The sequence below is a fragment of the Emys orbicularis genome, chromosome 9 (assembly GCF_028017835.1).
Source record: "Emys orbicularis isolate rEmyOrb1 chromosome 9, rEmyOrb1.hap1, whole genome shotgun sequence".
NCBI lineage: Eukaryota > Metazoa > Chordata > Testudines > Emydidae > Emys > Emys orbicularis.
In genome coordinates this window covers 60,054,654-60,126,317 of record NC_088691.1, presented here as the reverse complement: position 1 = coordinate 60,126,317, position 71,664 = coordinate 60,054,654, and the positions used below count along the sequence as shown (strand labels likewise).

General features: G+C 45.3%; 1 protein-coding gene across 3 annotated transcripts; it reads left to right on the top strand.

Annotated features, from left to right (window-relative positions):
* Positions 1-31,768: 31,768 nt before the first annotated feature.
* Positions 31,769-57,690, top strand: PLEKHB2 (pleckstrin homology domain containing B2). 3 transcript variants are annotated; one of them, XM_065410644.1, is made up of 9 exons: positions 31,769-31,854; positions 41,879-41,926; positions 42,615-42,767; positions 44,768-44,870; positions 45,466-45,505; positions 48,992-49,081; positions 50,234-50,342; positions 52,220-52,297; positions 57,266-57,690. In XM_065410644.1, exons 2-9 carry the CDS (start codon positions 41,890-41,892, stop codon positions 57,280-57,282), a joined length of 627 nt encoding a protein of 208 aa, XP_065266716.1. In that variant the 5' UTR covers positions 31,769-31,854; positions 41,879-41,889; the 3' UTR covers positions 57,283-57,690. The 3 variants fall into 3 exon arrangements, with proteins under 3 accessions (XP_065266716.1, XP_065266715.1, XP_065266714.1); XM_065410643.1 differs by lacking the exon at positions 57,266-57,690 and adding an exon at positions 38,477-38,546 and having other exon boundaries at positions 52,220-54,972; XM_065410642.1 differs by lacking the exon at positions 57,266-57,690 and having other exon boundaries at positions 52,220-54,972.
* Positions 57,691-71,664: the final 13,974 nt, after the last annotated feature.

Here is a 71,664-nt window from a genome sequence, read left to right as displayed (position 1 = left end):
AACCCTTGAGGGCTCAGTCAATTGCTAGTTCATCATTTAGCAGTAAAGCAGACCCTGAGAAATATCCCACCCTCTGACTTCACCGCCTCAACCAAGCTTCACAATCATCATCGCTGTGTACCAGTATTAAATTGTTTGTTTAAAACTTATACTGTGTGTGTGTGTATATATATATGTATATATATATATATAATATAGTCTTTTGTCTGGCTAAAAAAATTTCCCTGGAACCTAACCCCCCCATTTACATTAATTCTTATGGGGAAATTGGATTTGCTTAACATTGTTTCGCTTAAAGTCGCATTTTTCAGGAACATAACTACAATGTTAAGCGAGGAGTTACTGTATTTATTTATTTAAAAACATTTTTGCTGTTAACAAGCATGTTACCTCTGGAGAACAAACCCACAGTTTGAGAACTGCAAAACTAAGCATCTCTGATAGTATCTTCTAGACTGAGCACTGAGTCCCATTGGATAGATAGAAAGATTAACCTAAATAATCTATACAGAAGCCTGTGGAACCCCATAAAATTGGGTCCCTAATCCATGAACTATTGGAACTCATTTACAAAACTTTTCTTAAACAAGACATGAATATATTGTCATATACTATAGAATTAGAATTTATAATCCCTATTCCATGATGAGATATCTTTGAGCTATAATGTATCTTAATTAAAACTATCTTTAGATAGTTTTTTTCCTCAAAAAGCATTTTATCAAAAAAATCCGATTTAAATAAAAAAAATCCGATTTTTTTTTTTTAAATCATTGATTTTTATCCACCCTGAGTGCAGGCAGGTAGACTACATATCAATAACTGGCTTTATTTAGGTAAGAAGATCAGGCATATTTGGAGGCCTTATTGGCTCATATTCATCCATGAATCATGATATCATCTACTCCAGAATAGCAGTAAGAGAGAATCTGCTGGCGAATAGCATGCTGACACATCGGAGGGGGGGGGGGGGAGGGTGGAAAAGTGAACCCTTTATTTCTTAGTCTCTTCACAAAGAAAGTGAGATTTTGCTGGTGGAAAAACAGATTCTGTCACAAAGTAATCTGTGTTTGGTGGCAAAATTCTCCCAGAATAGAAATGGTGTCACACAGAGCCTGCTCTGGGTAATTCTTATTCCTCGAATTCTTGGCACGTTCTTCGGGAGAGCGAACTGGAGAGGAAAGCAGAGTGGTTCTGCCTTGATAAAAGGGCAGAGTATTGCTGAAGACTCATTGGATGACCCTGTTTTAAGTTCTTAGTGTGATCGGTTTGGTCACAGAGATCCCCTTGGGACTGTCACCTGATGTGCTGAAATTACCTCTGAGCCCGTTTTCCCCGCCAGCTTGGGACTCCAGAACCCTGCCTTGTTGAGCCAGACATGCTAGCCTGCTGCAACACAGTCCCCAAAGCTGCAGACTTTAACTAAAAACAACTCAGCAGGTTACCTCTCTCCAGCACCCAGACACCCAGCTTCCAATGGGATCAAAACCCCAAATAAAACCATTTTACTCTGTATAAAGCTTATATAGGGTAAATTTGTAAATTGTTCGCCCTCTATATCACTGACAGAGAGACATGCACAGCTTTTTGCTCCCCCAGGTATTAATCACTTACTCTGGGTTTATTAATAAACAAAAGTGATTTTATTAAGTATAAAAAGCAGTTTAAGTGGTTTAAAGTAATAACAGCCAGAACAAAGTAAGTCACAAAGCAAAATAAAACAAAACACGCAAGTCTAAGCCTAGTACATTAAGAAACTGATTACAGGTAATATCTCACCCTCAAAGATGTTCCAATAAGCTTCTTTCACAAACTAGACTCCTTCCTAGTCTGGGCCCAATCCTTTCCCCTGGTACAATCTTTGTTAGATCCAGCAGACATCTCAGGTGGTAAGCCGGGGTTTTCTCATGACTGGCAGCCTCCTTTGTCCTGCTTCACTGCCTTTTGTAGCTTTGGCACAAGGCGGGAATCTTTTGTCTGTGCTTGTCCCCACCCCTGCCTCATCAATGGAAAAGTACAAGGATTAAGATGGATTCCAGTATCATGTGACATGGTCACATGTCACTGTAAGGCCCCTAGTCTCCATTCTTCCTGGGTTGGCCCACACCACACAGGAAGGTTTGCAGGTAAATAAACCATTTACAACCAATTGTCCTAGTCAATGGGAGCCATCAAGATTCTAAACCACCATTAATGGCCCACACTTTGCATAATTACAATAGGACCTCAGAGTTGTACTTCATATATCTAGCTTCAGATACAAGAATGATACATGCATACAAATAGGAAGAATATATTCAGTAGGTTATAACCTTTGTTATGATACCTTACAAGAGACCTTTTGCATAAAGCATATTCCAGTTACATCATATTCACACTTATAAGCATATTTCCATAAAACATATGGAGTGCAACGTCACACTTAGCATTCTTTTATTTTTGGACTTAAATACCCTGGAATGGGCGGGACTCAAGTGTGCCATACACAAAGGGCTAAAGTACCACTGTGCTGTACCCCGTGTCTGATTGTTGCCCTTGCTCCATGAACCGGCATCAGTAGGGAGTTCTGCGGCAGATCATGGGTGCCATTAAATGGATGCACTAGGGTGAGTACTTAAAGGCATATCAGCTCATTAAAAGAAAAGTGCAAACCTGCTAAATTTCTAGTTTAATACTCTCTTCACTATGTGTTTAAAGCAGGCCTGCACAACACGCGGCCCGCGGGCCGCATGCGGCCCGCGTGGGCCCACTGTGCGGCCTGCGGGCAAGCGGTGGGGGGCGGTTTCCGGGTTCACCCCCTGCCCGGGGGGCCCGACCTCACAGCCCCGCGCGCCGCGCTCTGACTGCCCTGACAGTCAGAAGCGCGGCTGCCGGGTTCGCCCCCTGCCGGCGCGGGGGGGGGGGCGACCTCAGCCCCGCGCGCCGCGCTCTGACTGCCTTGACAGTCAGAAGCGCGGCTGCCGGGTTCGCCCCCTGCCCCGCGCTTCTGACTGTCAGGGCAGTCAGAGCGCGGCGCGCGGGGCTGAGGTCGCCCCCCCCCCCCCCCGCCGGCAGGGGGTGAACCCGGCAGCCGCGCTTCTGACTGTCAGGGCAGTCAGAGCGCGGCGCGCGGGGCTGTGAGGTCGGGCCCCCCGGGCAGGGGGTGAACTCAGAAACTGCCCCCCACCGCGGGCTGTGAGGTTGGCCCCCCCCCCCGCACACGCGTCGCCATCTCCCGCGCCTCCTGCCTGGCGTCCAGCGTCACTTCCGGGGCTGCTGAGGCGGGAAGCGCTGGCTGGGCACGAGGCAGACCTGGTAAGTCCGAGCGAGGGGGGAGGCATCCGGCCTGGGCTCTAGCCGCAGCTCACGGGGGCTGGGGTCAGGGGGATGTCCGGGTCAGGGGGATGTCCAGCTCAGAGGGGCTGGGCTCAGAGCTAGGGGTCAGGGCTGCTGGGGGATGGGGTCGGGGGGTGCTTAGCTCAGAGGGGCTGGGCTCGGAGCTAGGGGTCAGGGCTGGGGGGGGCTGGGGTCAGGGGGTGTCCGGCTCAGAGGGGCTGTGCTCGGAGCTGGGGGTCAGGGCTGCTGGGGGATGGGGTCGGGGGCTGCTCAGCTCACAGGGGCTGTGCTCGGAGCTGGGGGTCAGGGCTGGGGGGGGATGCCCAGCTCAGAGAGCCTTACCATGCTGCTAACCCCCGCCTCCCCCGTCTCCCAGAGCCTCAGCGCGCCGCGTCCAGGAGCGGCCCTGGACAGCGCTGCAGCGGCCTGGCTCCAGCGGGACGTGAGCTCCCGCTGCTCGGCTGCAGCTCGCAGCCCCGCCCTCTTACCACACGGCTCTGAGCGGGAGGAGCTCAGGCCTCTCTGGAGCAGCGCCGCTGCAGCGCTGTCCAGGGCTGCTCCTGGACGCGGCGCTAGGATGACCAGACGTCCCGATTTTATCGGAACTGTCCTGATATTTGCTTGTTTGTCCCGCGTCCTGAACGATGTTCGGTCGGGACACTGGACAAACAAACAATTTTGCCCTCTGCTCCGGCGCACAGGCGGAGCCCGGAGGGGCTCTCACCCCCCCCGCCCCACTCCGCCTCCTCCTTCCCCCATTGGATCTCTCCCCAAATCCCTGCCCCCAGCCCCGCCCCGCCCCCTCACTGCCCCATTGGATCCCAAGCCGGGCCTGGGGAGGAGATGCCCCTGTGCAGCAGCCTGGGCACACGGGCCATGGCCGGCCGGGGCCGGGAGCGCTGCAGTGCAGCGCGGCGGCTGCTCCAGCCCTGCAGCCCACGGGGCAGCACGGTGCGTCCGGGGGCAGCGCGGAGCGGGCAGGGCCCGGGTGGGCGGCGCGGCCCGGGGGTGTGGGCCACCCATCAGAGACACGCGGCGGAGAGGGGCTGCCGGGGCGAGACTTGTCCCAGGCGGGGCGGCCGGCGTACAGGGGCGAGGAGCCGGTCAGGGTCCCCCAAACCGATAAACTTCCCCGCCGCTGCCGGGGAGCCCCGCACCTCTCCCGCTCGGCTGCGCTCCAGCGGGCCGGGGGGCCAGAGGCTCCGCGGGGAAGGCAGCTAATGCCCCCGGACCCTCCAACGGCTGGATGAGCTAATTCCCGAGAAGACCAGCAGGAGGCGCCGCCGGGGTGAGTCCTGCTTGCTTACACGGGGGCTGGGCGGCGCTGGGGGGGGGGAGATGGGGTTCGGCGGGGCTGGGTGGCGCGGGGGGGGGGGGGCGTTTCAGTACGGCCGGGGGGTTTCGGCCCTCGGCTATTTTCTTTGGAGTAATATGGCCCTCGCCGCTTTACGAGTTGTGCAGGCCTGGTTTAAAGTGTTGCTGCATCCCTGAGCATCACTTTGTAAAAGACTGAGGATTATGTTCAGTTCTAGACCCTATGGAAAAAAAAATATTTTTTTTGGAGGGAGGGTTTAGGGGAATCTTCTCTCTCCCCACCTTTGCTGTCTGTGGGACCATCTAGTGCTTCCACCATGGCAGTAGCAGGGAGGAGATGGTCTAGCTGCTGAAAAGAAGCTTTCTGCAGTTGTGGGGATCAGAATCAGGGTCCTGTGCATCTTGAAGGGAAGGAGAGTGGAGCAGCAAAGGCCAGACTGTTGGAAGGGTAGAGAACATGTACCAGTTGTCACTCTGCCACGACAGGCAGTGAAAGTACAGGCATCACTGTTCCCAATAGAGAGAAGCAGGTAAAAATTAGTTCCAAATACAGCTTCACCAGCTTGCTCCCAAATGTTCTGCCCCCTGGGGGTGTAGTATTTGGAGAAATGGCGGCAGGGAGCTTCACCAGCTTCACTGCCTCTGGAACTGGCTACCCAGACTTTGATCTGCTATGAGAGCCAAGAGAAATGGGTCCTTGCTCTGGCCAGCAACTCTTTCCACCCCTTCAGAATGAGGGACTTGGCTCCCCCACAATGGAAGATGGGGGCTGCAGGAGAAAGAGGGGTGCTGCTGGCCACATGGAATCCCCTATTTCCGCTCTCCAGGTAGGTTTTGCTCAGCTCTTATTGCTCTTCACAATGTGTACCACTATACTTTCTGTAATTTGAAAGTGAGAAGAGTCCCTTCTGGTTAAGAGGTACCATGTAGAAATGTCGACAGTTGACTCTGACCATGAGTATGTCACACCAGTCAGCTGCCACTTGGCTTCCAGATGGATTCTCAGGTGTTGGTTTAACCTATAAAACCCTACATGCTTGGAACCTCCCTACCTGAGTAACTACCTCTCTCCATGTGTGATAAGGATGTAGTTACCAGCCCTAGAGAAACTTGAACTGGGGCCCCCTTGTTTTAGAAAACAGGGAATTGTTGCTGGCAGGGTTTTCTCTATTAGAACCCTAGGGCGTAAATTTTTAAAAGAGAGGGTAATTAACCATTGGAACAATTTACCAGGAGTCTTGGTGGATTCTCAACCACGGGCAACTTGGATGTTTTTCTAAAAGATCTGCTCTAGGAATTATTTTGGGGGAGTTCTATGTTGTTTGTAATACAGGAGGTCTGACTAGATGATCACAATTGTTCCTTCTGGCCTTGGAATCTATGATGTTGGAATTCACTCCCTGCTGGGTCTGAAACAGCCAAATCTGTTGATCTTCAGAGAGTGCTCTAAAGTCGATCTATTTGTTCACACTTTGAGTTGCCTGGATGGTTGGAGTTTATTTTGGACTTGGCTTGTTTAAGGAGTTCTTTTTCATGAGGGGGGGGGGGGGAGTTATCCACTAGAATTATTATTTCTATAGGACTGATTGAGGTTTTTAAAAGAAATTAGCAGGGTGCTTAGAGACTGCGATAATCATCTTCTCTTTATGTATAAATCAAAATAGCTACATAACAATAAATAGTGCTGGGAAGTTATCTGAATAGTACCTATAAATGTGGCCAGAGTGCTAGAAAATAGAAATCAAGAAGAAAAGAGAATTCTTCCCAGCAATCCCAGCCCCCCTGGAAGCTTTATTTACTACTAAGTAAAATGATCAAGCTCTGTGCGTTTACTGACAACAAAATAACTAAATCATTGTCCCCATCACTTCAATGGGTATCTCACTCCTTGCCAATTCTCACAGCTGAGGTTGAGAAGTACAATTCTGACATTGTCGATTTTTCAGTTTACACAAAAAAGTTGTATCAAAACTAGAGAACCTGATTCTCCCCTGCCTTCCCTTGTGGCCAGTCATCTTACACCTGTGCAAAATGCTCCCTTCCTGACTTATGGTAGCATTTAAAATCTCCTTTGCAGTGGCATAAATGACTCTACAAGGACAAGGCAATGGAGAATCAGGTCTGTAGCGAGGGTATTGATAGGAAAGATGGAGAATTAATTTGCAAAGGAAATACAAAGCATTATGTTGATATGTTTCTGCCCTGATCGTATTCGCTGTATAGCTAGTGTGTTTCTTTCCTTCATACATATTATATAAATGAAGGAGAAAAGAAAACTGACAAATTATTAAGAAAATTGTTGGGGATGCAAGGTAGCTCCTTGCAAGGAGAGGGCATCGCAAGAGGCTATCTAATCAGCAGCTCCTTCTGTCAACATCTGTTCAGGAATTCAAAGCACAGAGGATGAGAGTTTGAGCAGTAATGACATAGAGAGGTTCAGTGGATGAAAACAAAGGGGAAGCGTGCAAGTTAATTAGCAGCATAACTTGGCCCTGACAGCAGCTACGCATCAAAGACAACAACAGAAGTCTCTGAGAATGATTAATACAACAGTGCACGAGTCGACATGATAAGAATAGGGCATGTGAGAAGCAGGCTGTAAATATATTTGTGGCATTAATAAATGAAACCTTGCTGCGAGCTGCCCTATGTGAATTTCACTTGCTGTATAAACATTGATGATTTAACTAATTTGCGTTCTGTATACAGTATAGGCTCCTTGAAGATATATTTCCTTTTCTTGAACTCTGCTGCCTGTAACAGGCTTACCTCCATTTTCATGGTAATAAAGGTACTGTCCGTAGGTCTTAGCCCTCCCCCCTGCCCCAATAGACTTGTAGGTATGATTTGGGGGGAATTAATACTTACATATAACATAATGTACTCAAGTGGGCCTATATGCTGTCCAAAAGAAGAAACATTGTTTAGACCAGAGATTTTCAATGTTTTTCTTTCTGAGCCTCCCCTACCCCATGCTATAAAAACTCCACAGCCCACCTGTGTCACAATAACTAATTTTCTACATATAAAAGCCAGAGCTCATGTTAGGGGGTAGCAAGCAGGACAATTGTCTGGGGCCCCATGCCACAGGGGGCCCTGTGAAGCTACACTGCTCAGGCTTCGGCTTCAGCTTCAGCCCCAGGTGGCAGGACGCAGGGCCCCGGGTTTCAGCCCCATGTACTGGGGCTTTGGCTTTCTGCGCAGGGCCCCAGTGAGTCTAATGCTGGCTCTGCTTGGCAGACCCCTTGAGATCTGCTCACGGCCCCCCAGGGGGCACCAGACCCCTGGTTGAGAACCATTGGTTTAGACAAAACTGGTATCAGAGAACAATTCTGGCCCTCCAGTCAATGCTGGTGAGTTGGCAGCACCCCAGATAAGTAGCCATTTAAAGCCAGATCTTTGAAGGCACCTAAAAATGCAGAAAGGTGCCTAATGGCATTTACAAAGGCACCTAAGTAGGGTAGGGAGCGAGTTGCCTCCCTCTGTGAATCTGGACCCTTGTGTAAAGACAGACTCTCTATGTGGAAGGGGAAGAGCCTGTAACTGCGGGTGGGAACACCAAACACACATGCAGGCCACAATTCTCCTTTCACTTACCCTAGTTAGTCAGGAGAAACTCCTTGGCAGTCTATGGAGTTACTGATTCCAATCCAAAGCAAGGGGAGAGTGGGGTCCGTACTCTGTCTGCAGGGTCTGTCACTCAGAAATCTGTCACTTTATTGCTTTCTCCTCAGGGATTTTCAAACTTACGTGTTTTGATACATTCTAGAGAATTTGGTTAACTGACTTGAAACCATCTGATTGCATAGTTGGTCCATGTTAATACATGTTCATGTTATTGTTCCCCTCATGCTCCCTCCCCCTGTTCAGTCCTGTTACACTTACTGCTTGTATCCTGTCTTAAATTAGACTGAAAGCTCTTTGGAGCAACAGTGTCCTGTTTTTACTCTGGGTTTGTACAGTGCCTACAAATAGTAGTAGGGGTCTGAAATTAGATACATCCAGGTAATATTTTTAACTTGACTGACATAATTGGCATTACATCAGCAACAGAATCGAGCTAATATGGTAGCTTTGGGGTTCAGAGAGGAGAGGGGAAGAGTGATGAGGCTCTTAATGAACTTTAGTGTGTTGATAAATTGAAAGGGTAGCAACGATTTTCATAGATTTTAAGGCCAGGACGGAACATTAGATCATCTAGCCTGACCTGCTGTATAACACAAGCTATTAACTTTCCCTCTATTGAGCCCCAAAACATGGGTTTGACTAAAGCCCAACTTGTGTCTGGCTAAAGCATATCTTCCAGAAGGGCATCCAGTCTTCATTAAAGACACAAACAGATGGAGAATCTACCACTTCCCTTGGGAGCTTGTTCCTGTGGTTAATCCCCTTCTCTGCTAAAAACATGTGCCTTATTTCTAATTTGAATTTGTCTGGTTTCAGCTTCCAGCCATTGGTTTTTGTTATGCCTTTCTCTGCTAGATTAAAGAGCCCTTTAGTACCCAGTTTTTACTTCCCATGAAGGAACCTGTACACTTTAATCAAGTCATCTATTACTCTCTCTTCTTGATCAGCTAAACCAGTGGTGCCCAAACTTTTCCTGTCACCCCCTCCCATACCAGTAATGGAATGTGTCCATGCCTCCTCCCCCATTCCTGCACAGTTGGCTCAGCAGAGGAGCTGGGGGCAGAACTGGGGATGGGGGAGGAGCTGGGGCAAGAGGCAGAGCTGGCCTGGAGGCAGAGAGAGAATGAGGGCAGAGCTGGGGTGGGGGCGGAGTGGAGCTGCAGCTGGGAGCGGAACGGGGCTGGGTGGTGCTTCCTCCTTGTCCCCCATGTGGGGACTGGTCTGGGCCCCACTGTATGCCCTCCCAAACATTCCTCCGCACCTCCCAAGGGGGCCTTGCCCCACAGTTTGGGAACCACTGAGCTAAACAGATTGAGTTCTTCAAAGTCTCTCATTGAGGCACTGACTTTTATTTTTCCTGGTGGGTGCTCCACCCCCGCTCTGCCTCGAGGCCTCATCCTCACTCTGCGTCTTCCCACCCCTGCTCCGGCCCCTCCCACAAGGCCCCCACCTGCTGCTCGCTGCTTTCTGCCCTCCCCCGAGCACCTCCCGCCAGCCACCAAACAGCAGATCGGTGGCCCCGCCAAATAGCTGTGCCTGGTGGGTGCTGTGCACCCTCTATTTTTTTCCATGTGTGCTTGAGCCCTGAAGAACCCACAGAGTCGGTTCCAAAGCTCTCACTATAATGCATTTTCTCCAGCCCTCAAATCACTTGTGTGGCTTCTTTCTCTCTCCAATTTTTCAACATCCTTTTAAAAATGTGGCTCCTAGAACTGTACTCTGTCTCCCAGGATTAGTCTCACCAGTGCTGTGTACAGATGTAAAATAATTTCCTTAGTCCTGCTCATTATTCTGCTGTTTGCACATCGACAGATTGCATTAACCCTTTTGCCACAACATCATACTGAGAGCTCATGTTGAGTTGCTTGTCCACTATGACCCCTAAATCCTTTTCAGAGTCATGTCTTTCCAGAATATGGTGCCCCATTCTGGAGGTATGACCTGCATCCTTCATTAGAATCATAGAACCATAGGGTTGGAAGGGACTGCAAGGGTAAACTAGTCTAACCCCATGGCAAGACGCAGGATTTGTTATGTCTAAACTATCCAAGACAAATGGCTATCCAGCCTCCTTTTGAAAACCTCCAGTGAAGCAACTTCCACAACCTACCTAGGCAGTTTGTTCCATTGTCCTACTGCTCTTACAGTTAGGAAGTTTTTCCTTAGATTTAATCAAAATCTGCTATGCTGTAGTTTGAACCCATTGCCTTTTGTCCTGCCATCCGTGACAAGAGAGAACAACTTTTCTCTATCTTTTTTATGGCAGCCTTTCAATTATTTGAAGACCGCTATCATGTCCCCAGTAATCTCTTTTTTCCAAACTAAACATACCCAGTGCCTTCAGCCTTTGCTCATATAGCTTGGATTTCATCCCTTTCATCATCTTTGTCACTTGGCTCTGGATCCTTTCCAGTTTCTCTATATCCTTTCTATACATTGGTGACCACAATTGGACACAATACTCCAGCTGAGGCCTAACAAGCACTGAGTAGAGCGGTACTATCACCTCCCGTGATTTGCATGCTATGTCTCTGTTATTTCAACCTAAAATTGCATTTGCCTTTTTTTTGCAACAGCATCGCATTGCTCACTCAAGTTGAGGTTGTGATCCACCACAACTCCCAGATCCTTCTCAGAAATGCTGACAAGCCAATTATCCCCCATTCTGTATTTGTGCATTTAGTTTTTTTCTTCCCTAAGTGTAGCACCTTATATTTGTCTTTGTTCAATTTTGATTTTGTTGTCTATACAGGTCTGTCGCATCTTATGCGCATTTAACATGCGCGATTTCAGCTTTACGCGGTCGGCAAAAAAAAAGAAGAGAAAAATAACAATTTTAATACTGTACCTGTAGTGCAGGCTATTCCACCCGCCATTACACTCAATGTAATTTTGACTATACGCGATTTTCGCTTTACGCGCTGATTGAGGAACATAACCCCAGCGTAAGATGCGACAGACCTGTAGTCCAGTTCTCCAATTTTTCAAGATCCCTCTGAATTTTAGCTCTATCCTCCAAAGTGTTGGCAACCCCTCACCCCCAGCTAAATTTGCTCAGTATGCTCTCTATTCCTACATTCAGGTCATTAATAAAGATGTTAAACAACACTGGACCCACAACAGATCCCTGTGCAACCCCACTTGAGACCGCCCTTCACTCTGACATCATTCCATTAATAATTACTCATTGTTTGCAGTTTGTTAACCAATTCTGTATCCATTTAATGGTAGTTCCACTGAGCCTGCATTTTTCCAGGTTACTTATCAGAATGTCATGTGGGACTGTGTCAAAAGCATTGCTGAAGTCCAGGTATATTTTGTCCACTGCATTCCCCCATTCAACAAACCAGTTACCTTGTCAGCTCAGTGGTTTGGGCAGTGGCCTGCTAAACCCTGGGTTGTGAGTTTAATCCTTGAGGGGGGTGGGATTTGGGGCTTGGTCCTGCTTTGAGCAGGGGGTTGGCCTAGATGACCTCCCAAGGTCCCTTCCAATCCTCTGATACTATGAAAGAAGGAAATCAAGCTGGTTTGGCATGATTTGTACTTAGTAAATCCATGCTGGCTGATAGTGATCACCCCTTCATCTTCCATATATTCACAAATTGAATGTTTTATACATTGCTCTAGTCTAGTAGCTTCCCAAGTATTGAGGTTAGGCTGACTGGTCTACAGTTCCCTGGCTCCTCCTTTTTCCCTTTTTTAAGCATGGGCACTACGTTAGCCCTTCTCCAGTCTTCTGGGACCTCTCCTGTCATTCATGTTTTTGCAAATATTAGATTGCAAATATCCCTCAATATTACTTTGCATTTGGCTGTATTAAAGCACATTTTGTTTGACTGGGCCTGGCTTACCAAGAGATCCAAATTGCTCTGTATTACTGACCTATCCTCATCATTATTTACCATTCCGCCAGTCTGTGTGTCATTCACATTCATTGATAAAAATGTTGACTAGGCTCAGGCCTACTACTAATCCTACTAGGAATGCCCCAAAGCTATGATGATTTCCCACTGACAACTACTTTTTGAGAGCTATCAGTTAGCCAGTTGTTGTTAATCCATGTGCTTTATGAATAATATTACTGTTATCAAACTTCTAATCTTATCAAAAAATGAAATTATATTTGTTTGACAAGACTTATTTTCCATAAAACTAAGAGAACTAATTCTTTATTAATTGAATCCCATATCAGCTTTTCCATTATTTTGCCTGTGATTGATTACAGGCTAACTGGTCTATGAACTGGGCCATCCCACTTGCCCTTTTTGAATATTCACACTACGTTAGCACCTTTTCAGTCTTCTGGAATTTCCCCAGTTTTCCAAGATGTGTTCATTTTTAACATCAGCAAGCTAGAGAGCTCCTTGGCCACCTCTTTCAGGACTCTTGGGTGCAAGTTATCTGTGGCTACTGATTTTAAAATGTTTATCCCTATTATCCCTGTTCAACTTCCTCTGTAGTTACTAATGAACTGAAAAACAGTTCATCCTCATATGATATGAGTACATCATCCTGTTTCTTTCCAAATACAGAACAGAAATATTATAGAATGCTTCTTCCTTTTCTGAATTATTATTAGATGGAGATAGTAACATTTTTAATAAAGTGATCAAAACTATTATGCTTCTTTCTGCAAAATGGTGATAATGATGCTTGTATCCTTGTAAAGTGCTACCGAATAGAAATGCTATATAAGAGTTAGGTACTATTGTTCTATAATAGTAGGTACTATTTAAAAACCTCCTTCTTATTGCTCTGCCAGCCATGAATTTTTCCCTGATGTCTTTAGCTTCCCTTCTCAATTTTATGTACTTCATAACTTCTAATTTATATTGATTGTTACCTACTTCCCCTTTTTTCCATTTATATATATATATATATATATATATTTAATTCTAATTGCTGCCCCCACTTCCCCACTGAATCAAGATGGGCCTTTACCCCAAGTTGTCCTTTTTCACCATTGTGGAAGCATGGCTTTTTGGCCATCTAATGAACTCTTCTTAAAGAGCTTCTATATCTCTATATAAATTGAGTACAATTAGACAGTGGATACAGAGATCCTTCTTCCTCTACAAAAGGAGAGCAGCACAACTGTGACAGTCACATTAGGACTGATCCAAAGCCCCCCAAAGTGAATGTAAAGAATCTCATTGATTTCACTGGGGCTTTGGATCAGGGCTATTATCAACTAAGAATAAAACTAAAAAGAAAACAGATCATCAAAAGAGGAAAGATAGCATGGGCAGTGGGTATAATAGGCCAGGGGAGGCTAAGTCTCCCATGGCACAGCTGCCTCTGTCCCACTGCTGAATGCCTGGTTCATGGTGACCCCCCTGTGCTCTGCCTCTTCCCCTCCCTGCTCCGCCCTTTCCCAAAGTGCCGCCGTTGCAAGGTGAGTCCCTCTTCTCCTCTCCTCTACTCCACCCCTCTCTCCGGAGGTCCCCACCACTTGCCGTATCCCTCCTCTCCTCCACCCCACTCCTGCATGAGGCCCCCCACTGCTCACAGTGTCCCTCCTCACCCTCCCGCCCCCACAGGAGGGGTGGGGGTGGAGGAGAGGAGGGACACTGCAAGTGCCTCATGGCAGAGGAGAGGAGGGACGCTGCGAGCAGCAGCAGGGAGGGTGGAGTGAGGAGGAGATGGGGCTTGGGGTGGAGTGTGCAGGGTCACGGGCGGAAGAGGTGGGACAGGGAACTAGCCTCCCCCAAGGGAAGCTTCACCCACTGCCCACGAAGGATAGACAAGATGAAGAAAAGTAAAAATGAGTTATGGTGAAAGGAGTATGCGTGTGATTCAGAGTCTATTGAAGTCCAATTTAAGGACTCCCATTGACCTCAGTGGGCTTTAGATTTGGCCCCATACCTATCTCATAGAACTGGAAGGGACCCCAAAAGATCATTGAGTCCAGCCCCCTGCCTTCACTAGCAGGACCAAGTACTGATTTTGCCCCAGATCCCTAAGTGGCCCCCTCAGGGATTGAACTCACAACCCTGGGTTTAGCAGCTCAAACCACTGAGCTATCCCTCCCCCCATGTTAGATTGGGCTCTAAATAATTATAAAATGAATCCCACCTATCATAAAAAATCATTGATTCTGATTGTACACTGAAGTTTGCAATGTTGTTTTAGCTGTGTCGGTCCCAGAATATAAGAGACCAGGTGGGTAAGGTAACATCTTTTATTGGACCAACTTCTCTTGGTGACAGAGACAAGCTTTCGAGCTTATGCAGGGCTCTTCTTCAGGTCTACATTGAAGGTAATTCTTCTGTGTGAAGTGGTTTCTGAGTGGGACAGGGCCCATTCCAACCCTGAATCCTTTCCATTTAATTCAAAGGGCTTTGGATCAGGTCCCAAAGAGAAGTTCCTGTTTCCTATCTTGAACACGTAAAAAAGGTGCAACAAATGGAAGAGTATTTTCATTACTAGCTTAAAATGACAATGTTAGAGCCAGATTGTGTTATTTGGCCACTGTTCCAGGAGGAGTTGGGAGAAGGACTCTGCTTTAAGCATAATTTGTTCCCCCAGCTTGATGTGCTGGGGGTTTGTTTCAGCATAAAGCCACGTGAAATGCCCTGGATTGATTTTCACTTGGGTATTTTGCATCATCAATGTGAATCTGAAATTTGTGGCAAAGAACAGATCAAGAAATAGCATAGATCATATCTGCAGAAAATTATTTTCATGATCTCCCATGTGTCATGCCAGGAACTGCATCTGATTAGGAACTGGTCTGATTAGGTAAAAACACTCTCACAGCAAAGTCAAAGCAGGTACTTAGGCCTTGGCTACATTTGCAAGTTAGAGTGCATTAAATCAGCCCCGGGCGCCCTAACTCCTGAGGTGTCCACACTGGCAAGGCACGTAGAGCGCCCGGACTCCTCGGCTGGAGCGCCCCTGGTAATTCACCTCCACGAGAAGCATAAAGCTTGCTGCGCCCCGGCTGGAGCGCCACGGTGCCAGTGTGGACGCCCTGGTCTATTAATGCACTGTGATCGGCCTGCGGGGGTGGGGCGGCAGATGGGGGGGGGGGTCAGAGCCAGGCCACAACCCCCTCCCCTAACCAGCTCTCCATACAATTTCTGAATCCCGATGTGGCCCTCAGGCCAAAAAGTTTGCCTGCCCCTGCCATAGCAGCACAGAGTTCAACAAGTCAGGAGGAGGAAAGCGGGAGCGAGGGTGCTGCGGAGGAGGGGAGCCCAGAGCCACAGGATGGCCTGGCATCCCTAGATGCATGCAGCCAGGAGCTGTTTTCAAGCCAGGAGGAAGGTAGCCAGTCACGGTGGACGGTGCTTGAGGAAGAACAAACAGCAGAGGAGGTGCCCAGTAAGTGGCTTTTATTTTGGGAAGGTAGTTGTTCGGTGCGGGCTCTTGGGGCAAGGAGGGTTGCAGACAGAAGGGTTAGGGATGCGTGCATGCCTGGATGCGGAATAGGGAGTTGATGTGCTCTCTCACATTGTGGTAATCGGCCTCAGTGATCTCTTCAAAGGTCTTATGCAGAAGCTGAGCAATCGGCTTGCGCAGGTTCCTTGGCAGAGCTACTGTGCTCCTTGTCCCAGTCAGGCTAACATGTCCACGCGACTGTGCCGTGAGGGGCGGGGGAACCATTGCTGCACACAGGCAAGTGGCATAAGGGCCAGGGCGGAAGACCCTCCCTTGCTTCCCAGGTCACCTTCAGCAGCGAGATATCTTCCAGGATGAACTCATCCTGTGGAAAATGTGGGGACAGTGTTCAGTATAGGGACCCCCTGCAGCTGTTGGCTCTCCCCAAAGCACAGAACCAACTCCAGAGAACAGTACAGCCGTGAAACAATCAGTCCCCCTTGCCCCTGTGCTTACTCACCATTTTGGGGCTCCTGTGGGTTATGTGTGCTCGCTTTGGGACGGGCACTTTCTGCTATTGTGTACACTGTACTTGTCTTTAAGTATGGCCAAATCATTGCTCTGTCTAGTGTGAACAATGCTGCATCTGGTAGGTTCCATTTTGGCTTTACAGATGCAACCTTGAGATCCCAGCCGTCCTTGTTATCAACAGCCGAAAGACTGCAAAGAATCAGGAAGTGGCCGCGAAGAACCAAAAAGGACCAGTCATGCAGCAGTCCCTTACTGAAAATCAAAAAGTACAGGAGTGGCGGGAGACTGAAAGGAGGCGCCTCCAGCAGAATGCAGATCACCGGCACCAAAGCAGGGAGTGGCTCATAAGCATTATGGAGTGCCAAGCGGACTTGATACAGGTGCTCATAGCACTGCAGACGAAGCAGATCCGTGCCTGTCCCCTCCGCAGCCCTTGTCCCAAAACTCTTTCCTTTGTGCCCCCATGTCACCGCCAACCCACTACCCCCAACATCCGGTTACTTATTGTCACCAGCTGTCTCCAACACCTGTAGCTTCACCACCCAGCCCTGCAAACTATGACCCTTACCCACTGCACTCAACCCCCATCACCATGAATTTTAGCCAGCCTGAAGTGACGCACTCATTGTGCGGCACTCCAGACAGGAAGCCTGAATATGATAATGGGACATACGCAAATCTGTGATTGTCCCGTTCCCCACCCCGCCCCCTTCCCTCGTCCCACACAGCACAGATGTGTCGTGCCCTTTCTGTTTCCTCAGAAGTTGTTTCTTTTTAATAAATGATTTTTTTTTTGGCTTTGAAAACATTCTTTTTGCATTAAGTAAAAGATACTGTAGCCCAGGAAAGCAACAGGCACTGCAACTCAGTGCATAATACGTAGCAAACACAGATACCTACTAGCATTGGAACCATTGCTCTTCACTCCTGTGCAGGGCACCAAACATTAGTGGTGGCTTTCAGCATCGAATTGCTCCCTCAAGGCATCCCTAATCCTTACAGCCCCATGCTGGGCCCCTTTAATAGCTCTGGTCTCTGGCAGTTCAAATTCAGCCTCCAGGTGTTAAATCTCCGTGGTCCATGTGTTAGTGAAGCTTTCACCCTTCCCTTCACAAATGTTATGGAGGGTACAGCACGCGGCTATAACCGTGGGAATGTTGTCATCGGCCAGGTCCAGCTTCCCATACAGATAGCGCCAGCGGCCCTTTAAACGGCCAAAAGCACACTCAAGAGTCATTCTGCACCGACTCAGCCTGTTGTTGAACTGCTCCTTGCTGCTGTCAAGGCTCCCTGTGTAGGGTTTCATGAGCCATGGCATTAAAGGGTAAGCGGGGGTCTCCAAGGATCACAATGGGCATTTCGACTTCCCCTATGGTGATCTTCTGGTACGGGAAGAAAGTCCCGGCTTGCAGCTTCTTGAACAGGCCTGTGTTCTGAAAGATGGGTGTCATGAACCTTTCCGGACCAGCCTACGTTAATATCCATGAAACGCTCATGGTGATCCACAAGCGCCTGGAGAACCATAGAGAAATACCCCTTCCGATTTATGTACTTGGAGGCTAGGTGGTCTGGTGCCAGAATTGGAATATGGGTCCCATCTATCGCCCCTCTGCAGTTAGGGAAACCCATTTGTGCAAAGCCAGCCACAATGTCACGCACGATGCCCAGAGTCACGGTTCTTCTGAGCAGGATGCGATTAATGGCCCTGCAAATTTGCATCAACACGATTCCAACGGTCGACTTTCGCACTCCAAACTGGTTAGCGACCGATTGGTAGCTGTCTGGAGTTGCCAGCTTCCAGATTGCAGTAGCCACCCACTTCTCCACCGGCAGGACAGCTCTGAATCTCGCAGAGTGGGGGTGAACTCAGTACACAGTCCCATGAAAGTGGCTTTCCTCATCCGAAAGTTCTGCAGCGACTGCTCGTCATCCCAGACTTGCATGACGATGTGATCCCACCACTCAGTGCTTGTTTCCCGAGCCCAAAAGCGGCGTTCCACTGTGGTGAGCATGTCCATGAATGCCACAAGCAGTCTCGTGTCATATGCGTTATACGAGTTGATATCATCATCGGACTCCTCACTGTCACTTTGTAGCTTAAGGAGTAACTCAACTGCAATTCGTGATGTGCTGGCAAGACCCATCAGCATATTCCTCACAAGTTCAGGATCCATTCCCGCAGACCGAAAGGGAAGACAGAGTGTGCAGTATAAAAAACGTTGAAAGATGGCGCCAAATGTGGGTGGAAGCACAGGGATTGATGGGATGTGAAGCGATGCATCACGGGGCATTGGGACAGGACCAGAATGCCTCACACCCCCCACCCCCTTCCCACAAGCCACAGCACCAGAATGGGAAGAGCTGCCCACAATGCACCGCTCACAATGCCGCTGCAAGTGCCGCAAATGTGGTCACGCCACTGCGCTTGCAGATAACAGTGTGAACACAGGGCAGCACTTTCCCTGCTGCTGTCTCTGAGGGCTGGTTTAACTCACAGCACTCTACAGCTGCAAGTGTAGCCATGCCCTTAGATACTCTGGTGATGCAGGTGGCATAAGTGCCTAAAAGGGTGTACAAATGAATTGAAACGTGGGTTTCCTGAACAGAGATTCTTTACCTCTAAGTTGCTTAACCTGCTTTTGCTCTCACAGCGGTTGTCAGACTCCATTTTATAAAAGTAAAACCTGATTGAATATGGACTGTGAATATTTTTGGCCAATGCTCTTGCCTAAGGCTCTGATTCAGCGAGGACTGGAGCATGTGACTAACTTCAAGCATGTGAGTAGTCCTAGTGAAGTCAATACCTACAGTTAGCGTATGATTCGTACTTTGCTGAATCAGGGCTGAAGTTATTAGATCTAAAAGTGTTGATTCTGAGTGACCATACACTTGCTTTACATGCCTTAAACGATGGGAGTGCATCTTCTTTTACTATGTGCCTGTATTACAGAAGCAATTAGCAGCCACAGCTGAGATCGAAGCTCCATTGTGTTAGGTGCTGTACAAACACATTGTAAGACAAGCAATTTTCTAATCGTTTTGCTTATTGATAACCTGGTGCTAAGTTCTCTGGAACAGAAAATTCCTGAAAAAGTTCCCCTTACTCTTTTATTACACAGATTAGTTGACACTCTGTATAAATTAATTCCTTTGAAGACATGGATGTTTATGGAATGGTATTCTGGCTGAGAACCAGGAGGTTCACCTTGAAATATTGAAACAGCTGGTAACAAAACCAAAGTGAAGCCACAATCACTTAAAGTTTCTGTACCTGTTTTTCCTGTTTGGATTGTTTTGAAAACAGCTTTCAGTCTTGGAACAAATGTATCAACCTGTTTACAGTAAGCAAACGGCACTTCAGCTGCTAAATGGGTTTGGGAGTTGGGCTGAATTAACCCTGTTGTGTCTTGTCTATTTAGATTATACATTCTTGGAGGCAGGGACTGTCTTGCTATGTGTATGTACAGCACCTTGTACAATGGGCCTCTAGGTGCTATTATAATAGGTCTTTTCATCTCTACTTTCTACTGGCTAGGATAATTGCCTTGCAAGTCAGGTAAAGAGCTTCAGTACTCAAAAGCCTTGATGATATAGGTAGTTATTAGTAAAAACAAACAAATCTGTACATATTGTCAGAATCAATTCCCTATTTGAGAACTGCCTTGCTTGTGCTTGTTAATATTTGAATATATAAAGTACATACAACATAGATGTCTCTATCCTTTGGGGATTTGTCAATTACAGTTGGTATTGTCTGCAAGGTTTCTCACTGCATCCTGATAAAAAGGCTCTCTTCTAGCAGACAGTGCTGGCCCAGCTTATTAACATGTGGAAAGTATCGACAGTATTTTAAAACAAAACCTTTTCAAGTTCTAGGGTTTTTAGAGAGAGATGGTAGCAAATTGTAAACACTTTCAGTCCTAAAAAGATAAGCAGCTAGGATGAGTAATAGCTGCATTCTGTGGGTCTGATCCTGCTGTAACTCACCCTACTGTAAATCAGGAGTAACACTTGAAGTCAGTACCTGGAGTACAATTGGTGCAAGTTAGAGCAGAATCCAGCCCTGTGAGAACAAATATAACAATACCCTGCTTTTTGGCCAGTGATGCCTTCAGAACTGTAGACGCAGGTAAAACTATCCAGTCATAAGGAGGGAAATGGAACTGTGTGTGGGACGAATAATCTTCTATTTGGGCTATTTGCAAATGGCCAGATTGTGTGAAACAGCTCTGAGACACAATTTCTCCTTTGAATTTTCCGTGCTGTGGGGGAGGGGCATAATTTGTTCCTGGCCTGTTTCACCAGCAAACTATAGCACCCTCTGTGTGCTAACTCAACTACTGTGGCTTGTGAGTGGACATAATTTGGCATGCAACACCTGTTTACTTCCACATAGCTGCATCTAAGTCAGGGTAGTGCAAACCGGGATTCTTGCCCCTGCTTATTTCCTTGCACAGGTGTGTAATCCAAGTTACAATCTAGCTCCAACTGGCTTGCATGGCTGATGGCTCCATTATAGAGGAACAAGTTCAGAATGTATATGTTTCAGTGTATGTTTTACACTATGTTCATTTCACATTTGTTTCTGGAAAGGAGCCATCAGATTCCATTTTTGTTAAAAAAAAAAAAAAATCCAAAACAGCTGGGGACAGTTTGTCTGAGCCTAGCTGCCAAAAAAACAAAACAAAACAAAACAAAACACTGGCGTTTGCTAAGCTCTGCCCTTTGCCATAGCTCCTACTGTTTAATCAAAAGGACTGAAGAAGCTTCTGGGAGATGCAGATACTGGAGTTTGCTCTGATAAAAGGCATAGGCAAAACTCCCACTGTGATATGATCAATTTGAAACTAGCAGAATGGTTCACAGACAAAGGGCATCTTTGGGGGAGAGGTAAACAATGAAGAGGACAGGTCATAAGAACATAAGAACGGCCATACTCGGTTAGACCAAAGGTCCATCTAACCCAGTAACCTGTCTTCCGACAGTGGCCAATGCCAGGTGCCCCAGAGGGAATGAACAGAACAGGTAATCATCAAGTGATCCATCCCTTGTCGCCCATTCCCAGCTTCTGGCAAACAGAGGCTAGGGACACCATCCCTGCCCATCCTGGCTAATAGCCATTGATGGACCTATCCTCCATGAATTTATCTAGTTCATTTTTGAACCCTGTTTTGGTCTTGGCCTTCACAACATCCTCGGGCAAGGAGTTCCACAGGTTGACTGTGCATTGTGTGAAAAAGATCACTAATACAGAGTGATCTGGATCGCTTTGTAAGCTAGGTGCAAGCAAACAATATGTGTTTTAACACAGCTAAATGTAAATGTATACATGTAGGCCACACTTACAGGATGGGGGGACTCTAACCTAGGAAGCAGTGATTCTGAAAATGATTTGGGGGTCCTGGTGGATAATCAGATGAACATGAGCTCCCAGTGTGACACTGTGGCTAAAAGGGTTAATGCAATCCTTGGATGCATAACTAGGGGAATCTCGAATAGGAGTATCTGTATTTGGCAATGGTGCGACTGTTGCTACAATAGAGTGTCCAGTTCTGGTGTCAAAAATTCATGAAGAATGTCGATAAATTGGAGAGGGTTTGGAGAAGAGCCCAAGAATGATTAAAGGGTTAGAAAACATGCCTTACGGTTGGGACTGCAGATTTGTCCCAATCAAAAATCATGACGCCGTCATGGTAAATTTAGTAAAAGTCCTGGGTTACTACAGTACTGGGATTGCTCCTGGATTTCTGGTTAAAATATGCCAGCCTCCTCGCCCTGCCGAGGGGGCCCCAACCAGCCACAGCAGCATTTTCTGCCCCAGCAACACTGGAACCCTAACCCTGCCTGGTGAGGAGAGGGTGCTGGGGGCAGGAGGGAGCTTGGAGAGCGAGCATGCCCTGCACTTACCCCGGTCTGTGGCAGCTCCTGAGGCTGGGCCTGGAGCCCCACCCTAGGCATTCCAACCTAGAACGCGGGGTTGCAGGGCCACATAGGTTTGAATAGCCCCCTCCCCAGATCTCCCCATCTTGGGGAGGGGTGGGGGACAGATGGGCCAAACCTGAGTGGTACTATGACCTCGCACGCTAGGTCACAACACCACTCACTGAAGTTTGGCTCTGCTGCTCCCCTATCATGACGGGGGGAGGGGAAGCAGAAAACCTGGGCGACACTGCAAGGTGAGTACATGGGTGGGCTCACTCTCCAGCACCCTCCCCCCCCACACACACCCCTGGGCCTCCCCTTAACACTGGGCTGGTGACCCACCCTTTGAGAAAATCACAGACAGGAAAAAAGCCATGGCCAAACAGAAGAATCACAGTATCCTGGACTCTTTTCTCCTCCCACCCCCCGTGACAAACATGCAGCCCTACTTATAGTGATAAACTCAAGGAGCTCAATCTATTTACCTTAACAAAGAGAAGGTTGAGGGGTGATTTGATCAGTCTATACACCCAAATATTTAATAATGGACTCTTTCAATCTAGCAGAGAAAAGGCTGGAAGTTGAAATTAGACAAATTCAAACTGGAAAAAGTATAAAATTTCAACCGTAGAACAATGGAAATTTTAACCATTGGAACAATTTACCAATAGTCATGGTAGATTCTCTATCACTGGCAATTTTAAAATCAAGATTGGATGTTTTTCTAAAAGATCTGCTCAAGGAATTATTTTGGGGAAGTTCTATAGTCTGAGCTATCCAGGAGGTCAGACTAGATGATCCCAGTGGTGTCTTCTGGCCTTGGAATCTATGAAATATTTGGGCAAGATACTTGATTTTTGGTTGGGGAGAAATATATACGGCCCAATCAAAAGCCCACTAGAGTCAACAGGGGTCCTCCATAGACTTCAGTGGGCTTTGGATTAGGACATATATATTTTTTCCCCAACCAAAGCATTAAGTATCTTGACCAAATATTTGATAGATTCCTAAAGAAGTAAGAACCCCAACTCCCATTGGCATTATCAAGCCAGTGCAAGCTGGGTGCCTAACTACCTTATATACTTGAGGAACATCCCACGCCCAGTGCTTGCTGTTCTTTACAAGACTACTTGAAACTGAAATTTCCTTCCCGATATTTTTGAGTAACCCTACAATAACAAACCAAAATGACAAGCATATATGACAGTCAGAACACGGATCAGTGGTTCATCATCATCCAAGCAGAGGCCTAGGAAGGAAGATAGACTGATGACAGGAAGTTTTACAGTAGCACCAATATAGTTAAGGTTACATCACAACTTCTGCTTAAGGTTGACCTTTCTAAAATCGACATGCTTAGTCAGATTGCTTTGAAATTTGGTGTGTCTCAGAAGGCTGCAGGGTAGAGTTAGTCATCCAAATTTGGGTTCATCTGAACTAGGGGTTGCAGAGATATAAGGCCCCCAAAATAGCCATTCTCCAAAAAAGATTCTAAGTGGATTCTTTTGCACAGACCTAGAGATTTAACTATTGATGTGATGTGGGTCAAAATGGTTTCAATCTGTTAAGTTTTACCCAAGGACATGCATGGCACCCATTAAATCTTTGGGGGACCCAAACTGAAAATGATATTTGTTTTTACAGTGTGCACGTGCCAATACAGAAAATAGGCTAGAGGATTTCTGTTCCCTCCATTTGATATGTTCTAAAACTTGACTCTTGTAAGTGTTCTAAAATCTAAACAGTTACTCAGATTGCTTTAAAATTTGGTGTGCCTGGTGGGGGGCACAGGGTAACAACATTAGCAATCCAGATTTGGGGTCATTTGCCCAAGGTTTTCCTGAGTTACAGCCTCCCCCCACCCCAACCAATTTCTTTCTGCTGCCTTACACTGTGGAACTGAGAAATACTAGTCAGGAGTGGATGAGTCACAGATGACAGACCTCACTGAGGGCTTGTCTACACTACCGGCCGGATCGGCAGGCAGCGATTGATGCAGCGGGGGTTGATTTATCACGTCTAGTATAGATGCAATAAATCGACCGCTGAGCACTCTCCTGTCGACTCCGATACTCCACCAGAATGAGGCGCGCAAGCGGAGTCGACGGTAGAGCGTCAGCTGTTGACTTACCACATTGAAGACACCGCGGTAAGTAGATCTAAGTACATCGACTTCAGCTACACTATTCACATAGTAATGTAGACAAGCCCTGAGACTGAGGGCTGTGAGCTCACCCTTAATTAACAGACTTAAGGATAAATTAATCACAAGCCCCCACCTAAGACACAAGGAGTTTTGGACTGAGTGAATGGAGGTTGCTACAATTTGTGAGTCCTGGGTGACACTTTTATTTTGGGGGAATGTAATCCAAGTATCTGGGGTACAAAATTAGATGTGTGAATGCTTCCCGGAGGAGAGGGGTCCTAATGGGGTGGGGGAATAGAGTGGAGTTTGGGGCTACAATGAGGAGAGGGTGTTATGGGGAAGAAAGAATGGTTGTGGGGCTCAGATGGGGGAGGCATCGAGGTTGGGGGGAGTGAAGGGGTGGGACCTGGGAAGGGGGATGTGAGGGTGAGTGGCAAGGGAACTGGTGGAGAATAGGGGCAGGGATACCTGACAGCCCCACATTCTTCCCTCGCCTGTGTGTGCCCAGATCTAGGGGGCTCATGCCTCTCTCAGGAGGCCTGAGCATCCTTCTCTCTTCCCTCCTATGAGCTGGGATACGGGAGGTCTTGCCCCTCTAGGGGCATCTGAGCCCCTTTGTCTATCCTCCAATGCATGTGCCAGGATCTGGAGGCTGGCACTGCCCACCTACAGGGGTTAGATCCCCCATCTCCCTCGTGTGCTGGGTTCTGTGGGAGGGTCTGAGGCCCCTGCCCCTGCGTGAGCCAGGATCTGGGGAAGTCCTGCCCCTTCAGGTGGGAAGCTGAGAGCAGGCATACTTCATGTATATCACAGGCTCTAAAGCATTCAGGAGGGCAATGAGAACACCCACTGAGATGAACTGAGCAGTTCGTAGGTCTCAGAATTATTGTTTCAGGTTGTCTCAAGACATCTCCCTGCTGTCCTACATACCACACAGTGGTGCACACCCAGACTCTGTCAGTACTCCCCTCTCCTTTTACCAGGACAGCCACCCCAGCCCTTCCAACTGAAGTGTAATCCTCACTCCTCCCCACAGGAGTCGCCCACAGCCTCTTTGCTAGGGAGCAGCCTCATGCTCCTTGGCCCTATCATGGTTCCTCTGGGTCCAGCTCTCCAGCCCTGGAGATGTCAGCAGGAGACAGTGGGGGATGTCTCCACTGCTCCCCTGCCTTCAGCCCTTTCTGGCCCTCAGCTCCAGCTTAGAGCCAGCAGACATCTCCATCTACTGCTGCTGCCTTCTGCTCTCTGGCTTGGGGATATCAGCCAGCAACTCCTCTGGGAGCTCATCTCCTGCCTTGTTCAGCCTTCCCCCACAAACACCTTCTGCTTTCTTCCAGGACTTCCTCAAGTTCCCCTGGTATCTGGCAGCTCTCACCTAACCCTGATTGAACCAGTCTGCTCTAATTCACTAGGACATTCTCCCTGTCCCCCCCATGAGCCTTTTCAGTTCCCAGGTGCTGCCCTGCCCTCGTAATTGGCCAAACTGGAGCACCTGTCCTGGCAGAGGGGAGCTGGACCTAGTTCATTTACAGGGGCCAGCCACCTTGTGATGCCTGCCAACAGATAACATTCTGCAATTAGCTTTTCTTACTATCTTACAAGCCCACATTACTAAGAGGGAAATAGTTCTGCTGGCTGTGACCTGCAGGAATGTCTGATAAGCATTTGGGCTCTCATGCCAGTTTGTTTTTAATTAACATAAAATAGTTGATGCTGGCAATGAAATCTGGGCCTCTGGAAATGCTTCCTGTTTATCTCCTATCATCAGAGAGTTCAGTGCTATGTTGGGCAATCCTCACTGCCCGAAGGGCTGCATTGGCCTCTTGCTAGGAGTCCAAAGACTGCATTTCATTTGCATATAAATCTACCTATAATTTCAGAACAAAATGTACAGGGTAATAATTTTATTTGTAGAGCACTCTGGGCACTAAGGTGCCCAGAGTGCTCTATGAAATACAGAAGGAAAGGAAGGATAATGAGAGGAAGGATGGGTTTTGTAGTTAAAGGACGGGACTGAGCATCAGACTTCCTGGCTCTGCTACAGACTTCCTGTGTGCTATTGGACAAGTCACTTAATCTCTTTGGCCCAGATTTTTAAAGGTATTTAGGCATTGCTCCACTCTGTGTTGCCAAGCCTAAGGGATTTAGATAGCTAAGTCCCATTTTGAAAAGTGACAGGCAGTTAGATTCCTAAATCCTATTGACTTTCTATAAAACTTAGGCTCCTAAATCACATTTGAAAATGTGAATTAGCCATCTAGTCACTTAGAATGCTGAGCAAAGCCAAGCCCAAATACAATTCCCCAGGTTGAAAATGGGAATAATACTCCCTTTGTCTGATCTGTTTAGATTTTAGCTCTGCAGGGCAGTGACTGTCTATGATTTGTTTATATATTGCCTAGCACGTTCCTTCTTGGGGCCTGATATTGCTACTAAAAGGAGTCTCAATGGGAAGACTGGCATTGCTGCTGTCTGACTTTACTTTTCAGCTGGCCACATACATGAGGGAATGCAAGTGACTGCTGTTACGTTTTCTTCAGTTTCACAATTAAAATGGTCTATTTTGCAAGTTTATGAGTCATATGCCAAAGATTTTTATGCTGACTATATGTCAATTACAAAGGAAACTATCAGGAGGATCATAGAAGTTTTCCATTGGGGAATGAGAAGTCGTTTCAGGCAGTCTAGGAAGGGACTTTCTCTTATGCCTGTGTTTCAGTTTTCTGTTTTAGGATATTTTGTATACATCCTCCTGCGAGATTTTAAATACATTTGACCTTTTCCCTATACCTAGTGGAGACCACTTTATGTAAGATTACAGTAATATTTTACAAAAAGAGGGTAGTAGAGCGTGATACCACATTTTGAAGCATGAATTTCAATAGCATAAGAAGGATCCAGGGAGACCTTGAAAGGACCTGGGGAATTTAAACACTTAAAAGGGTAAATTGGTGGCAGCAAAAACTTATCATGTATTGAAGAGATAAACCACACTGCACTGTATAGGCAGCTGATTGGTTAGGAATTAGAGGTCATGCTGTTCACCTCCAAAAGAGGTTTTTACAACTAGCAGCCCTCCTATGTAGCTTTGGATATCTGCCACTTAGACATTTAGAAATATAATTGCTTCATGAAATTTGAACTGGAGCAGAGTGGGGTATTTTAAGTCCATCAGATCTAGCTGAACTTTGGTCTCAGCTTCTTTGGATTCAGCTGAAAATGGATCTATAAATGTTTTTTCTGTTCTTTTGAAAGTTTCTAAGCTATTGATTAAAGGGTGCACCTGCTTCCATCCACAACTGAATATTAAGTTCCTGAAAATATCTTGTCAGCTGGTGAGGGTAAGAAATTTGCTTCAGATCTTGAGAGTAGAGCTTTGCATAAAGCGATGGGACTGTATGAGTTAGCTGCAGAATTAACTGTACACAAATTCCCTTCACCAGCTGCATCCAAAACTCCCAGAACTACTCTCAAACAAAAGTCCTCTCTGTTCCTTTCCTGTCTGTTCTCACCATTATTCTTCCCCTCCCAAGACATAGTGAAGCCCAGGATAGCCTCAGAGGTGGATTAAGATTTATTGGGGCCCTTGGCACAAAGAATATTTGGTCCCCCCATATTTCCCTTGCCATGGGGCCACTCCCCCTGCTCCTCCTCTTCCCCCTGATGCCCCACCCCCGGGCCAGGCTGAAGCCAGAACCGGGCCATAATAAGCTGCCCAGGGAGACCGGGCCTCTGTGGGGAGCCCCAGACCTTCCACCCAGGGCCGACTCCAGGCACCAGCCTGGCAAGCAGGTGCTTGGGGCGGCCGCTCCGGAGAGGGGCGGCACGTCCAGCTATTCAGCGGCAATTCGGCGGACGGTCCCTCACTCACGCTCGGAGCGAAGGACCTCCCGCCGAATTGCCACCGCAGATCGCGATCGCAATCGCGGCTTTTTTTTTTTTTTTGGCTGCTTGGGGCGGCCAAAACCCTGGAGCCGGCCCTGCTTCCACCTGACCTGGGCAACAGGGCCCGGGTCCCAGGGGAAGAGGATGAGGATGAGGAGGGGGTAGGGCCTTGGGGAGAAGAGGAGGAACAGAAAGCGAGGCCACAGTTCCGGCACTGATGGCCCCCTGACTTCTCCACAGGTTCTGGTGAACCTGCGGGGGCTCCCAAATTGGCCAGGACCCATGTGTTAATCCACCATTGGATAGTTTTCACCCAAGGGGACTGTAACATAGGCTTCACAGATAATTTCTATTTATAATTGTGATAAGATTCAGGAAGAGAAGAAGATAAGGGGGTAGTCCAGGGGATTTCATGACAGATGAAGAAAGACTATGGCTGAGGCAAACATTGCTTCTTTATGCTCGACTCTTTAAAAAGAAAAAATATTCTTTTGCACTTTAAATAAACAGCTCTTCACAAGTGTCTGAAGTCTGCTAAAATATGCGGAATCCCTTGCTTAACCTACCCCTGTGAGGATGTGTGTGCTGTTTCTTTAAATCTGTAGCAGGATGGGGCAGGAAAAGGTTCTAATGAAAAGCTCTACAGTGAAATAGAGACATAGCTTTTGGATAAGGTTGTTTTCCTCATTTGAACAAGGAACTTTATTAAATGTTTCAGACTAGAAATAAGACACAGATTAACAGTGAGGATAATTAACCATTGGAGAAGTTTACCGAGGGATGTGGTGAATTTGCCATCTCTTGAAGTCTTTAAATCAAGATTGGATGTCTTTCTACAAGAAATGCACTGAGTCAACCAGAATTTATGGGTTTGATGCAGGAATCACGGTGTGAAATTCTGGGGCCTGTGTTGTGCAGGAGTTCAGACTAGAGAGTCACTTCTGGCCTTAAAAATCTATGAATCTATAATACAGATGTTAGAAGAAAGTGGCTTTCTGTCATTCTTTACCATGGTCACATGATGTGGTGTCAGAAATTGTCCCATTTTTAACCATCATAAATAAGAAGGAAAGAAAATGCTAAACTCCAGGGCATTGGTCTCAGACCCTCCAAGACTTACAGTTTGATAGAGCCATGGAAGGGAGTGCTTCATTGCTTCTGAACTACAGCACAGCTTAACAGAAGTAATGAAGTGCCAGTCAACTAACTGATGTATGCAACTGGGAATAGAGTTGAAAAAATAGTTAGAAAATATTTGCCTTGGCTGAGGAAGGAAATAAGAATATTTATGACATTGTTCTTGAAAAGCCTACGAGTATTTCATTCCATACAGAAATCTAATATCAGAACATCAGGCTTTACCAAATGGAGCAGCTTCCTTGCTATCTAGGTTGTGGTGGAGGTAGGCCTGCTGCACTAATGTGAACCCCACTTGTCCAGGAAAGGGCTTGCTCTTTCCTCCCAGCACTGCCGGCAGGAGTGCACACTTAGCTCTGCACAGGTGAGCTGCTTTCCCATAGGGGAACTAAGGGTAAGGGGGAGGCTACCTGGGGAGGGAGGGCATGACTCGAGGTTTTGGGGGGGAACCTTTAAATTGTGTGTCCCCCATCAGCAGCTAAGGGTCCTCTCTGCTCCCCTGGGGAGGGAGGGCATGACTCGAGGTTTTGGGGGGGAACCTTTAAATTGTGTGTCCCCCATCAGCAGCTAAGGGTCCTCTCTGCTCCCCTGGCCCAGAAACTTTACTTGCTTGGTCCCAAGGGCTGCTTCCCCAAAATCAGGCAGGTGGGTACACAGGAGATAAATGGGTGTGAGATCAGCTCCACCATGAGCCTCCTCCCATATGAAGAGGAATGGGAATGGGGGCCACAGCGGATAGGGGAGTAGCATGCTGATTCACTACGCTGTGCCCTGTCCCAGGCGTGTTCCCAACATAGCGGTTCTGTAGTTTAGTTTTAATGGCAGATTAACTATTAAGCAGGTGATGCCAGCCTGCTGTGACCTTCTTGAAACCCATCTACCTTTCTTTCAATCCCTGATTGCCTATCCCCACGCTCAGGCTTTCTGTTTGTAACTCTTTCTGTTTCCACTAGTTGTACTTAACAGTATACTGAAATTCCTTGGGGCAGTGCCTTGTCTAAGCTGTTGGGCAAAGTGCAGTGCACATTTCTATACTGCATCAAGAATAAGGAAACTCCTTTCTTTACTCCCATCTCTGACTTAATCCCATATCCTGCAAACCTCATTCATCCTCTGGAAGTTGCTGAGGTTCCTTCTGTTAGTGTGAGGACAATGTGTGATTGCTGTGACCTACAGTTTCAGGCCCTTAAACTGGGAGATGACTCTAGTGGGGATAGGTTCTGCCCTCCCCCCATCCCTGTGCTTCAACCCTGCTGCTCTGGTGGCTTATAACTAGACTTGGTAGAATGCAATTTTTATTTTTTTTATAACTTTGATGTGTAATATCAATTGTTTATTTGTAAGCTTTTTTATATATAATTTTTAATTTTCACAGTTGTGGGAAATTATGGGGGGAGGTCAGATAATTTTTTAATGATAGTAGAACTTGAGATTCAAAGAGTTCAAGCTTTAACGCTGTTAAAACAAACAGAGATAAGGTGGGTGAGGTAATATCTTTGTTTGGGCCAACTTTGATTGATGGAAGAGAGAAGCTTTTGAGCTCCACAGACCTGGAGAAGAGCTCTGTGGGGTTTGAAAGCTTGTTTCTTTCACCAACCAAAGTTGATCCAATTAAAAATATTACCTCACCCACCTTGTGGCTCTCCCCCATGAAATCTGTATAGTATAGGGTAAAAAGTACACAAAAGACCAGATTTCATGGTCCGTGATGTGATTTTCATGGCTGTGAATTTGGTAGGGCCTTAAGTATATGTTCAACACCTTTGCAGGGAAGAGGCCACCACAAGTGTAACCTAAACCAAAGTACCTTGCTGAACCAGGGCGTACGTATGTGCCTAGCTAGCTTTAATGAGACAACTCACATGTTTAAAAATAGGCACCTACTTGCACACTTTGGTGAATGGGGCCCAAATCCACACCCCTGAGATGCAGCTCAAAGTGCTCAGAGGAAGCCGGGGTGGTGAGATTGAGTTACCTAGAACAGAGTTCATTGAAATGGGCAACTAAATAACTTTGTTTTTGTTTTTTTACTTAAAATGAACAGTATATGATAATGAAGCAACTCCCGCTCTCTCCCTGTTCACTAGTGCAAGGATGGAAAAAACTAAAGCCATGCCCCACCATTCACACACTGGTTTGGAAAACTTGCAGCCACGTGCATCATGGTCTCACGATATTAAACTGAAATCCAGGAGAATGGTAGGGGATTTTTTGGCTCCAAACACGCCCTGCAGTATTTCTGGTGCCTGCCTCCCCGGAAAGTGACCTCGACAGGGGGGGAAAGTGACCCCCACTCCCCGACAGTGCTTTTGTTTCAATTGCGGGCACCGGGCAAAAGGAACTCTCCACCAGCAGCATCCACCCAGCGCTCGCACTCCCAACGATCCAACGGGCTGCCTGGCCCATGGGCACGGGTGTGGTTACCAACACGTGCACAGAAGCTGGCAGCGCCCGGGGCCTCCTGACCCCGCTCCTGGAAACTACAACTCCCAGCCGCCCCCGGAGCATGCGCAGTAGGATTAGATGAGCTCACGGATCACAGGACGGGCTGACGTCAGAGAGGGGGTGATGAGCGCAGCAGCGCAGTGAGCGTCAGGAAGGAGCCCGGGGCGCCCTGCGCGGGGGTTGCGCGTCAGTTCTGAGCGAAGCAGCAGGTGCGTAAGAGCGGGCCCCGGGGCGGGCCAGTGCGGCAGGGGCTCTGCGGTCCTGCCTGGAGCCGGTGCCGTGGCAAGGCGGGCGCGAGCGAGATGAATCGAGGTCGCTGAGACGCTGCCAAGGGGCAGGCGGTGTTTTGTAACCTGCGTCTTGCGCTGCGCCGCTCCGGGCCCCCGGCTAGGGCACAGGGACCGTGCCTACTGACCCACCCACTTACCTAGCCCCAGCGCGGCTGGCTGGCGTCATTCAGGTTTGCAACTCCTGGGTGGCAGGTGCTCTGAGTGCCAGGGCTGGCCCTGGGGCAGAGCGCAGGGAGAAGAAAGCCGCTAGAGACAAGCCAGGGAGACGCCAAGTGTCTGCTTGTAAGAAGAGAGACAAGGCGGGGGAGGTGATAGCTTTTATTGGGCCAGCTTCTGTTGGGGAGAGACACATTTCCAGCCACACACAGCTCTTCTTCGGGTAGCTGCCTTTCCCACACCTGAAGAAGAGCTCTGTGTGGCTGGAAAGCTTGTGTCTCTCCCCAACAGAAGTTGGCCCAATAAAAGATATTCTCTCCTTTGCCTTGTCTCTCTAATATCCTGGGACGCAGGTGGATACAACAACACTGCCTACTCGAAATAAGTGTAGCCAACTCCTCCTTCCCCCAGAGGAGAGACTTTTCCTCTTTCCCTTTGAATCCGAAAGAATCTCCCACTCCACTGAGGAAGTCTTAGGGCTGGTCTGATAAGCAAACAGAACAAAAACTTCAAATTAAGTTACTTGGCTTAACTGAAAAGAAGAGGCCTCTTGTCTCCAGCATGTTATCTATTAGGATAATATTCCTTGCCCATAATCTTAGTGTAGTGTTTTCACTGCCTTTTGGGGGAGAGAATTATGTCCTTTCTGCTTAGGTCATCCAAATACGGTCCTAGGATCTGAGATGTCTGTAAAGTGTGGTATTGCCACCCATTAAAAAAATCATGAGCCTGATTTAAAAAACAAAACAAAAACAGCCTCATAATTTTAAATTTGAGGATCTTTTTATTTATCTTTTGGTTTCTGAGTCTTTAAGTTACACTTGCTTTATTTTTTCAAGCTTGTCCTCAACCATGAGGACTAGAAATTTCCCTTTTTAACAAAACCTGAGACTCTCATGCACTTTCTTGATTCCAGCACTGGGGCTTTAAGAAAAACACCAAATATTGTGAAACTTGTGATTAAACTGAGGGCATCGGGTAGAGGTGATTGAATATATCATTTTTCAGTTTGGTGGCCCAACAAAAACTTTTTTTTTTTTTTTTGTTTCGTTTCAAACTGAAACTGAATTTATCTGTTTTTTCTCACTGAAATAAAAAAAGTAAACAATTTCATTCAGGTTTAGGTGTTTATAGCTCTATATATAATTGGTGAGGTTAGAGAGTCCAGACATGTTTTTGGATGAATACAAAAGTGGTGCAGACTTTGAATGCTTTGTAAGCTTTGTATTGTGGATAGACTGGGGAAAGCAGGGCAAGGCATAGTCCTAGTGTAGCCAGGATGGCAGAGGTATAAGTTGTTCAGTAGTGGAAAGTTATAAGCCATTTCTGGTAACAGTAGAGAAACACAGCCACGTATTACAAGCAAGAATGCATAATGGAGGGGCCGGATTGGACAGGGAAGTAACTGGGATATTATTTCTCTGAGTCATTTGCATCTGAGCTCTGACTTGAGTCTCGAGCGGTTTTGAATTGGATGACTTTGGCCCTTTCTAATCTTAACCTAGATCCTGAAAGTGGCTCTGCGTGGAGCATGTTTATTTCAGCAGGCTCGAGTCTGCCAACATGTAGCCAGTTGCGGGATCAGGAAGTTTAAAAGGCAAAGTATTCCCACTTGTTTCAATGGACATAGCTGGTGTTTGATTTTGGCACTATAACTTTTATTCAGTGAGGTGGGGAAGGTGTGTGTGGGGAGGGAGAACAAACTTAGGGAGGAGAACACTGCTGTTAAGCCTGAAACCCCACCTCAAGATGGGGTAGGGACTGGCTTGTGAACTATCCGGACTCAGTGCTAGCATAATTCCAAAACTAATCTTTTTGTAACTAGGTCTTTCTGGGCCTGATTGTCAGACTAGCCTCACCCTGGCTGCCCTTCATTATATTGTTTTAATTCTCCATCCTCAATCATTCACAGGAACACTTAACACTACTGAGATGTGTATGTATCTAATGGGTGGGGACAATTGGGTATCTGGGCCCCGATCCTGCAGTTAGGTCTGAATGGGCAGACCTCTGCCCAGACTCCCACTGAGATCCAGTTGCAGAATTGGGATCTTTGCCATCTTAATTCTATTAATTGTCCCTGCAATTTTCTTTTGCCCTCCCAAAAGCAGATGCAAGTAGGGAAGGCAGGTTTTAAAAATCTGCCCCTGGGAATAGTACAAATTTTACAAAAAGAGACTGTTGGATATTCTGGATTATATTTACATTTTCTGGATATGAAAGCTGTCACATGCAAACAGGAGGAGGAAGAATGCTGCTAATCTGCACAGTGGGGGACAGCCATAGCTCTTTTCAGTCCTGCTGCTGCTAATTCATGTCCAGTGTCTGCAGAGCACCATTGCATTGTTGCCTTTAGATTTCAGTGATTGATTCATTTATCACAGGTGTCAACAAAACTTCCCAATTTGTTCTATTTTAAGTCCTGTTTTCATGTATTAGTTGCACTTTTATTAAACATTAACTTAAGGCAAGTTCCACTCCATTATAACTGATCTTATCACGCTAGCTTTGACAATTTTGGAAATATCTTTAAATTTACTGTTGACTGAATGCATACATTGTATTTCTTCTCAAAACTGAATATTTCCATACCAGTGGTCCAGGGCAGAACATCTGTTTGGTTTCAATGCTACTCCCATCTATGTGCTGACAGTAATACATTCTACCTTCCTGTGTGATTTTTATCCTTGTATACGCTGGTCGTAAGTGTCATGCACTTAATTAAGTTAATTTTAGTTTATTTTAATTTATTGCAGCACATAACTTGTCATACATGAGATTACATGCAAAATATTGTATAAATACAAAATGTTATCACCATCATCAATTGCTGTCCAACCACTGGATTTTTTTTGCCATTGTAATGATATCAACAGTTTTTTGTATGATACACTTAGACATTCTACAGGGCTTATCTTTTTTTAAAAAGCAGTCCTCCACTAAACTTTATATGTAGCTTTTAATTGTTCAGAAGAAAAGGTTTCTTGGTCTCTCCTTTTTAAAAAAAACAAAACTGGTGATGGAAGAAACATGTCCGCTCTATACCACGGGGAGTAACTCTATCTTATTCTAACAGTGTGGGTATGTTTCTAAGGTAGCAACAACTGTCTCGTTGCCTGACACTACACTTACAACCACTGAAGTCAGTGGGATTTCATGAGAGTTCACTGTTGGAACTCCAGTTGACTTTAATAACTACTGAGGGCACTCAGTACCACACAGGATTGTCCCTGATGTACAGATTGGTATTTCAATAGTAAATGTTTCACATGCGGGAGAAAATTGTGTGTGTGTGTTTTTTTTTTTTCTTTTTCTTTTTTAAAGCTTAAATACAGTTAAAGCTTTGGAAGCTCTAGAAAGGAAGGGTTGCCCATGGGTAGGGTGCTAGCATGGAATTTTCCCTGAGACTTTGTGCAAGACACTTAGGTCCAAATCATTAAAGGTATTTAGGCTCCTATCTTCCATTGAAATTAGTGGAAGTTAGGAGACTAAATATTTTTAAGGATCTGGGCCTTAGTCTCTCTGTGCCTCAGTTTCCCATCTGTAAAATGGGAATAATAGCACCGGGTGTCATGAGCGTGTACATTAAAGATCATCAGGTGCTCAGATGCTACAGTAATTGGGGTATTTTATAGAACTATTTTAGGTAGGAGGAAGGAAGTTGTTGGTTCTTCCTCTTTTTAGAAAATGAAGTGAGTAGCATGACCAGATTATTGCTGCATAGAGTTCTATGGCTTATCAAGTGTAAATATGGAGAGCCTCTAGTAGCACTTGATCTTGTGTTTTCTGAGTGCTGTAAACTACGGTCACCTCTAGATCAGAGGTTCTCAAACTGTGGTCTGCGGACCACCAGTGGTCCGTGAGCTCCATTCAGGTGGTCAGCGGATAGTTTCCTCTAAGGTGCGTGCCTGGGCGGCCACACATGAGAGAGTGGAGGGCCACCCACCTAATTAGTGGAGCCATGCAGGCTTGGGTCCACTAATTAGGTGCCTGGACCCTAGAGAAGACGCACATGTAAGGTGAGGTGGTGGCCTTGGGAGGGGAATAGGGAGGGGAGGGGGCAGTGGGGTGAGAAGAGGGGGGTGGGGGGAATTTGGCTGCTGCAGCCCTGCACATCCCAGAGAAAGGAGGTGTCTTTCCCCAGCTCCAGGGCTGCGGCTGCCAGGGAGAGATGGCCCTCTTTCCCAGCCTCAGCTCTATGGCTGCTGTGGTGGGAGAGAGACCCCCCTCCTACCCTGCCCCAGTTCGGAGGCTGCCGCGGCAGGGTGGGAGAGGGCATATCCAACGCATTAGAAAGGTAAGACTACTGATATGAAAATGAGTTGTGTGCTTTTATTTGTAGAACAAAAAAAGTTAATTGTTTTTTTTATATAGTGTTTTTATCCAAAGAGCTTTACAATAGTTAGCTAACGGTACAAACAACATTTGGAAAGATCACTAAGTGGTCCACTGAGACCCTCAGCAATTTTCAAGTGCTCAGTGGAAAAAAAAAAAAAAAGGTTGGGAACCACTGATCTAGAGTTCATGTTAACCTGATCAGTTACAATTTGTCACTTTAAATGGGGAATATATAAAGAGACCCACTAATACAAAACAAATCCAAAGGGTAATAAAATAGAAGAGATCTAACATACATGCCAACAACTCCTAATTTTCCAGTATTAGGAATTAGTGGGGAAAGAGTTTCTGTGTCCAATGCTAGCAGTTGATACCTTGCTGGAAAAGAGGTGCATTTGTGATGCTGATGGCATAGCTAACGAGCATTGGGACATATTGATACTGTTATCACAATTGTGAGAATGTAAGCTGTGATCCTGCAAAGTCTTAAGTGCATGATTGATTATCTTCACATACACTTTTACAATTGCTGTTTTTTATGCATTGCTTTCAACTGGACTAAGTGTATGAAGGTTTGGAGCCTTGGTGTGTAATGCAAGTATGTTTTCTGGCATTAAGCTAGCATTAAAGCAGGATATGAGCTGGTTTAAAGCAGGATATGATCTTACAAAGGGTTCTAATCAAAATGGATGAACTAGCAAGATGGCTTAAATGCCAGCTGTAATTAAAAGCTTTATTTTTAAATACACATCATAGTTTAATGCCTGTCTAGAAGCTGATCTCACCATCCCAAACTTCCAGAATTTTGACTGTGTACAGTGGGAGCAGTTTTCTTTATTAATAGTCCTGGGAATACAATAATTAGGCTGGGCTATCATCTGCTAGCAGTTTGCCTTTCTCCATAGTTTTGATCATGTTGTAATAAGGTAATTAGCCACTTGATGTTAAAGAATACAAAACTGCAGTTAATAAGACACATTTCAGTATCTCTCTATACACCCCTAGCAGAGCTACTAAGAAATACAAGAGTATCTTCAAGCACCTCTTGTAATGCAATGCGCCGTAAGACAATGACAGTACTTTTCCCCCTCATTTTAAAAACTGGGTTCTGACCTAGGAGGAATTTCACCAACTGTCTGTCATATATAGCAGTGTTTCTCAACCTTTTTGATACCAGGGTCCCTCTTGCAGACTTCCTAAATTGTGTCAGGGAGATCTCAGGGACTGGCACCGGTCCACACACCGGTCCGTCAGAAACACTGATGTATATAGTAAAACCTTAAATGACTCCTATTCGTCTTATGTTGTAACCCAGCCTGATTGTGTGATGTTCCTTTATGCATGTTTAATGTCTGAAACTGCTCTAGTATGTTCTGTTGTCTTTCCTGCCTGGATAACAAAATATCTGGAATCCTGCAGGTAAGATGTGCCAACCTCCTGTAGACCGAATTGTGACAGGCATGGAGCTACTCTGTAATTATGATATTCTGCATTGACTTGGTTATTGGACATTTACTGTGTGATTATATTGGTTTAGTAGTTTAAGGGAGGTGTATGGAAAAAACAAGCAGGAAGGGAAAGAATGGCTCAAGATAAGCTACTTCGCAGAAAACACTTGAGAGTTGTCAAGAGACAATGCCCAGATAGGAAAAGGTCTGCACACACTAGAGATCAAAAAAAGTTCTGGACAGTTTAAAAGAGGACACTCTCTCTCATGGGGGGGGGGGGGGGGGCGCAGGGCAGGAGTTGTTTGGGGTAACCAGAGACACAGAGATAGGGGTGTCTGAAGTGAGGCCTGCTTAGGTTACCAACTGGGGATGGTAAGCCTTTAGGTAAGATATGCAGTAGTGTTGTAGCTGTGTCGCTCTGAGGATATTGGAGAGACAAGGTGGGTGAGGTGATACCTTTTATTGAACCAGCGTGTGTTGGTGAGAGAGAGACTAGCTTTCAAGTTTACATAGAGCTCTTCTTCAGGTAAGAGAGACATTCATGTAGACTTAGTTGGTTTAAAATTCTTTTTCTATAAATTCTTTTTTTCTACTGTTAGAATAAACAGTTTAAGAAGGCTGTCTGGTCACTGTATATGCTTCTGGTCACAGACTGCTGAAGAGATCAAGGTGGGTGCAGTAGCAGTTGCTCAAACTCAGTTGGACCTGCTACTAGGATCAGAAAAGTTGATACACAGGATACTGTAGCCTTGGGCCTGGTCTGAGAGTGGCAGACTTGCATCTGGGGCTAAGTAAAGGCATGGGGCCTGACACCTGAGGATGTGCACTTAGAGATCAGAAAGGGGCAGAGGAGCAGATGTCATGCTTACGGGGCTAAGAATATTTTAGAATCTTGTTGTAAGAACTGGGTAGTAAAGCATTACCTGAGTGCTCACTAGGATTTCCATTTTAAACCTTTTTTTTTGTATGTGTGGTAAGGTTTATAATTTGATATTAATAAAGGACCTGAGCTAAAACTGAACAGAGAGTCTCTGCCTGAGAGAACTTTTCCCTTCTAAATTCAGAGAGTACATGGGGGCGGTTGATACTGGAGCTATTTGTGCACTTTTTTTTATCTGTAATTACAAGTTATAATGACAGGACTTTGGTAGCTGTTCCAATTTCCCCATCTCTAAAAGGGGATAGTTACCATAATTTGCAAGGGTATTGAGTCTCCTTTGTAAAGCTCTTTTAGATCCTCAGCTGGAAAGGGGTAGAGAACAGCAAACTTGTTAAAGTCTGCCAAATCAGTGAGACCTTTAATGGACATTTTTTGTGTACTTTCATAACAAGCAAATGTTGAGTAGTAGGTTCAAAGGGGTCTGAATCTCCTTTAAACTCCTGCATCTTTCATAGTCTTAATTTACAAGTTAAATTGTGCCTGAAGGATTGACCTTGTTGCAAGTTAAAAAACACTTTTGTTCTAGCTGCTCTGTCTACTCACCTGGCTGTGATTCAAAACCCAACCCTTTAAAAATAAAGAACAGTCAAAACATCTGTGTGTTATAAAACAAAAACCCCTCCTCCCTACATTTCCTTTTCAGGTTTGTTCAATTTCCTTTATCATGCAACCAAATCCAGAATGTAGCAGCCCAGCAGGCGAGTATAATGTGCAATAGAACTTGGTTTAGTGTAGTGTCCTTTATGTGCAGTATCAAGCATTTTATAGTGTCACTTGAAAGCTAAAGAGAAATAAGAACTTTTCCTTTTAAATAGGTGCAAGTTCAGGAACAACAGTGCCTCTGAGGGAGATGGAGACAGTTTTGATATGGGACAACACAGGTCATAAAGGAGAACTCTTCCCCTCCCCATTAACATTACATTATGTCCTTTCTGTCCTGGTGAGCTTTTCTGTAGGGTGGATAGCTGGGGCAGGCATTCAGCAAGGACTGAAAGAAGGGCACGGTTGGAAGTTCTGACTGGATGGGGAAGTTAGGGTGGTCATGTAGCTTATGAGTTTTGAGAAGTAGAATAGAGGAAGTTCGTGGAGTGTCATGAAAACCAGGGGAACAGTTATGAAATTGATTCGTGTTGGGGAATGAAGACGACATTCTCAGTCACCTGCTGACTCACCCCCCCTCCTAGTGGCAAGTGGCAGTTTTAGTTGGGAATGTGTTGCTTTTGTCAGTTCAAGTGAAACTCAAAACTGGTCTTTAATATTGAGAATATAAGAATGGCCATACTGGGTCAGACCAGTAGTCCATCTAGCCCAGAATCCTGTCTCCAGACAGTGGCTGGTGCTAGATGCTTCAGAGGGAATGAACAGAACAGGGCAACTATTGAGTGATCCTTCCCCCTCTCATCCACTCCCAGCTTCTGGCAGTCAGAGGCTTAGGGACACCCAGAGCATGGGGTTGTGTCCCTGATCATCTTGACTAATAACCATTGGTAGATGTATTCTCCATGAACTTATCTAATTCTTAATTGAAACCAGTTATTCTTCTGGCCTTCACAACATCCCCTGGCGACAAATTCTACAGGTTGACAGTCCATTGTGTGAAGAAGTACTTCCTTTTGTTTGTTTTAAACCTGCTGCCTATTAATCTCATTGGGTGATCCTTGTGTTATTTATCGTTTCATATAACACTTCTTTATTCACTTTCTCCACAAAATTCATGGTTTTGTAGACCTCTAACAGATCCACCCTCAGTCTCTTTTCTAAGATGAACAGTGCTAGTCGTTTTAATCTCTCCTCATATGGAAACTGTTCCAAAACCTTAATATCTTTTGTTGCCTTTCTCTATGCTTTTTCCAATTCAAATGTATTTCTTTTTTGGGATGGGGCAACCAGAACTTCTCGCAATATTCAGGGTTTGGGTGTACCTTGGCTTTATGGGTGTATAGTGGCAATATATCTTGTATCTTATTCTCTTTCCCTTTCCTAATAGTTCCTAGCATTGTTTTAACTTTTTTGACTGCTGCTGCACATTGAGCGGATGCGAGAGACCTATCCATGATGTGTCCAAGATCTTTCTTGAGTAATAACAGCTAACTTAGACCCTATCATTTTGTGTGTATAGTTGGAATTAAGTTTTTCAATGAGCACTATTTTGCACGTATTGAATTTCATCTGCCTTTCTCTTGCCCAGTCCCCCAGTTTTGTGAGATCCCTTTGTAATTCTTCACAGTCAGCTGTTGACTTAACTATCTTGAGTAATTTCTTATTGTCTGCAAACTTTGCCACCTGACTATTTACCCCTTTTCCCAGATCATTTATAAATATATTGAAAAGCACTGGTCCCAGTACAGATCTTTAGGGAGTCCCACTGTTTACTTCTGTCCACTGTGAAAACTGACCATTTATTCCTACCCTTTGTTTCCTATCAGTTAACCAGTTACTGGTCCATGCAAGGATCTTCCCTCCTATCCCATGACTGCTTACTTTGCTTTAGAGCCTTTGGTGAGGGACCTTGTCAAAGGCTTTCTGAAAATCCAAGTACACTATATCCACTCGATCACCCTTATTCATATACTTGTTGAGCCCCTCAAAGAAATCTAATAGATTATGAGGCATGATTTCCCAGCCATGTGGACTCTTCTCCAACATATTGTGTTCATCTATATGTCTGATAACATGACTTAGTAAAGAACAGAAATAGGTCACTAGTAGTGAAAGTATCTCCTAACATCATAGGATGGTTTTCATTGCATTCACTAATAGTGTAAAAGTTTGTGGAATATTAACTGATCTTTACTGGGTATCTTCCCAGCTGCCAAAAGATTATCTGGAGAGTCTTCCAGTAACCCTTGCAGATCACTCTTAAATGGTTCAGACTGTATCCCAGCCATGTAGTCAACGGGCATGCATTTGAGGAAGGAGACACTCTTGTGCACACATCAGCTAGATGCACCAAGGTGTTACAACTAGCCAGGATGCCTAGAGATTCCTCTCCCTGATTGATTATTGCAATGTATTGAAAATTATGGTTGTCTTTTTAAATTTTCTTCTTTTCTCACCCTAGAGTAAACAGAGATGGCATTTGTGAAGAGTGGATGGCTGCTTCGGCAAAGTGAGTGATGGGCTTTTTACCTACTTTCCCCAACAGTTAGTTTGGCTGTGTGTATCGGTTTCTCTTATAGACCATCAGTGGGGAAAAATATATTTCCCTGTGTCCCATTTAAACAATTCTATAAGGATGTTCTCAATGATATTGGACCAAAAGAAACGGTCTATTTTGATAGCATCACCATCTGACCTTTTGGATTACAATAATGGGAACATAGGCATTGCTATAGCTGAGCACACCTGGTTTGATAGTTGTCTTCTATAAGTAATGCTTTGTGGAAAAAAATAAAAACCTAACCAAATGGATTATTATAAGTGGAGCTTGGAAAATTTACTGGACAACTACCAGCCTTTGCTTATTCACTTGGTCCCATGTAGTACTTGGTCACTAGCATGCTAGAATCTTGAAGCATTAGGTTGTTAGCTTAAAAAAACAACCTAGCAATCATAACGCTAATCGTTAAATAAGAAATAACACATAAGGCCTAGCTATCGTGTGCATTATTTGTTGTACACTGTTTGTCTCTTTGTTTTGAAGTTGAGATTTTGTGATGCACAATGAATTAGCAATTAGTTGTTGAACCCTCAGAATACCTTGTTCCAAGGGTCAAATTGAAAAGGTGCTTTGGCCATATTAGACACGAGCATTTTCCAATCAGTGCTCCCAGAAGTGACTTTCTTCTTTCTTTTAGGCACTATTTTACGTCGTTGGAAGAAGAATTGGTTTGACCTATGGTCTGATGGCCATTTGCTATTCTATGACGATCAGCAGCGGCATGACATAGAGGATAAAGTCCACATGCGAGTGCACTGCATCAACATCAGAGTGGGAAACGAATGCCGAGGTAGAACATGTGCTTTTTAATTTTTAAAATTTCTTTCCTGATTCCATACCTGTAAACGAATAAAGGGAGTGGCTTCTCACGGCATTGTATCATGTGGTAGATCATCTTGGCGTTTGCCACAATTCACGTATAAAACACTACTTGAGTGATGGTGAACTTGTGATACACCTCTACCTCGATATAACACTGTCCTCGGGAGCCAAAAAATCTTACCGCGTTATAGGTGAAACCGCGTTCTATTGAACTTGCTTTGATCCACCGGAGTGAGCAGCCCCACCCCCCCGGAGCACTGCTTTACCGCATTATATCCGAATTCGTATTATATTGGGTCGCGTTATATCGAGGTAGCGGTGTATATGACACTGATTCTGCTAGCGTATACTCTGAGTAAAGGGCTGCACGGCGGCAGAAGTGGGTTGGGGATACAGATAGCAGACTGCTGATGCACCTGATGTCATGCGCTTCTGATGGACATTGTGGAGTTGGCACTGTCCAGAGGCTTGGGAGGAGAAAAGAGAACTAGAGGGATGGCCCCATCCAAGTACTAGCAAGCTCATTTCTAGTACACCCTTTTTTTTAGAGACATGTGTTCATTTGATACTTGATCGACCAGAAGGACACCAGCGGTAGAGAGTGTATTTATTTAGTAAAGAAACACCCTTTCAGTGGGCACAACCCAGCAAGAAATACACACGCAGCATTGACTGGTGATGTTCAGGCTGGTGCTCTCCACGGTGTCCTGGGGAGGCTGCAGCGCTTTTCATTCTGCATTCTGTCCTGCCATTGTATTCAGTGTGCAGCCAGCACACAGGGAACAAGGCTGGCCTTTGCTTATGCAGGGCCCTGTGCATGGGGCCTTATCCAGCTGGCTCCTTGCCTATAAATGGGATTATAGCGCTCTGGCTAGTGATTTGGAATGTGGACTCCTGGCTGACTCGGCTCCTTTGTGGCTGTATTAGGCAATATAGGGCTAAGGCCTCCAGTTGAGCGGGATCAGGTTGATTAGCAATCCACTCGCATGAATATGTTTCCCCAGATTTCAGCATGACCTTCCCTGGCAGGCAGCAAGGCTGGCATGTCTGTCTTGTTGGGGAGAGGATATACTCACTGAACTAGTGTGCTCTTAGCACATAATTACTCTCTAACACTGGTGTTCTGCTTGGTCTAGTAACAGGTAAGTGATTCTTCGTCATTGCAGCTTTTTAAATTCAACATATGTGTTTGTTTTAAAACTGGTTGAGGCTTGAAGTTGCAAATGGCTTATGGTCTGAAAAACTGTTGCATCTTTCCTAAAGCACAAAATTGCTGGGGTGTCCTGAGCTGATGCCATATGTGCAGGCAGCTTCTGATTTCAGGTAGGAGAGAGCTTGAAGAAGTTTAATCTGTGTGTTTGCCTGCATTTTATTTTTTTTACCCACGTGGACAAGACAGATATGTGCGTGCAGTTTTGTCTCTAACAGAACCTTTAGCCTAACATTTTATATACAGTGACAACGAAATCGGGGCTGGTAGGCCGGAGTCCTTCCCTAAGAGGCTTTCCACTGACAGCCAGTCTAAGCTGTAGTAACTTTCTCCTGTCTTGATGGAGCCCCTACCGTAGGGATATGTCTACACTGTGATTGGCCTTGGCTAGCTGACTCGGGCTTGCAGGGCTCAGGCTGTGGAGCTATAAAATTGCGGTGTAGATCTTCAGGCTCGGGCTCTGAGACCCCATGAGAAGGATCCCGGGCTCCAGCCTGGGCCCAAATGTCTACGTTGCAATTTTTTAGCCTCACAGTCTGAGTCAGTTGACCCAGGCCAGCCGCAGCTATGCTGTGGGTCTTTTATTGCAGTGTATGTGCCCTAGGAGACCAAAACCTGTATATCTCAACCTCATTGCTTTACTCAAACCTGACCAGAAGGACTGAGACAATGTGAATTAATTAGAATCTTCAAGAAGTTAAGGATTTTGTTTTCTAATATATTAAATGGAAATCTTTTGCTTTCTTTTTCTGGAGTAGATTTCCAGCCCCCAGAGGGGAAGCCAAGAGACTGTTTGCTGCAGATTGTTTGTCGGGATGGGAAAACAATCAACCTCTGTGCAGAGAGTGCAGATGACTGCTTGTGAGTTTCCAAAGAATGTTATTTAATATGCTGTACTTAGCTCTTTGTAGCCCAAGAATGGGCCCAAATATTCTGGAATTCCTCAAGGTAGCTGCATACTGGCAAATGCTGAGAGGAAGAATGTTCCTTTGATGTGGGCTCTTGTTCCTCTTCTTTTTAGGTTACACCTTGGCACAGGTGCAATTTGGCTGAAGGGATGGGGGGGACACGTCTGTGTCCCTCCCTCCACTCCAAATTGTTACTTTAGTAGTGATGCCCCGTCCTCCGTGTGGCTGCAGGTCTCCTGCATCTTAATGCCTGGCTCTTTGTTACCCTTCTTTGTATACAAACAACAAGGAGCCCCAAAACAGCACAAGTTACTCCTGCCATAGCTTATGGACTGTAAAGAAGAATTAATACCTCCTTCCTGCAATCCCTCTGTGCATATGTCCTACCTTAACTTTAGGCTACCTTCATCCACAGTAACTTCGATATACGTTTTCCACCATATCACTTGGCTCCTGCTGTACGGTTTAATGGCTAACTATATTTTGTTCAGAACCTTACAAGAAATGTGGAGTATCTCTTTATCCATTAAATAATATGTTTCTTGCAGGGCATGGAAAATTGCTCTCCAGGATGCTAGAACAAATGCGGTAAGTGCACTGTGAACGTTTCCATGGTGATGGGGTAGGGAGGGAGGGAGTGTGTGTAAGTGGCAGTCAATGGCCTAGCAATTTTCCTTCACACGGTCTTCAAGAACCCATTTGAATTATTGTGCTTTGTCCTGCATTTCCTGGGCCAGAAAGGGGTATGAGAGCATCATGGATCTGGTGCCCACAACTCTGGTAGAAGGAGGTTTTGTGTCCGTGCATGCTAGATAAAGGCGAAGATTGAACTTTTGGAGTGCCGCAGCTACTGTGCTGTAAGGCTCAGAAAGCATTGGCATGGAGAAAAGGCTGATCTGTAGATGAAGAATGAGCATCCATCGGGATTGTGGGCACTCATGAATTCTTTTGTAGCTGGTAAAGAGACAGTCTGGCTGTCTCATGCTCTCATTATCTATTGGGAACATGTCCATCTAGATGCGGGTAGTCCACAAGGAAGCCAGATGATGGTGGGGTGTGTGTATGTGTAGAGAAGCCTCTAGCTGAAATGAGTGACAGCCACATTTATGTAGATATTACACAGTTGCTAGACTCACTTGTAGAAGATGCAAAATCTGCCTTTGCAAGCTGCTTTATGTAGTTCTGTGGAAATCATACTGTATAGAACTAACTTCAGAAACTTGGGCTTCAGCAAAAATGGTTCATGCATGTATTCAAACTGGATAACTGCATGCTCAAATGCATAGTTTGCGTTTGCAGTTAACATTGTGTGTGTCTTTTGAGTCAAATGTTCTCTCTTGTATCTAAATACTGCCACCGTAAACTCCCTGGAAAATGGAATAAAAACCCTTTTGTTGGCACCTTAAGCTTCGCTCTAATGAAAAATGGCTTATTCACTCCCTCATCTGTAAAGACAGATCTGTGCTCAGTTGTAAACCCTTGCAGTTTATGATATAACTTGTGGCATTTGCTCTGCTGGAAGGCCTAGCCATCCTACTTCTGCCATTGACTCACTTTTTTTGCCTTTCTTTGAGGTTGGCTCATAGAGCACTTTCTGGCAATCGCTTTCCCCAAATCGGTAAAGAGCAATATTAAGGGGATATGTGCGATTCCCAGCATTAGTAGGCAGACCTGGTCTATCTCAGCTCAAGCTAGCACACTAAAAATAGCAATGTGGACATTACTGCACAGGTGGTGGCATGGGCTAGCCACCTGAGGTCCGACTTGAGGGGTTGGGTGGGCTTGAAATGGGGTGGTGAGCCTAAGCTGCTGCTAATTTGGCAACATCTGTGTTGCTGTTTTTAGCATCCTTGCTCAAGCTGAGCTGGCACAAGTTTTGTCTATCCCTGCTTTAAGCACACATCTCAGCTGCAAGGTAGATATATCCTTAGATACCAGGTCTCTGAAATACTGCAGTTTCATTGGGAAATACTGACCCCTGCATCCAAAGGCTTATTTCATAGTCCTGGCACCCACATTGCCATAATAGCTGCTACATCCCATCATGTGACACAATTTATATTTTTGGATACCCGAAGCAATATTTGTAGTGTGGTAAAAGTGCTATTTTCTTGTACCGAGTAACTGCTTTGCCGTGCAGAATGCCACATTATGCTGCATTGTGGTTTTAAACAGAGGGCAAAGGAATGAATCTATGAAAACTAGAGGGGGTGCAGAACTCCTGTTTTACCCTTGAATCAGTGTCATTGCACATAGAATTCAAAAATATAGGAAATTTTGTAAACATTCAGTAACCTCGATGCTGAAGCTAACTGGTAGCCATCAGCTTTGCAAATTATGCCCTAACTAATGTCTTGGGCTATGTCTACGCTTATGGTGGTGTGTGGAGTACATACACTGCACGCTGCCCTAGCATGGGTATAAATAGCAGTGTAGATGCTTTGGCAAGTAAAGACATGATAGAACCTTAGGTTATGTTCCCTATGTGGCTCTCTACATGCCCAAGCAGTGCCTCCCATGTCTACACTGCTATTTCTAGCAATGTAGTGTCCCACTGCTGGAGCCTTTCTGCACCACAGTGAAAGACTTGAGCAGGGGGAAAAGACTCCAGCAGCTCCCTGCTGCCAGAGCCTTTCACTGCTAATTGTAGCTACGCACTGCAGTGTGGACACAGCCAGTTTGCACTGCAGTGTCATGCTACATATATACTACAAGCTGCCATGAGTGTAGATGAGGCCTTAGAGAGTGACCTTCAGATGCTATCTACTGTTAAGCCTCTAGGATAAGATTTCAAATAAAAAAGAAGTTGAAGTATTTAAAGTCTATCTGCAGGCATCTCAGTGATCATACTTTCAAAAGTGCTGAGCATCCAGCAGCACCCACTGACTTCAGTAGGAATAGCTGGGTGCTTCCCACTTCTGACAATTGGGTCACTTAGGCTCTGATCCTGCAAACTCACATACCTGAGTAGTCCCGTGAGTTCAATGGAAGTCCTTGTGTGTATCAATCTACTTGTGTGTGTGTTTGCAGGGAGGGAGGGAGGGAGAGAATATTTTTAGGAGCTTATAGGAACAGTACAGCTATCAAGCTAGCCTTTTTCTTATGGAAAGCCTCTGGCTGAATAGGAGCAGCATTGTGCATTGCTACAACTAGGGGAAAACATCCAAGGCCGTTTTGAAACATAAACAAACCACTGGAAATCTGCTGTGGTTATTGTGTGAGTTACTTCCCCGCCCCTCCTCACTGCCTTTGGAAGGGACACAGATTCAGCCCAGGGTGCTTCTAAAAATAGCTTCAGTGTAATGTTTTAAATTATGAATGTTTCTACAAACAGCTGAAGGAAGGGGACTTTTAAATATAGATCTGCTATTTTCTGGTCCTTGTCTTATTTGTAGGCAAAGTACGTGGGTTGCTGAGACGCTTAAGTCACTGGTATGAAATGTTTGGGTGCAGCTGTGATCTTTACCTTTGATCCTTATAGGTTAACATCTGTACTCAGTTGCACTGATGTAATTCCGCTGAGCTCAGCGGAATTACTCCGGAGCAACTGAAAGCAGAGTATATGAACTTGTATGAGAAGAATGCTCCTTCCCCACCTACAAATTAATCAATTTAACCTGAACAAGAAAACAATAACCTATCAGTTGAAAACCTTAAGGTAAGGGGAATAAAATGAGTCAGAGAAAAAAAAATAGTTGATTCAAGGAGCTGCTCTGCATTGCTGGCTCCTACCTGGCCATCTGGCTGAAGCTTTGCTCCCCTACTCAGTCTCCTGCTGCGGCATTATGTGATGCACTCTCTCCTCTTTCTTCCTGCTGTGGCTCACCCCATGAAGTTATATCCTCTAGAAAACCTTTCAAACTTGGTGTCTGTATTGTGTGCTACTGTAATAAAGCTCCTCATTTAAAGCATAGGTATGGTGTGATATTGACACTTGTCAGTAATAAATATACTCAGGAATTCTAGGAACACTTCAGTTTACTGTTGGGTCACTTGTATGTTTAGTCCATATTCTAGTCTGTTCTCCTGAATGTAAAGAAGTGAATGACTGCTGTCTACTTTGTTAATGTTTAGGGCTATGTTGGTTCTGAAGTGATGTACGATGAGACTGCAATTTCCTCCGCTCCTCCCCCATACACAGCGTACGCTACCCCATCACCTGAGGTAAGGGTGTAATAAGGAAGCATAAAATAAGTGTGAAAGACTGTATTGAACACTCAGACTCTGTTCCTTGGAAGTGCTATTGGTTTGACTTTTTTCTTAAACATAATTTATTTTTAAATGGAAAAAGCTCAAGATGTTAAAAATGAGTAGTGGTTTTGGGTGCCCAGCTTGAGGCATCTTTAAAGGGTCTTGACTTCTGAGTGGTTGCTCAGAACTTCTGAAAATCAGGCCCCTTTAAGGTGTCTCAGATTGGGCAGAGAAAAATGGAGGCATCCCAAAATCACTACTCACTTCTACAAATCTTGGCCATACGTCCTTAATTTTGGGTTTTCACCCTTAATACAAGGAGATGCAATAATTTTTTGGAAGGCTTTGACAATATATCTGCACTTCCAGGATAAAAATTCTATTTTATAAATGAAGCTGACATTTGTAAAACAGATAGGGACTTTGAGTCCGGGATTTCATAGTAACTCAGGTAACTATAGTTCCCAAACGTGTATATATAGCTAGATATATATTCTGTTTTCATGGGGGTTAGGATGGGGCAGCAATTGGACCAAAATATTTGCTGATCTCAGTATGTTCTGACTTATACTATATGATATTATTCAAATACTGGTCCTTTTCTGTGCTACTGTTTGGGCTTTGGAACAGAACAACCAGTCTCTTGTTTTATAAATAGTTTTGATTGTGAACAGCAGTCACGGTGAGCAATATGCTTCATTCCTTAGATTAGTGAAAAGACTGCCTCAGGGCGTTTATCATGAGGGATCAGGGATGTTAACATGACATTACTGGTCCCATCTTGTCAACTGCTGAATGGCTGTGCTTTTCTAGCATATCACAAGACAGGATTATTTAGAAGCCATGGCCAGCCAGCCACACTCGTGTGTATTAAGTGACAGCATTATTATAGTTCTACAATGGCTAAACTTGGTGGTGCAAGAACTGAAGATGTTAACTTGCAAAATACTGTGGTTAACTATATGGGAAGGTCTCCCATGCTCATTTCACAGCACAGTGCTGCCTTCCACATAGTGGATTTTGATTATCCCTAAACTGCACCAGCAATGGGGTGGAGAGTTAAGCACTTTAAACAAATCTAAAAGATGCGAAACATCTTCTAATAGATACGTTTAATTTCCCCAGGTTTATGGCTACGAGCAGTACAATGGTGCATATCCCCCTCCTGGTCCTCAAGTCATCTATGCCTCTAATGGACAAGCCTATGCTGTTCCTTATCAGTATCCGTACCAAGGTAATGAATACTAGCTCCTTCCTCCAGCTTGGTTCATACACATTGTAATCGAGACTAAAGTTACTATGAAGTGATAGCTTTCCTATTGAATATTGCCATCACTCTTGATGCTGAATGTAGCGGTAGGTGGTTTTTAGAAGGAACCCCCCTGTTGTTTGCCCTAACCACTGGACTAACTTTTCCCTTTTGAGAGGAAGGAGGTAATTATCACTAGACAAAGTCAGGAAGTGAAGAATTCTGTATTCAGTTGAAGTCGTTCTGGGGATTTAGCAAGAGACTGTACTGACTCAAGATGGAAATTGTCCAACAGATTTGGCTTAACACATCTATGCCCCCCAAAAATTCTATGGGAACATAATCTTCCCCTTCGACTTTAATGGTTTTTTTTACCAAGCCCTTAAAGACCACAAGCAGTCAGGACCTTAGCTCTAAGTCACTCAACCACCCCCTCTCGCACATAGTGCCCTCTGGCACCGTGCTTGGCCCTTGGTTTAGTACAGACTCTGAGAGAGAAGGTCCCACTTAGTGAATTGCTGTGAGCACTTCCTGCTGCATCTCCCCTAGAAAGCTCTTCTTCCAAGTGCCAACCTTACAGGAAGACTGAGGAGTTGCAGGGCTGACTTCTAAGTAGCTGGAGACTTAATCCAATGCAGAGATGTGTTGGCTTTGGATATAGTAATAGACCTTTGCTCTTCTATATGGCACTTGGTCTGAAGATCTCAAAATACAAACATACATGAATTAAGCCCACAACACTCTTTTGAGGTTGGGAATTTTATCTCCATCTTGAATATTGAGAAACTGAGGCACAGAGATTAAGTAACTCATTCAAGGCCATACAAGGAATGTGTGGCAGATCCAGGAATAGAACCTACGTCTCTGGTTGCCTAGCCCTATGGCAGGGGCGGGCAAACTTTTTGGCCCGAGGGCCACATTGGGTTTCGGAAATTGAATGGAGGGCCGGTTAGGGGAAGCTGTGCCTCCCCAAACAGCCAGGCGTGGCCCGGCCCCGCCCCCATCCAACTCCCCCTCCCCCCCGCTTTTCACCCCCTGACGGCCCCCCCCCGGACTGCTGCCCCATCTGCCCCACCGCTCCCTGACTGCTCCCAGAACCCCTGACCCTCAGTGCCCCCTGCCCCCCCATCCAATCCCTCCCTCCTTCCTGACTGCCCCCCGGGACCCCTGCCCCCATTCAACTCCTGTTCCCTGCCCTCTGGCCGCCCCGACCCCTATCCACTCCCCCAGCCCCTAACCACCACCCCGAACTCCCCTGCCCTCTATCCAACCCCCCTTGCTCCCTGCCCCCTTACCGCGCTGCCTGGAGCACCGGTGCTGGTGGTGCTACAGCCGCGCCGTCCGGTTGGAGCCAGCCACGCCGTTGCCACCATGCAGCACAGAGCACCGGGTCAGGCCGGGCTCTGCAGCTGCACTGCCCCAGGAGCTCGCAGCCCCGCCGTCCAGAGCATTGCGGTGGAGCGAGCGAGCTGAGGCTGCGGGGGAGGGGCTGGGGGCTAGCCTCCCAGGGCAGGAGCTCAGGGGCAGTGCAGGAGGGTCGCGTGGGCTGGATGTGGCCCGCGGGCCGTAGTCTGCCCACCTCTGCCGTATTGGCTAGCCATAGATTTATGCTCCTCCCGTTCTGTGATGTTGGGGAAGGCTGCGGTCTGTACTCTGTCCTAGCAGGATCAAGAATTGGCATCAGCACCCAACTCCGAAGGGAGTTGATTTTCACCATACCAACTGCAAGGAAAGATATTGTTACAGTGTTCAAGTATACGGGGTGGGAGAGTGTGGGTGAATGCATAGGCTTTTCAAGCCTGCATCTAAATCAAAACATATGTACAAACTCTCTTCCTAACCAAACTATTACTACTTTCTAGGACCTTATGGCCAGCCCGCTGCAAATCATGTCATCATTCGAGAACGTTACCGTGACAATGATGGAGACCTTGCACTGGGTATGCTCGCTGGAGCAGCGACTGGAATGGCCCTGGGATCATTGTTCTGGGTCTTCTAGCTTCCTTGGGATCTTTGTCTTTGTAGCTCCAAAAAACCTTTATTTATTCTTCCTGTGCAATAATATATTTTGCAAAGTACTGTTTACTGTAAAGGTTTTTAATAAGACAAATGCAGGAATCCCTTTTTTTAGTAGTGACATCTTAATTATAATTAACCCACTTTTACCTATCCCAAGGCGAAGGTTTAAAGGCAACATTTAATTGAAATATGGTTAAAGATGCACTTGAGAATTTCAAGAGCTTTTTTTATGAAGCTTGGCTATCTGACAGATTTATATTCTGCCCATTGATCAGTGATCAGCATTAGTACCAATGTACTATTATAAGCAAAGAGTTAAAGGCTGTCATTTGTCACCAGTCTTAAGAATAGACTGTTAACATAAAGACTCCAGAACAAATGGTTATTTCTAAGCCTTGAATGGTCTAGCAGCTGGACTAACTAACGCCAGCATGTTACAGTGCAGTAGCCGCTAAGTGTATTGAAGTCATGTATTCAGGGAATTTATGCTATTGACTTCATAAAACACTCCTGAAGACAGATACGCAGGATTCTATTAATTGTCCCCCTAGGGCGATCTCCAGGTTTCAGTAGCTGGCACTGAATTTTCGTAAATAAATGTGGAGGGTTATTGCAATACATCTGCAGTGGAGTTAGCATACCCACTTCCCAAACCCATTTTACAAGACAAAATCCTCACCAAGGAGATCGGTAAGGTGAGGAAACACTCCTTAATTCCTTCTCTGCTATAAGAAATTTTAATGATTTCAGTACTTGTAAAGCGAGCAAAACGTCTGTTACCAATACAAGCCTTTTCTTTAACCTAGTCCGTAAGACTCTAAGCAGTTGGGTCTGAGACTTTAATAGCAGGGTAATGATATAGGATGGGGATTTTCTGGGATCTGAGCAGAGGTGTTATTTCCCCATGCCCAGTCACAAATACATTGGTGGGGAAGGGGCTGTTTTGCGCAAGGTCCTGCACCTGCGCTTAGCTCTTGTCACTGCTCTTTGTACCATGTCCAGAGAAGACCGCTGATCACATCCATCCTTGCAGTGCTGGACCTGGCAGTACCCATAGGTGTGTGTTAAAAGGGTAAGCTGGAGTTGGTTTGAGGAGGGGACCATGGATGAATAGGAAAAGGGGGAGCAGACAGAAAACAGATTGAGAGAAAAGGAAAATGGGAAAGAAACTCTAGTGGACCTTGTATGCAGGCTATGCCGTGTGTTTTATGGTATGGGCCAGTGTGTCACAGATGAGCTGTAGATCCGCTTTCCCTGTCGGTTACTTTACCATCCCATCAGTTCCCCATAGCAAGGTCTTGCCTGGTGGTGGGTATATGGATGCTGTGATGTCTGGGGAGGTTGTGTGTATATAAAACCCAATCCCTGACAGTGACCATTAGCTCACCATTAAAGGAATTCTCTTCCTGTCACCCTTCCCATTTAAGAAACACCCCAAGGAGCTGTTCCCGCCTTTGACTGGTTCACTACTGCTGAGTGGTTTCTCATTCCTGACCAGTTGCAGAGTCCTGTTTTATAATACAAACTGAGCTGTACTGGGCATGGTGGAGGAACCAGTGAGCAGACATGTACATGCTTTCTTATTGGGGAAAAGGTGTAGGGTGCCTAAGCTTTGATCTTTGTAGAAAGTTGTCTTATTTTTATATTTCCACTATTTTTGAGCTTCCTATAACGATGCTGTCTTAATATTTTGAGGCTCTTGCCTCTTTAAGCTTTCAATTGGAAGTTGATTAAAATCCTCAAGGTGTGGAAGCCAGAGTATGTGAGGGGAAGATAAGTAGATGGGATCTAGCAGCCATATTAGTTTTTGATGAGACAGAATAAACTTGGCTTAACCTAAAGCTGTATTGTCTGTCTGGGTTATGCTGTACAACCAATATGGGACTCTTCAACCCTTGGGAAAGTTTGGTTAACAGCCAGTGAGAGAGCAAAATTTTTGTGACTGTGTTGGGGCCAACTGTAATAAATGGACACATTTTAAAATCCACTGAAAATTAATGTTCTAATGAGACTGATATTACCTTGGACGTATTGCTAATTATGGGCCTGAACCAAAGCCTACTGGACTCAGTGTCCTTCAGTGAACTTCAAGGGGCTTTGGAACAGACTGTATTTTACTAATTCTGCCCTTATATGCATGTAATGGCGCCTAGTGAACTCAACGGGCACTGCACGTGTTCATCCAAGAAAGTGTGTTATAAGAACGTGTTGTGCAGAAACAACACCTGGTATTTCAAAAGAGAAATAAGCCTATTAAAAAGAATGTTTCCCAGAAGGGAAACTGGACCATGCACCAATCCAAAATATTTGAAATGAATCACTGAATTATCTCTAAGAGCCCAGTCCTGCAGTGTGCTCAGTATCTTGATGTTCATGACAGATGAGGGTGCTAAGCTCTTCCCAGGATCAGGTCGTAAATGAATATTTGTTAATATTCCAAGACTTGATGTTACCATGGAACTGGTTGTATCACAGTAGTACAGAACCCTATTTGGAGCTCTCCAATCTGACTAGCTGTATAGAACACCCATAGATCACCTATTCCTGTGCTATTTTGTGTGTAACATGAAGAAAATAAAAACAGCTACATATAACCAACTTTTATGTGTGTTGTTTGTTAGATTGTAATGGTGGTGAAAGCAAAGCCCACAATAGATCAGTCTAGTAACTTGACAGTTATTTTCAAATTTTTGCAGGGACTGTTGACCACAGCAAGGGAGTTCTGTGTCTTGTGCTGAAAGCACAAAATTGTATCTAAGTCCCTGATTGTAGCAATAAAACCCATAAGGAAAAGGAACTCTCTTGCTGTTAGAATTTTCATGTGTACAGTTAAGTTAAACTTTAAACTGTTTTTTTAAGAAACTGAGTTCTTTCATTATGAACTTCCAAATCAAAAAGCAAGATGATCAAACCAAAAAACCCAGACATTACAGAGTAATACTTTAAAAAGGAAAATCCTTAAAGAAAAGCTGAAGGGTCCGATTGGCTTCTATTGTGGTAGACTGCTTTCAAACAAAATCTTGGCAGCTGATTGTACTAATTAATCTAATAGCATTTGTTTATAGCTGTTAAGCACACACATTGAACTATATTGGAGCATATAATCAAGATATTGGTTCTTCTGGTGCTGGGAATCAGAACTTTACAGCCTTCCTGTTTATGATGGGAGATCCAGGCAAAGTAACATTGAGCAGTTATGCAGAGATGTCATGCTTCAGATAGAGAAGGCTTTGGTGGATAGCCACCTCAACTTACTCACAGTTAATAATGAGATGGACCATATATAGCAGCCCATAAATCCACTTCCCTAAAACACTGGCTTGCATCTAATTCCTCAGGATTAAAGTAACAGCTTTATTGTATTGTCTGGGTGGCTACATGGTAATGGGTTTTTCCTCCTCCTCCACCAACTCAGATGTGCTGAGCATCTGCAGTTTCCATGGACTGTAACGGGAACTGCAAGAGCTCGGCACCTGTGAAAGTCTGCTCGTTAATGAGCAACTCTGCTTACTGGTTCAGAAAAGCTTAATAGGGCAGCAGCAGTGATGATGATGATCTAGTTTGGCTTTGAATTTTCAAAGCTGACTGAAAACTTGGTCCTAAACAGACACTTCCTTCTGAACCGTGGTATTTGCTAAGGCTCCGATTCAAACTATCCCTGTTCAGCAAATCACTTAAGCACATGCCTTGGTGAACCAGGGCCGGATACTAGATCTATGTAGATCTATTGGAGCTATACAGGTGCTACCGTTCCATTGATTTTTTTTTTTTTCAGAGTAAGGTACTACACTAGGGTGGCAGAATTGGGTCCATAGTGACTAATGTATGTTCAGCTTAAACTAAAACATTCACAGAGACCTTGAGCCTATGTTGTCAAGTGTGACTTGTGATTTCTTTGTTTTGGTTTTTGGGGCAGTGCCCAACTTGAGAAACATAAGAGGCCTGATTTTGAGGGAAAGTGAATATTTGCCACTTTAAGATATCTCAAGTGGGGCTCCCAAAATCACTATTGAAAATTTAGACCATAGGCATTTTATTATACACCTCTACCCTGATATAACGCTGTCCTTGGGAGCCAAAAATTTTTACCGTGTTATAGGTGAAACCGCGTTATATTGAACTTGCTTTGATCCGCCGGAGCGCGCAGCCCTGCCCCCCCGGAGTGCTGCTTTATATCCAAATTCGTGTTATATCGGGTCGCGTTATATCGGGGTAGAGGTGTATTAAAAGAAAGGTTCTGAAAGTCAGTGAGCTGCTAGAGGTGTATGTGCCTGGGAGCTGGGGATTAGAATTATTATGGGAAGAGCAGTAGCAATGTCTGGTTTGGTTTGTTTTTTGGGAAGACGACGTTTCCTTTGTTGTGGAGTGTATTCTAACCAGTGCTTAGCAGGATCTGGCTTCCAAAACCATGGCACAGAACGGTCAGCTTTTTGTTGGGTCTTCACTTCTAGCACCACCTAGCAAAGTTCAACAAGGAAGCAAAAGGGAAATTTGACCAATAGGTTTCTCAAGCATGTGTCTGGTTTCCTTCCCCCCCTAAAAGATGTAGAGCACATGATATGGATGATACAGACATGACACATAAGACAATATATAGATAATATAGGCTAGTATCAACATAAATTGCTTTCATTCTAAGGTGCTTTAGTGTTATGTTCTTACCCCATGCTCTGTATCTACTGTTGTCCTTTCCCTTACGTCCTGTTCTCTCACTATGCAGTTCTAAATTTATAGTGAAAATTCTTATCAATAAAATGCTTATTAAACTGCAAGCTCAGGTCTTTGTTTTGCTTTTTTCTCTTAAATAAGTCTCTTGTTCCAGTAGCTTGTAAGTAGGTGTACACTTACAGATGTGTCCAGCTTGTACAAAACCATGTTTCACTTTACAGGGAGGTCCATGGTGTGAATCCTGGAATTCTCTGCACATACAAACTTTCCAGAGCAATTATCAGTGATGCTTTGCTTCTCCAGCAAAAATCAAGAACTGTAGCCTGCGAGGTTAGCATTTGACTCACCTTTGTTTTGATTTGTATACTTCAGGCTGAAAGCATCAGCCTGATTCTAGTCTCAGTTACATCTAGAGCAATTCCTATGAAATTAGTGAAGTAAATCTGCATTTACATAAGGATACCTGAGGCTGGAGTCAGGTGCAAATAATCACATTTCCTTATTCCCTGAATTTTTTTAACAGAATTGAATGCATCAACTCAATACTCTTTTATTTGATCTATGTGGTGCTTGTCCAGATTTCCATTTTCCTGCAATTTTTGTCAAATCTCAACTGTATACATTAAGATTTAGAAATAAATGGTCTATGAAGTCTGTGCTTTTGTGTGGTACTCCTAGCCTAAATGCAATTGGGCCCAGGAAGGTACTTTATTATTTATAAATATTTACTTTACTTAGAATCTTGCTAATTAGCACAGCCAATAATTTTTATACAACACCGGTGATCTCTCACTCTCAAGAAGACATTTAATAGCAAAGTGACTGGAATGTACTATCTTGAATTTACTAGTACACTGGAATTAAAATTATTTTTTTCATAAAGAATCAGTGAATTTTGCAAAACACTAACTTTGCTTTCTGTGTGGGTGTTTTACTTTATAATTCACAACACTCAGCAGTTTGGGTCTCCACTGGTCATTCATGTAAATTAGCCAGTTTTTCCTGTATTAAAAATCAGGAAAATGAGAGAAATCCTTCCCAAACAGTTAATGTATGTTTTTTGATGCACCTAATGGAGTCCAAAGTAGTTGCTTCAGGATTCAGTCCTCAAGAAAACATCTACGTGTGTTTGATCCCACATGTTTTGGAGCTAGGTTCATTTAGCCAGTAATAGGCTTCCCCATAGATACTGCACTCGCTGGAGTGTGCATTGGGTAGGGGTGGGCAGGATGTTAGGAGATGCACCCATACACCCCTGCATGCCAGAGAGGCCAGCTCTGTACCACTGTAGAAGGGCAGGGCCCTCTCTACAACCTGGGCAGCAGAACAGATCTGGCCTCCATAACGCTTGTCTTTGCTGAGCCCCTCTGTTCAGGCTTGGCAAGGAAACAGACTTTGCCTCATCTTGCATCCTATGCCTGTATACAAACTCTACTAATCACAGACACAGTGCATGAGTTTGGCCATATGTCCACTTACGTCTTTTGTTCCTTTCTTCTTTGGTGAATTCATCGCCCTGGACAGAAGTCAGAACTCGTGGGCAGTTCTGTCCTTCCTTCATCCTCCTCAAACTGGAACTGAAAGCTCCCTCTGCTGGTACATTGGCTGACCCAGGTGCTGCTGCCTCCCCACTGTCTGTGCCTCTAGGGAGAGCAGAAGAGGAAGCGGTTTCCCCTTTCAGTCTTCTCCCTTTTCCTCCAGCTTGGCCTTTGTCTGGAAGGGGGTGAAGATCTTAATGAAAATGGTCTGGGGACCCCTAGCCCACTGACGGATTTCCCAGCCCTTATCAGCAGTTGCAGTGTCTCCAACGTCAAAATCCAATTGTGCCAGCCCCCATTTACAGTGCCTTCCATTGCTATGTAGCTTCCATCTGCTGTTTCAGAGCAGGGATGTGCCCCGGCAGTGTGAACGAATCCTGCGTCCCCTCACGTTGCTCTGCACATGCAGCGATCTGACTGCTGGTGGAAGAGGGATGTGTCAGGCAGGATTTAGGGAGGGGTGTGCTGCCCTGGTCGCATAGGAGTGCAGAGGTGGGGCAGAAACAGGTTGGTGGATATGCCATTACATAGACCCTATGGTCACCAATACCCTGTAGACTGTGACACAGGAGACAAACATTTCCCCAGTTACCAAGAAGATTTTAGCCTTTATACCTGTGTGGCTCTCCTGGTGTTCATTCAGAAATAGGAATGGCAGAAATCACATTTGGACACCAGTCTTACAAAGCACATAATGAAAATACTTACATGCTTAACTTTTAAATATGTGTTTATTGCTTAGTCTTTGCAGGATCAGAGCCTTAGATTGTGAGCTTTTTGGGGGCAGTGCTATATAAATAATATCACCAAGATAGCAGCTGACTCAAAATCAGAGTCAGGCTCTGTCTTCAAGCTGATGCTCCATATTCTTGTTTATATCCTCTCCTCTTGTGGAGAGAGACCAATGTTTTATTCACTATAGCATCTGTCCCAGTCTATCTGAGCACTGTGCTTGAAACCGTAACAACTAAACTGGAGCTAAACCCAATGGCCCACAGGGAAGTAGCCTCTCTGCTAATGGGAACTCCCTTGTTTGCTGTCTCACTCTGTTGCAACATCCTGTTTGCTCAGGTTCTGCCTAAATAGCATTTGCAAAGGCCTGTTGCTGAAGAACAGGTGGAGTTGAGGGAAAAACAGATATGACTCGTAACCATTCACCTGGCAGGCTAGTTCAGCTACAAGTAATAGGCTCTGTAAATGCCCAACTGTTAGCTGCCTTTAAAAAGCCTTTCTTCTGGTGTGTTATGGATTTCTGTGTTGCCAGCTGAAGATTTCATTATAAGTTTTGTGATTGGTGTTTCTCCATAAAGTCCTGGCTCTTGGAGGCATGTGACTACCTGAGAGTCTCTCACCTTTCCTTTTTTAAAAAGTAACTTTCTAGCTCTTTGTTATGAAAACGCTTAAAGGCACCAAGACCAGAGGGCAAATAAAAACAATGATTTTTAAGCAATAATGTGTTTCTGAGACCTGACTTGTGATTTTTGAGTGCTTGGGATTGGCAATATGGGGCTTAGTATGAACATGACAGATGTAATGTTTGAGTCTGGGCTATAGTATGTTCTGTACATAGTGTTCTTAGGCCTTGGATACTAAAGCCAAATCTATCTGCAAAATCTCAATAAACTTTGTGCTACTTTCCAGATATAAACTTGATAATGCTCGAGAGCAGATGGTCAAAATGATCAAGAGTGGGTGCCCATAGCTAGACTCCTAAATCCATATGTACACATTGATATAAGTGATTTGATTTTTCAGAGCTGCTGGCAGGGCCAGCGGGGGGGGAGGGCGGCGAGGCCCGGTGGGGGCTCCGCTCTCCCCCCGGCGGCCAGAGCGCAGGGGGCAGGGCGGCGAGAGCGCCGGGGGGAGGGCGGAGAGCCCGGCCGTGGCCCCGCTCTCCCTGGCGGCCGGAGCGCCCCGCCGCCCCCCTCCAGGTGCCGCCCCAAGCACAAGCTTGGTGGGCTGGTGCCTGGAGCCGCCCTGGCTGCTGGGTGCCTGCAGCTCCCACAGACTTCAATTGTATCTGTGGGTGTTCAGCACTCTGGAAAATCAGGCTACTATTAATTATGTATTTGGACGTGGATTTAGGAGCCTAACTTTGGGCACTGAGGACTTTTGTGATGCCAGTGGTGCCCTCTGGGGCCCTATTGTAGCACAAATCCATATGGCTCCATTGCAGCTCTTAATTCTGTTCTCACTGTGGCTTTTCAACATATTTTAAATTACCTTGTGTATGTAATAGTGTAACCTGTATTTTTCCTGGTCTAAAATGGTGCGCTCTCTAATCTAATTGGTCTCGTTCTCTTTGTTACTGGGTAGACCCCTGCAAATGCTAAAACAAAGGTTATTTATATTACAGTAATGCCTTCAGGTTCCAACTGAGGTCAAGGCTGCATTGTGCTAGGTCAGAGGTGGGCAAACTACAGCCCGCGGGCCACATCCGGCCCGTGGGACCCTCCTGCCCGGCTCCTGGCCCGGGAGGCTGGCCCCTGGGACCCTCCCCTGCTGTTCCCCCTCCCCCACAGCCTCAGCTTGCCCCACCGCCGGCACAATGCTTGGGGCTGCGAGCTCCTGGGGCAGCGCAGCTCCAGAGCCTGGCCTGACTCGGTGCTCTGTGCTGCGTGGTGGCGTGGCTGTAGCGCCGCCAGCCACCGGTGCTCTAGGCAGCGCAGTAAGAGGGTACGGAGCAGGGAGAGGGGTTGGATAGAGGGCAGGGGAGTTTGGGGTGGTGGTCAGGAGGCGGGGGTGTGGATGGGGTCGGGGCTGTCAGAGGGTGGGGAATGGGTTGAATGGGGGCAGGGGTTTGGGGGGAGCAGTCAGGAAGGAGAAGAGGGGTTGGATGGGTGGGGGGGGGCAGTCAGGGGCAGGCGTTCTTGAGGCGGTCAGGGGACAGGGAGAAGGGGTGGCTGGATGGGGCAAGGGTCCCGGGGGGTCAGTCAGAACAGGGGGGGTTGGATGGGGCAGGAATCTGGGGGGGGGGACGTTAAGGTGAGAAGCAGGGGGTGTCGCATAGGGGGCGGGGCCAGGCCACAGCCTCCCCTAACCGTCCCTCCATACAATTTCCAAAACCCAATGTGGCCCTCAGGCCAAAAAGTTTGTCCGCCCCTGTGCTAGATTCTGTCCCATACACAGGGTAAGATTTTCAAAGGCAAATAAATGGCCATAGGGCTGAGCTTTCATAAAAGGCAGTGAGTTAGGTGGTTAACATCTGTGCCTTTGAAAATCTCCAGGACCTCCGCCCAGGAACTCACACTCCAAATAGACAGGACAGGCAGGTGATACACTATTATCCCCATTTTACAGATAGGCAACTGAGGCACAGAAACATTAAGTGACTTACCTGAGGAGGGTCACATGAAGTCTATTAAAAGAACTATATTGATGTGCTCCCTTCTCTCTCATAAGAACGGCTCTACTGGGTCAGATCAAAGGTCCATCTAGCCCAGTATCCTGTCTTCTGACAGGGGCCAGTGCCAGGTGCCCCAAAGAGAATGAACAGAACAAGTAATCATCAAGTGATCGATCCCCTGTCGCTCATTCCCAGCTTCTGGTAAACAGAGGCTAGAGACACCATTCCTGCCCATCCTGGCTAATAGCCATTGATGGACCTATCTTCCATGAATTTATCTAGTTCTTTTTTGAACCCTGTTATGGTCTTGGCCTTCACTTTCATAAACACTGCCAAATTAAGTGCAAGAATGTAATAAGAAAAACCAAAGAGGAGTTTGAAGAATGGCTAGCCAAAAACTCCAAAGGTAATAACAAAATGTTTTTTAAGTACATCAGAAGCAGGAAGCCTGCTAAACAACCAGCGGGGCCCCTTGATGATCGAGATACAAAAGGAGCGCTTAAAGACGATAAAATCATTGTGGAGGAACTAAATGGATGCTTTGCTTCAGTCTTCACAGCTGAGGATGTTAGGGAGATTCCCAAACCTGAGCCGGCTTTTGTAGGTGACAAATTTGAGGAACTGTCACAGATTGAAGTGTCACTAGAGGAGGTTTTGGAATTAATTGATAAACTCAACATTAACAAGTCACCGGGACCAGATGGCATTCACCCAAGAGTTCTGAAAGAACTCAAATGTGAAGTTGCAGAACTATTAACTAAGGTTTGTAACCTGTCCTTTAAATCGGCTTCTGTACCCAATGACTGGAAGTTAGCTAATGTAACACCAATATTTAAAAAGGGCTCTAGAGATGATCCCGGCAATTACAGACCGGTAAGCCTAACGTCTGTACCGGGCAAATTAGTCGAAACAATAGTTAAGAATAAAATTGTCAGACACATAGAAAAACATGAACTGTTGAGCTATAGTCAACATGGTTTCTGTAAAGGGAAATCGTGTCTTACTAATCTATTAGAGTTCTTTGAAGGGGTCAACAAACATGTGGACAAGGGGGATCCAGTGGACATAGTGTACTTAGATTTCCAGAAAGCCTTTGACAAGGTCCCTCACCAAAGGCTCTTACGTAAATTAAGGAGCCTGCCGGAGCCTAGGGTAGTGGTGGTAGGGCTCCAGCGGTGATTTAAAGAGCCAGGGGCTCGGCCACCACTACAGCCCTGGGCCCTTTAACTTGCCGCCGGAGCACCGCCGCCGCTACCCCAGAGCTCCGGGGATGATTTAAAGGGCCCGGGGTGGTAGCGGCAGCCGGAGCCCCGGGCCCTTTAAATCACCACCCGAGCCCCCGGCTGCCGCTGCCACCCCGGGGCTCCGGCAGCACGGCTCGGGTGGCGATTTAAAGGGCTCAGGGCTCCCACTGCTGCTACCCTCTGGGGCCCTTTAAATCGCCACCGGAGACCCGCTGCTGGAGCCCTGGGGTAGCGGCGGTGGGGCTCTGGTGGTGATTTAAAGGGCCAGGGGCTCCCGGCTGCCACTACTGCAGCGGAGCCCCGGGCCCTTTAAAGCTCCGCCAGAGGCCGGGGCCCCTTCCGATGGTGATTTAAAGTGCCCGGGGCTCCGCTGCGGTAGGAGCAGCTGGAGCCCTGGGCCCTTTAAATCACCCCCAGGTCTCCCAGCTGCCTCTGCAGCTGGTAGCTCCGGGGGTGATTTAAAGGGCCCGGAGGCTCCCAGCTGCTGCTACCACAGCCCCAGCCCCTTTAAATCCTGATTTAAAGCGCTGGGTATTTAAAGGCCCCGCCTCTTCTGGTTGAGGCTCCGCCCCCTCCTAAGGACTCCAGAGTACCGGTAAGTCCTTTAAGTTACTTTCACCCCTGGATGGAGCGACCACATCTGCACGCAGTATTCCAGATGTGGGCATACCATGGATTTGTATAGAGGCTACATGATATTTTCTGTCCTATTATCTATCCCTTTCTTAATTATTCCCAGCATTCTCTTCACGTTTTCCACTGCCACTGCACATTGAGTGGATGTTTTCAGAGAACTATCCATGACTCCAAGATCTCTTTCTTGAGTGGTAACAGCTAATTTAGACCCCATCATTTTATATGTATAGTTGGGATTATGCTTTCCAATGTGCATTACTTTGCATTTGTCAACATTGAAGTTCATCTGCCATTTTGTTGCCTAGTCACCCAGTTTTGAGAGATCCTTTTGTAGCTCTTCACAGTCTGCCTGGGTCTTAACTATCTTTAGTAATTTTGTATCATCTGTAAATTTTTCCATCTCACGCCTCTCTGTCCCATGCAGGACATAGGGCCTTCACCCCTGCCTTTCATCTTTGCTGCAGTCAGCGTCTTCCCAAGTCATTTTGATAGCTTCAATTCTGCTTCTATTGTGCGTTTCCACTGTATCCTTGGGCTATCTCATCACCTCTTGCCCTGAGGGGTCCAGTCTAATGCCTGCCTTATGTTATTTGGGTCTTTCCTCCATGTATGTCTTAGCCCTCTCCATTTTGATGGGCTGCATTGTTTTAAACTGATTAATATGAATATTTTATATTACTAATAATATTTAATAATAATTAATAATATCTCTGGGGTATGTCAGACTGCTAGGCATTCTCCACAAAATAGCTATCATATGAGTTTTAACCAGATACCTCTTCAAGCCCACAGCTTTCTGTAGCAGCCATTTATAAACTATTGATGTCACAAAGTAAGGCTGGTGTGGAAATGAGCAATCCCTTTCCTTAAGAAGAGTCCTGTGTCTTCTGAACTGAGCCACTAGATGGTGGAAAAACACAAGCAATGCATATAGAATACAGAAAGTGTATTTTCTTCAGTGTGTGTTTCCTGGACTGTAATGTCTGATTAAAGCGCTTGTGTTGGTTAAGTTATTTAGTCCAAATAAAGAGGAAAAGCCCTCGCAAAGCAAAACTGATATGAGCAGAACAAGCACTCACATTTCTTTTCTTCCTGTGGCTGCTCTTCAAGATGAAGGCAATATAAGACAATTTAATTTTCGAGTGGCTTTCATATAACATCTGTTCCAAAATGCTTTATAGAGTTAGATAATGCAGTTAGAAATCTAAAATAACAATGAAAGCAGCAGGAGAGAGTAACAGAGAGCATGGGCAAGCAGAAGAGATGTTTTCAAGTCAAATGGAAGGTCAACGAGGTGGAGAGATACAGACAGGAGCTGCAGAACTGAAGATTGCTGTACCAGTCCAAGAGTAGCTGGATTGTGTGAAGGAACACAGGAAGCTGATGACAAGTAGAGGGAAGATGACATTATCTTCTGGCTAAGGTGCTGGACTGGGTCTCCATTTTTGGCTCTTCTGCAGGATTCCGGTGTGACCATGGACAAGTCCCTCCGTGCCTCAGTTCCCTGTCTGTGAAATGGGACTAAAATGACTTTTCTGTGTCTTCATCTGTTTAGAATGTAAACCCTTTGGAGCAGCCTTTACATTGGCATTTCCTGAATGTTTAGTTCTTAGTTGTACAATCTTTTTGGTACGGTATAGCCTAGGATACTTAAAAAAAAGAAAAAATATGGAAAAAAGTTTAACATACCCATAAAAAGAAGCTTCCTTTTTTTTAGGTTTTCAGAGGTCTGCTGGCTTGCAAAAACTGCTAATAATGCATGCAAAATCCATCAGCTGGGACTCTTTGGCTAGGCAGCAGTGAACCACTCTGTCCCATGTCAGGATACGTGCAGAAGGGAGCCCATCTCATTCTCACCTTCCAAGGTCCTTAGGAAAGTGTCTCTGTCCTGCAAAGTTTAGGAGATGTGTAGAGATGCACCACAATGGAGCTCACTCTTGGAAACCTTGCAGAATATACTGCTGCTCCCTCCATCCCCTCTGCACCATCCAAGATGGAGTCTTGCCTAATCCCCGTGCATATTAGTGTTATATTTTTGGTCCCTAGTGAATTTAGTTGCAAAGCTCTTTGGGGCAGGGATTATCTTTTTGTTCTGTGTTTACATGGTGCCTAGCACAATGGGATCGTGTCTCTAATGGGGGCTGTGAAGCACTACGGCAATACAAATAGGCCTATGTAGTGCAGCCTTCCTTACCTGCAGACTTTTCAAGCTTAGCAAGAAAATGCTTTCTAAATCTATTGCTCATCGCAGCCAGTTTTCACTGGAACACTCAGAAGACATGTCTCTGCAGTACAGGACTAGCTGCATGCTACATTTCAAATCCCTAGCTGCTTCAGCTGTAGAGCTGTTCACAATAAAGGTCATAAGAATGTTTTATAATGGGGGTAGGGGTAGTTATCCCCACTCTCCTTGTACTCCACAACTGGCCGGATGTTTTTTGATCTTTAAAAAGTCTAACCTTTGGACCAATACCAAGCCTAGGACATCTGAGCCCAAAAATGAGCTCTGAGTGGCTGGAAACAGGGTTAGGAAAGAAAGCTTGGGGCAGCTTGAACAGTGCTAGTTGCTGTGTCTGCTACAGTAATGAAAGCAGTGCGGACAATAGGCTTAGCAGTTTCCCAAATAGTCCATTAACTAGAAAGGATGGGCTGAAGGCTCTGGCCTGGGACTGTAGAGTTCTAGCTTCAATTCCCAATTCTGCCACAGACTTCATGTGTAAGCTTGGGGGGAGGGATAGCTCAGTGGTTTGAGCATTGGCCTGCTAAACCCACGGTTGTGAGTTCAATCCTTGAGGGTGCCATTTAGGGATCTGGGGCAAAAATCTGTCTGGGGATTGGTCCTGCTTTGAACAGGGGGTTGGACTAGATGGCCTCCTGAGGTCCCTTCCAATCTTAAAAAAAAAAAAAAGTCACTTCACTTCACTTCCCTGTGCCTCAGGTCCCCCATTTGTTTAACAGGGTTGATGATAATACTCCCTTTCTCTGTCTAGTCTATTTAGACTGTAAGCTTGTCAGGGCAGGCACTGTCTGACTATGTGTTTGTGCAGCACTTAGCACAGTGGGGCCCTGATCTTGGCTGAAGCTTCCAGGTGTGTCTGCAATTACAAATAACAGTAAATTGGGTGTAATTGAGAAGTAGCCTGGGGTTTGGAATGTTGGGTTTGTGGCTCTGTGGGCTGGTTGGTTTGTGCACTCCAGGGGAGTGCTGTTATTTGGGAACAATAATTTTAAAAGGGAGTGTTGACGTTCTACTTCCATGTTTTAAATACATTTTAACTGTGCTGATTTTTAGATGGAAGATGTTCAGATGTTCATGGCCCAAATTCGTAGCAGGTATTTCTCCTGGCGGATCTGACCATCAGTACCTGTATCTTTTTTTTCAAACCAGTGCATACAGCAGCGGATGGAGACTTGAGAGTGTCGTTCCTATCAGACCATGTGTGATAAGGCAGGGACTCTCAAGGCATGGATTTAATGTCTGGAGCCTATGTCCTCACAGATCTAGTTTTAAATACAGTAGCTTCCATGTTGTATCTATTGGGTAAGAGAGAGGGGAGACTATTGGGGGTTATTTGCCCTTCTATCTACTCTGAAAAAAATTAAAGGTAAATCAGTTTCATGTCTTTGAGTGACATTCATCATGGTGCAGAGGGTTCAATAATGCCCTGAGCTGGCCCTCTGCACAAGGGTGAATTTCACCCACCACAAATTGGGTCAGGAGAATTAGTTTGAGAACTAAAAAAAAAAGTAAGAATCCTGCACCTAACCCAAGACTTTTTGCTCATTTATGGAAACAAATCTGAGCTCAAGGTTCTAAATTGTTTGGTTAACTGTCCCTCCCCATCTCTCTCTTTCATTTCTATATACCTCCCTAGTGGCTAGAAGCAGAACAACTAAAATTCCATAAGAGAGACTCTTGTTGTTGTTTGTCCAAGCTTTGAAATGCCAGGATATCTGGATGAACATGTGATCTTTTGGCAACAAATCCTGAACTCTGTACCTTGCCCCCCAAAAGTTGTCCCTTTAAATCTTTAAAACGGGATACTGTGCCTAGAGCAGGTAAGAACAATATTGTTCCCACAACATGTCTGCACCGTTCCCCAAAAGACAGCTGAGCTCCTCTGCAAAGGTGCTGAAATGTCCCCGCTCCTTGTTTGCTTTTTTTTCAACCTTTCTTTTAAAGTTCATCCTCAAAGGCCACAGCATATGAAAAAGTCCTGACAGGTTAAGAAAGCAAAAGCATATGCTGAAAGGACAAAACAATCCCCAAATAAATCAATAGCTATATTTCTGACTGTTTTAAAACCAATTACTTTAGGTGCCACTATTGTGAATCGCTTCTGGTTCTGATCAATACCCCCTGGCAGCCGTACAGCTATTCAGATAAGCTATCAGTGGAACTAATTGTTGTTGAAACCAGGCCCGTTTGATCCGTAAGGCGGGGGTGTTTTTGTTTTTCTTATGTTAGTGGCATAGAATGGCTTCAATTCAATTTGACTTGTGCCAGGTTTTGCTAGCTCATTTCAAGTGTGTGCCCCCAGTTTAATGGAACAAAACTTTGTTGGGTCTTCACACTGTACACGAGAGAGCTGGAAATACTTCTGTTGTTTATAATTGATCACAACGTTAACACCAATGCAGCAAAGCGCTTAAACATACGCTTAACCTTAAGCATATAAAGTAGTTCCATTGACTTCAGTGGGGCTGCTCATGTGCTTAACTTTAAGCAAGAACCAAGTTTGCTGGAATTGGCTGAACACAGCACAAAAAAGAGCACGGGGCAGATTGTCAGCTGGTATACATCAGCATAGTTCTAATGAAGTCATATGCCAACTTACCTCATGGGTTTATTGTATCTTATCACTCTCTTAAATTTCCATTTTAACTAAAGGACATTCCTACGCAGTACACAATGAAGTCTGCTTTGCTTTTCAGACAGAAGTATTACCATATGCTTCAGCCATGACCACAATCTAGTATTGTGCAGAGGCATCAATATACTCTTCTGTGCATGGAAGCATTTACAGATGTTGTAGCCAGTTGTACTGTATTTTAGTGCTGCATGGGGAAAGTGAGGCTCAGAGAGCAGAGTTTGGATCTTTTTATGAAACAGACAGGAGTTATACGATGGGAGAGGAGATCTAGGTGTTGAAATTTAAACAAAGCCACAGAGTTAAGGCGACACAGGGCTATTGCAGAGAATGATAGCCTATCCCTGCACCCGTCTGTGAGGGTGAGATTAAACATACTGAGCCATACTCACCACTGGCATAAGTGGTGCAATTTAGTCAAGACCTAGTTGCAAATATGTGCAGCTATTTGGTTTGCCAAAACCAGCCAACAGTATTAAAACCATGGCAGGCTGAATATTTTCCATAGAGAAAACAACAAGGAGTCCTTGTGGCACCTTAGAGACTAACAAATTTATTTGGGCATAAGCTTTTGTGAGCTAGAAACCACTTCATCAGATGCATGGAGTGGAAAATACAGTAGCAGGTATATAAATATATATACATAGTACATAGAAAGATGGGAGTTGCCTTACCAAGTGGGGGTCAGTCTAATGAGACAATTCAATTAACAGTAAAATACCAAGGGAAGAAAAATCACTTTTGTAGTGGTAATGAGGGTGGCCCATTTCAAACAGTTGACCAGAAGGTGTGAGTGACAGTAGGGGGAAATTAGTATGGTAAAATTAGGTTTTGTAATGACCCATACACTCCCAGTCTTTATTCAGGCCTAATTTGATGGTGTCCAGTTTGCAAATTAATTCCAGTTCTGCAGTTTCACATTGGAGTCTGTTTTTGAAGTTTTTTTGTTGAAGAATTGCCACTTTTAAGTTTGTTATTGAGTGACCAGGGAGGTTGAAGTGTTCTCCTACTGGTTTTTGAATGTTGTAATTCCTGGTGTCAGATTTGTGTCCATTTATTCTGTCTGGTTTGGCCAATGTACATGGCAGAGGGGCATTGCTGGCACATGATGGCATATATCATATTGGTAGATGTGCAGGTGAACGAGCCCCTGATGTTGTGGCTGATGTGATAGGTCCTATGATGGTGTCCCTTGAATAGATATGCAGACAGAGTTGGCACCGGGGTTTGGTGCGGGGTTTGGTTCCTGGGATGAGGCACTCAGGGTAGAACTCATGAGGCATTGCAGACACATTTCCAAATGGAAATTGCCAGTTTCCTGCTGAAAATTCTCAGAAGAAAACTGTTTTTTTTTTTTTTTTTTTTACCAAAATGTCAAAGTTTTCTGTAGAAAACAACTGGTGAAAACAGGTGGTTTTTTTTTTCTCAATCAAAATTTTCTGCAGGAAAATCCCCATTTTCCAATCATCTCTAATTAAAACACTATTGATGAAGTTCAGTGTGTTTTGAAGATGACTGTCCACTGTCTCTTCTTCCTTGTCCCCTGACAGTTTAAGGGGTTCATTTTAAAAACAGGCTGAAGAGTCTTACTGTGCTACGACATGAGGTGTTAGATGAGGGGGATGTGAGGAAAGAGTTTCTGTGTGTTGCATCACCTATTGTGTGATGTCTTGTATGTAGATTAGCTCTTCAGGGCAGAGCCATCTCTTTGTACAATGGTTAGCAGAGTAGGGCTCTGATCTGATCCACAAGTGGGGTCCTTAGGCGAAACAATAATACAGATAAATAAAAATGGTGAATGATTTTGTGAAATGTTTTCTGTGAATAAAATTCATTAATTTTGAAAGTTTGACCAGCTCCACTGAAACAAGGTTCCATGAAATTATCATAATGGTCCCTGCTGGCCTTAGAATCTGAAAGCTCTTTGTTCTATTAGTATTCATTAGGCTTCAGTCAGCCTTGGTGTATCTGGCTCAAGCAAATCTGTGGCCAGCTGCAAGTGCATTCTGTTGCTCCCATAGCTGCAAGGCCTAAGATTCAGTGTGTGACCATCTCACACCTGCCCCAAACTCCTACCATAAGCCATCTGGTGAGTTCACTGCTAAGACAAGGGAGTGCAGAATGGGGAGGAGCCTACTATGACCCTCAGCCAGGACTATGATAGAGGTGGAGATCCCAGTTCTCGTTACCACAGAGCATTGTCAGGATGAGTTAGCTCATTTTCCGCACCATGTGACAATGAAGCATGAACAGGAAAAGCAAGATTAGCATGGATGAGATTCCATGGCAGCATTGTCTGAACTGGTTATTACAAGAGGGGTGAACATGTCCCACTCTGATTTTTTTTGATAGTCCCAAAAAGCGAAGTAATCATATTTGAAATGCTGGCTCACAAGCTTTATCCTTACATCCCTTCACTGGCTGTGAATTTTCAGCAAATCCATTGACTAAGGGTAGTATTTTTCCTACCATGTACTATCTCCGGAGTTATGGCTTAGCGTGAAGATTTGCTTTTTTTTCCCTATCTCTCTTCAAACCCAGATAGCTTGGGTTACTATTGCAGTATTTTTTGTACCTGGGAATAGAATTGCAGTTCCAGTACAAAGGGGTTTTTTACACTGTAGGTAGCTCTCCTCTTTAAGGGCTGTCTTTCTGCCTTTCATGATAGTTCCAAACAAATTGCCTACTTTCATGATTTGCTCTTGCTTTTGACAGCAGGTAGGTCTTATAACAATGTCATGTGAATAATACTAAGCCATTTCACTTGCTACAGAAATGGGTACATGCGTATGCCACCAGTGTTTGCAAAACTGCAATTACATCAACAATTAAAACTGAGAAAGGAAACGCTTTACATTAAATAGTACCAATTACAGAGTAAGTACCATGATGCTAAGAAAAGTAAATGTTTTAGTTTGTTATGTTCTATAACTATCAATGAGAAAACTCTTGTACTGTTTGTAGATGTTTGACTTTATTGTTTCA

Bases quoted from the DNA above. Each gene is read 5' to 3' on its own strand.
- PLEKHB2 (XM_065410642.1), top strand. From the start codon at position 41,890: ATGGCATTTGTGAAGAGTGGATGGCTGCTTCGGCAAA. The intron at 45,506-48,991 runs GTAAGTGCACTG...GTTAATGTTTAG, and splicing joins AGGATGCTAGAACAAATGCG to GGCTATGTTGGTTCTGAAGT. The intron at 50,343-52,219 runs GTAATGAATACT...ACTACTTTCTAG, and splicing joins TTATCAGTATCCGTACCAAG to GACCTTATGGCCAGCCCGCT.